Raw genomic sequence first — 72089 nt, 5'->3', positions numbered from 1 at the left:
ATAGGGTTTGCAGTGCAAAGAAGACGAAGAATAGGGGATTTCGAGCAGCGTAAAGCCAGTACAAAGCATGGGTTGGGTCGAAATCATCCAATTGGTATGTCAAATTTGATTTTCCCCAAAATCAATTTAGGGTTTTCAAAATTAGGGTTTGTAGAAATTTTAGGGATTTGTAAAACTATAAAAGGGGATGTGTATGAGATGTAAAAGGGTGTTCTTGGGTCATACGAGATACCCCCTAATTGGGTTAATTTCAAGTTCAATTTCAATTTCTGTTCATGTTCTAATTCACCACTAGGGTGAAGATGAAACCTTAATTCCACTGTGTAGGAGACTACAATTCTGGCCTCTCATCACTTTGCTCTCACATTGTATGTCAGGCATACATTGTAGTTAGGATACCCCTGTGATTGAAAGTGCAGCAGCCCATGTTAATTGATTATGGTCCAAACCTCAGACTAGTTATGCTCTAATCAGATAGCTAGTACTTTGGGAGGATAATTTAGTTGCAATTGGAATATCCGACTTAGTCTAGGTTAAGAGGTGGAATCTAAACCCTAGTTTGCCATCAACCTTCCCTGTCATCCACAATTCCATCTTCAACTGTTTAGCTTTGTTTTCTTGTTTTCTTTCACTTGTTTTACCTTCACTGCTCACTTGTTTTACCTTCACTGCTCACTGTGGTGTCTTAACATCACAATCTTTACTTGTTTCACACACTCACTGTCCATTATTCATCTTGCCTCACTGTCAGTTGCTGTTGCTTCAACTGTCAGTGTTGATCTTGCTTCAACTGTCACTTTTGTTGTTCTTGTTTAAAGTCTCATGATTAGTAATTTGCCCTGGTTAGTGTAATCAGTTAGAAATTGGTTACAATAAGAAAAATAGCACTTGCACCCCCTTGTCCCTGTGGAACTGACCTGTGCTTGCCCTGTGTTGCTTGCCGACACTGTGCACTTGCAGTTAGAATTTTTAGGATCATTTCTAGTCCTACCACCTGGATCCGGCTTTAGCCTATCAAAAAAACAAAGTTAGATAAGACTATGCTCAACACCCCCCGTACACAGAGTCGGTAACAAACTAGAGTACCCTACTCGGTCAAGCAATATCTTAACGAGCTATGAAATGTCTATCAAACAACCCAAAAACTTGGCTCCGAACGTATTAAATTTATGGGCCTAACTAACCTTGAAAACCAACTTATTTAATAAATGTTTCAGTTGTTCGGCCCCAAAGGCTATGTGAAAAGCTCGGGAAGTTGATTCTAAGATTTCACATAAAAAGGATTGGTAAAACCAGATAAAAGTTTTCCGTAAATAAAATAATAGTCATTCCGAGAAGAAGGATACAAGATCGGAGCTACTTAAACAGATAATCCAACCATTACAACTTAGTAAATGAACTCTAAGAAGAACTGCAAAATGTTATGAGTTATTTATGATAAGGGGAGTTAATCTTCAACATGAGGAATACAATATGTATAATGCTAATCTTCAGACATAAAATTGCTAGTTGCATAAAAATTATCCTTTAATGTGGTCAGGTTTCATTAAGCTTTTCAAAAATCATGCACGGCTTCTTCGATTGTTCCTCAATATATTTTGAATCTGGGGGTATAATTGACGATATGAAAAGGTTTAGAGAAAGGTTCGGTATATTCTGGTATGGCAACTTTAGAGGAAACGGAATCAAAAAGGTGATCATGAATTTATTTTTCGTCTTAAATAAGATGTAGTTTTACGGTCTTGTTTAAAAAAAGACACTGTCAAGCATATTAGTACTTGTCAAATTGTGCATAATCAAGAAAAAATAATTTCACATGTAATTTTAAAGGAATATTTTATGAATTTGTAATGCTCGAATAAAATGTTTGAAAAATTAATTCTGATGCATTTTAATGAGGATCCGAAAGTTTTCTCAGCCATTGTGATCCCAGCTTAGGTCAGTTTTATTAACTGAGATGTAAAAATTAAATTAACTAATTAGAAATTTAAAGTTATTTTAAACCACTATTTAGTACAATTTTTGTCGGATGGACCGGTATACTGCTTTGTGATTACATGAAACATTATATAGTTAATCATATAATTAAATACTAATTTATTTATTTAGTTTCTCATTGGGGTAACTTTTGTAACTATTATGCAACAGTGTTTATATCTTGATTTTTCCACAAATCTTTTTCCAAGATTGCTAATTTATTTATTTGGTTTCTCAATGGGGTAACTTTTGTAACTATTATGCACCAATGTTTATATCTTGATTTTGCCACAAATCTTTTTCCAAGATTGCAAATAGGAGGTACCAGATTAAGTGGGAGTGTACCATAATTAAGATAAGACAAAATAAATTTTTCCTTGGCTTGGTACACTCCCGTATAACCTGGTACCCTCATTAGTAGCCTTGTCTTTTTCATTTACTTTTCAATAAATAACTCTTCTTAGTCGCTCTTTACACTACGAAGTACTAGAACTTCACCCGTTCCATAATGGCACGGCCTCCATAATAAATAAAGAAAATTATGTTAATTTTAATCCCTGTCAAAAAAATTTTGCTCAATGTAAAATGACAATTGTTCTCTATGTTTTTTATTTGTTATATTTTCTTTCAGAGAATTGTTAGGTTGACCGAAATATTTGTCTCGAAGAAATACCGAGTAAGACATGTAGTAGAACCAACTGAAAATCTTTAGTATCTCAATGGTAGATCCATTACCCTACAATCGTTGGTTTCTCTGGTTGTTTTTCGGGACAAATTTCGGTCAACCTATACAATTGTTTTTTTCTTATTATAACCAAGTTATTTTCACAATAAAAAAATCAAGCACAACATCCATGATAATGTTATTTGTGTCATAACGATATAGACATTGGCCACCTACACTACCACCACCCGAATCACCCATTAGCACTACATTTTCCACCACCATCACTATCATCACTGGATCCATGCACCACAACTCACAAACACCACCCCAACTATCCCTAATGTTTATTAATATGATTATTAACAAATTTAATGAAAGTATATTTATTAAGATAATTTAAGGCATTATAATTAGAGATTAATAAAATATTTATTAAGATAATTATAAGGCATTTATAATTAGAGAATAATAAAATATTTATTATGAGAAATTAATAATACAATAATGATGTAAATAACCATAGTCATTGATTTATCTTCTCCCTAGACAAATCTTGGCCGCAACTGCATGAGAAAGGATATTTATTTAAATGTATCCTTCTATTCTTATATATTGTATTTGTTTGCGGAAAATCAATCCTATGTGTGCTAACAATACGAAGATATATTGAAGAGTTAGTTAGCAAACATGTCTTTATCCTCAAATATTTTAGTATTTTATCCGGTAGTCTTACAACCTTGGAGACAAACATTGTTAATTCTTAGAGCGAATTTATGGGCAGTAGAAAACGACTTCAAAAAGCTAAGTAGTATCCCTACTTCAAAATAAAATAAATAAATATCATCCAAAGTCATTCACCAAATTTATAAAAAAACGAAAAGCATCCAAATTAATTCAAGATCATTCAATTTTACTAAATCTGTCAATTTTAAGATTTACTTTTTTCTCTTTGGTGATATAAATCGTCCCAAATTTACATAGGTTTTGGGTTTATTCATTTTCCTAAAGTTGAATAATCTGTAATTCTTGATCCATTTCGTTTCTTGTCTCTTCATATTCGCATATTCCCATGAAGTCTTTCTCAATCATAATCATATGCTTGAGAAAGGGAAAATAAATAGAAAGAGATATGAGAAAGCCAATCCACTATAATTAATTGCATATAACCTTGTATTTAGTCTGTTAATCACAACAATTGGTTTTTCTAAAAACATAATTAAAAGAAGAAGAAAAAGAACTAACAATCAAGAGTAACTAAATAATTTATCTACCTTAAGATACTATTTTTGCTCCGTCACTACTACTTCTTCCACCACCACCATTAACGTCACCCCTTCACCATTCGCTGACTCACTAACACCCACCACCACTATCGCCACCGCACCTACCACCTACTCCGACCACCACAATCACCATTAATATCTACCATATAACTAATATCAAATAATTTATTAATTTATTAATGGAAATGTATTTATTAGATTAATCAACGAAACATTTATTTTGGAATACTTATCAATATAATATTTATTATCAAAATTTAATGAAATACTAATAATATAAATGTTGGGTTCAGCAAATCATAACCATTGATTTATGTTCTCTCTAGACAAATCTCAACCGTTCTTTATCTAGCCTAACTTAGCCAAGCTTTATTTTGTATTGTAGAAATTAAGTCGACAATTATTATTTACATTAATTTAGTTAGTCCCACCAAGATAAATCTAGGATCAAAGTCTTTGAGTACCTAAGTAGGCAAGTTCCATGAAGAATATGCGAGTGTTACTCAAAAACAGATGTGTAAGTTTATTTTGTGGCTTAGAGGGACAAAATTATAAACCCCTTTAAGTTAATATTGGGATTTGGTATTTCCCGATTCGATATTTTAATTACAAATAATTATTGTTAGGGGCTAATGATTACTCCCTCGTGGAAAAGAGTGACTTCGGTTTAATATATTTTTAGTCTAAAATGAAGAAAAAAAATGATTACCTATTTTCTGAGAAACGTTATATTTCATTTGATATTTTGACCTCATCTATAAAGTTTAGCTAATAATAGAAGAAACATAAAGTGAAACTAAATTTTTTCGCATACCACTATTACAGGCCACACTGCTATATAATGTCGTCACAAGAGGTTTGACATTCGGGTTTTTCGATGCTACTATTTTACTGATGTATTAAAATTTACTTTTGTTAACAAAATCATAGAGATTTTCTTCTACTATCATTTTCATCTTAAAGGGTATAAAATAATTACCACCTGGCTAATTGGGTTGTTTGCCTTTTTCTTTCTTTTTTTAATATTTGATTCAAGTCTGACTTAGTTTATATAACTGACTCGGAGTGTTTAAGAGCGTCTACAGTGGTACGATCATAACCAAAGATCAAAGACCAAAACAGACGATCAAATTTGAGTTTAGTCTGGTGTGTGACGTTACGGATGAAAGACTAAATTTGATCGAGCGTATACTGTATATTCGCCTGGTGTGGGGCGTGGGATATACGTCCGCCTGATTGGGGAGATTCTTAAAAAGAAAAAGAAAAAAAAAAGAAAGAAGTGGGGCGGAGGTATAAAACCCGCCCCACAAAAAAAAATTTGGAAAACAAAGAATGGGGCGGGAGTATAATGCCCGCCCCATACAAAATTAAAAATAAAATAAAAAAAATGGGGCGTAGACTTTACGTACGCCCCATGTGGAGCGTAGACTTTACGTACGCCTGGTGTGGTGCGGGGACTTTACGTACGCCTGGTGTGGGACGTAGATTATATAACCGCCTGGTGGTGGGGCGTGAACTATACGACCGCTCGACTATATCTGGGTTTGGTCTTGATCGCCGACCAAATTTGGTCTGGGTTTTACTCTTTGATCAAATTTTGATCGATGGTCCGTCCCACTATGCCAGCCCACTCGACTAGAAATTTGCTCTTAGTCGTCCACTGCAGTTGCTCTAAGGCAACTATAATTTTCGGCATAACTTGTGGAGCACCCATATTTGATTGGGTTTAAAAGTTTCTTTAATCCTTCTATTTAACAAGTTTGGAGTTACATGCAATAAGTTAAGTCCGAAAAACAAAACTGAACTCAATATTCTGGGGTCTCAAAAAGTATATTAAATGAAGTATCAAAAAAAGTAATTGAAAACAAAACCCAAAATATGGTGGCTTTAGTTTTCATACCAGTAATATCCTTGTCAAAAGGTTTTACTGGTACAAAAAATTGTGCTAATTCTCTAAAGAGCTATATCTAAACATCCATTTGTGGTTATTGTATGATATGAATGCGATACACCCTATCTAGTTCAATTGGTAGGTACTTGGATAGTGTTTGTTATTAAAGGTGTATCATTGTAGCAATCAGTCATCTTTGAACAACAATGAAGAAATAAATATAAGTAATAATCCCAAAAAAAAGAATCAAATGTGGTAGAAAATGAAGATTCAGGAAGATGGAAAAAAATTTGTAGTCTTTATTAGGACTTTGTATCCCTGGAGTAGCATAAAACCAAGTATCAATAGATGAATCATTGATGAAGCTGCAATCGTCTTGCAATGATTCTTGTGACTCGTCAAAGTAAGAACTAAGAGGAGGTAGTTCAACAATTTTAGTTAGTTCATCTTCAAGTGGTGTAGTTATATTTTTCCAAGTATCAAAAGAAGAGGATGTAGTTGGAGTAGTGGAATATAAAGATGAAAATAACGACGTTGCTGCTACTGATAATAATGAGGGTGAGGGTGAAAGTGATGCATTGATGACGGACACGGTTGTAGATGGGGTAAAACAAGTTGCTGGTTTTTACGGAATTGAGGAGACGACCGTACGGAGGAAACTCCTTGAACCGAGCGAACTGTCAAACCTCACACAGATGCACTGCAAGAAGGGAGTGCTATGAATTCGAGAGATCAATCTGTAGTACTTCGGCCTAAACCAAGACAATGGACATTCGAGAGTAAATTCGGTCACAAGAGAGGATGGGTCGATCAGGAGGAGGGAAGCTGAGATTGTGTGAGATCAATGGTGATCGAAGATTATAGGTGTGTTATGTATTCTGAAAATAAGATAAGTTCTGAATGATTGAATTTGCTCAGACGTTGAGGTTTTAATCTCGTGTTGTCTACTTGACGTAAGATTGTATTTTTTTCAATCATGATTCAGAGACTTATTTATATCGCTAGAATTGTAAACACCGTGATCCCATGAAGTGTGACACTTGATGGGATCAAAGACTGGAGAAATGGAAATCGTGTGTTAACACCAGTTTCTCAACGTGCGGATACTTGGTCGATTTTCCATCCACTACTTTGTTAACTCTTTCAAATGATTGCACGACTTGATCACATTCTCATCGTGTGTATGAACACACGTGCCATAGACCGCCAGCCCAAAACCCTAGTTAATATCCCCCAATGTGACAAGATTGATGTCTCATGATTGTGGAGTCTGCAAGGCAGACGTGTATTTAGTTAGTCAGTTGCCGACTTCATGACTTCATGGGACGATGAGTCCATGTATTGCTGAACTGAACATGATTTGCAAATGTTCTGAAATTCATGAATTGAACATGTCTGTTGAGACAGAGGTATAATTCTCAAGTAAACGTTGATAGTTAAGGTGAGCAAATATTTCTCATTCGATGAATTGTTGAATATTGAGAATCAAACCAATATTCCTTGGTTTGAGCAAATATTGCTCATCTGAGCAAATGTTGCTCGTTTGATGAATAATTGGTAGCGTGACCAGATAAAATATTAAATTAAGATACTGGCAACTAGACCGAGTACCATAAGAAAAATTATTAGCGTTTGAATCTGGGATTATGAACCTTGGACTCGAAACCCTAATTTGATTAATTGATGGTCTATTGAGAATTAACCATGGAATGAAGGAGGGATCGGCTATATGGATGATCGATCGACCATGTGGTGCCCAGATGCTCCAGTGAGCAAAATACCAAAGTCTCTTGAAGACGTTGATGAAAGGATGAGTAAATGCCAATTTAATCATTTATTAAAATAATGCTCATCTAAGCCTTAGGTGATAAAACCTAATCAATTATGGCGGGATGAGGGACCGACCAAGGGGTCATAAAACCATCCCTGGGTGGTCATGGGATCTAATGACGATCGTTTATGAAATTCCAAAATTATTTGGAAGAGTTTGAACCTAATATGAACAAATTAGGTCAAATGATGAAAATATGTGGGACCGGCCTTTTGCAAGCCAAGGAGTCAACCTTGGTCGGTCAAGGTAATATGGTCGCGTTACCAAAGTGTTCGTGTCTCAGTCCTAAGAATTTTGATATTTTCTGATGTGCATTTGAGCAATCATTTGGGAAATATGAAGAAATCAAGGGTTTTTGCTGAAACTGGGGAAACTTCATGAGATGAAGGAAAATAATAATAAAATGAAATAATCATGAAGTGTGGGACTGGCCATGGTCAAGGAATGACCGACTGGCCAATGATCCCGGACCCATAGTATTTTTCCTAATTTTATTAAATTCTTCATAATTTTATGAAAATATCATGAAATCAAAGAGTTTATTAAAATAAAGGAATTTTCCTTGAAGTGAAGGAGTTTCCATTAGATGAAGGAAACAAATAATATAATAATAATAAAATAAGGACGTGTGGGACCGTCTTGGACATGGTCGGCCGGCTAAGGCCCGGTCCCCATCAGTTTTCCTTAATTTTATGTATTATTTCCATGATTTGAAAGAATTTTCATAATTTGAAGGAAATACCATGAAATCAAGGAATTCCATGGGATCAAGGAATCATAAAAATAATAATAATAAAATAAAGGGTGTGTGGGACCGGCTAGGGCCCGGTCCCACGAGTTTCCCTAATTTTATCTTATTTTTCATGGTTTGAAGGAAATACCATGAGATTAAGGAGTTTTCATGAGATTAGGGAAATAATAATAAAATAATGAGGAATCATGAGGTGTGGGACCGTCCATGACTAGGGCATAGCCGTCCGGCTAGTAGACACGATCCCACAACACCTTTCTTAATTTATATTATTTCTTTGATACGAAGGAAACACCATGGAACTGGGGAGTTTCCTTAAAACGAAAAATATTTGTTCAAATGAAGGGATTTTCATGAGATCAAGGAAAATAATAAAAAATATGATAAAATATAAAATTGGGCGTGGGACTGGTCACGGCACGACCGGCCGGCCGGTGGGCCCAGTCCCCCAGCGCCTTGGTTAATATTTATGATTGATATACTTAAGTGGAGCATTGTGTGTACGTTACAACTACCTTTCAAGGATTTATGATTCCCAAGACAATGATGCTTTCAGAGATGATACACGTGTGGATAATGATGCCTCCAGGGAGGATTCATTCATAGAAAATGATGCTTTTAAGGATGATTCATGGATGGACGATACGTCCATTGGTGAAGATGAGACCCCTGGAATTAAGAACGTTCCGATCATAGAGGATGCATTCTTCGTGGATCAAGGGCCAGAAAAGCGTCTCAAAACTCCAGCATTTCGTCTTCTGATAAATCCTAGAGAGGCTACTCAGAAAAAATTGGCGACTCCTCAGAAAACTATTCGGTTATGTCTTGAACGAGGATATTTTTCTGCATCAATTATTGAATTCAAGCTTTCTCGACGGCCCTTAGAAAAGTTTTCTGGATGGGCGAGGTACATGCTAGGTTTTCCTCGTGTTCGAGCCAAGTTACATGACGCACAAGTAATACGAGCTATTCAAGCTTCTGGATATCTGTTCATTTTTCATGATGTGCGAGGTATAGTAGCTCTACTTGCTCGTTGGTATATTCCAACTCACTCTTTCATATGCAGATGGGGAGAGTTTACCATTACTTTAGAGGGCGTAGTTTCCTTGTTGCATCTTCCCATCACGGGTAACCTTCCTGAAGGTCTTTCTTCAAGATAGGAAATTGCAATCTCCAACATCTTGATAGCCGCACTGGAGAAGATTAATAAGGAATCTGGCAGCAAAGGTTGTTATGCTCATTGGTTAATACATTGGTGGCCGAGAGATACTCCTTTGGAGTGGCCTGTTGAAGGTACGTTATCTATTGCTGCTTTCTTGTATTTATGGTTGTCCAGAGATGTATTTGAAGATGCTAGAAACTTTTTGAAGCCGTTCGTGATTCGCTTTGCGATTAAGATGGCTCAGGGTGAGAAACTCCCAATAGGTAGTTTTTTCTTGGGTTCTTTGTACTCTAATTTGGACTCCTTGGTTATATACTCCAGTATCTCGAATGGTTTTATGAAGATTGAATGCTATGCCAACACAATGTTTTTTCAAGCTTTGATGTGGGAGCGTTTCAAAAATTATGCACCCATTCCACGTACCATCTTGCAAGGATTGAATGCTGATGCTCGTCATGTTTTCTCTGAGAAGGACAATGCTAAGATTATGCGCTGGTCCATAAAGCAACCTCGACTCAAAACCCGCTTCGTTGATGTCTTAGACCGTGAATCTGAATTCAACTTCCGCCCATGGGCGTTAGTTCCTCCTTATATTTCTCATTGAAAACTTTTAATACTGAAGAGAGCATGATTTTGAAATCTGGTGCTGATTTGGACGATGGAGAGAGGTCTTTTATGTTGAGTTGCACTCCTGGTCATCTGATATCGATAATACATGGCGAATTCTTAGTGGAAGAATACAATATTGATAGTACGGCTCGGAAAATAGGTATGGATCAGTGTGTCCCGACTTTTCGAAGAAGTAAACCCTCAGTTGAACATCTTATGACTCGTATGGACCGCACACATGTGGCAGGAAGTGAATTCTGGTTCCCCAGCTGTGAGAGAATCACATATGTAACTCCAGGTTACATAGACTTTTGGGATCAACAACTCAGGCGTTTACTTGATTTTGTGGGAGTTGATCAACCTTTAGTGAATCAGCCTCCTTCTACTGAGATGATTGCTACTCGACCAAGATTGAACCATTTCCCTGGTGGTGATAAGCGGAAAACATCTCCAGGGTGTTCGCAAGTAAGTATTCTTTACGAAGTCATCATAAAATTATGATAATTGCATTATGATAATTTCATTTTGATTATTGCATCAAAATTTCCCACAGGACGGTCGTAATGTAATACCTCGAATCGATGTAGACCTCTCAGAAACTGAAGCAACTGTTCATGGTGCAGAAGGCATGAATAAGAATTATAAGATGTTACCCAACACCATAAAGTCCCCAGTGATCTCTTTGGTGAGTTATCGATATATCTTTTTCTATGACTTTTTCTCGTCCACGTAATTAGGATCGTAAAACTAATATTTGCTATTCCGTTGCAAAAATATTCTCCATCAAATATCGACGGTCTTCAGTTCTCTGCTGTTGGACATACAGTTTCTGATTTGATTGATGAAGAAGAAGCCGTAAGTATTCCTTCGTATATTCAATTATGATGCTTTGTAGACAAAAACACTAATTACTTAAGGACATATCTAGGAGGATGTCGCCATGGAGGTAGAGAGTACCAATGATGTTAGTTCCGGATATGGTGATAAAGGAAACTCCCAAAGCTCGAAACCGAATGAAAATAATGGTGTTGTTAATGTTGACGCGAGTTATTCTGGTTCTTTGAACGCTTTGGAAGTCATCCAAGTAAGTGTTTCTCTTGCATTTTTTCCATAGAAGCATAAACTCGTTGATTTATTAGTGAATGAATGAGAATGTATGCGAATATATAAAAAGCTTTGCCGAAAATACGTCACCAGAAAATTCAGAATTCAGTTTTTTAGCAAAAACGCCAAAAAATCTTCGTCCGGTGTCAGATTTTCGCAATCCACATATGTATCCTTATGCCCAGGAAATTTCCAAGATTAAAACAGAGTATATTTTTAAGTTTTAAGCATGTTTAGGGGCTGAAATAGACGAAACAGTAAACATCCAGGAGACTTTCAGGAAATTTTCAGCTATCATGTCGCCTTATGTTTCGAGTACATCTTTTTGCTCGCTCATCCAAATGATATGCAATTTTTATATGTTGTAGGTAACATCCATATAAAGATAATGGTATATAAAGAAATCCTTGATTCTTCAGCAATTTCTCCTAGTTCGTCGTTTTGTACAAAGCAGTGTAAAATCTTCTTAGGCGAGCTTGTTGTAAAACGCGTTTTTGTAACTTTCATGTTATTTGTTGATGTCCAGCATGAAAAATGAAGAACCTTGATGATGTTAAATCACTTGCATGCTGTATTTTATGATTTCCTTTGATTCCATGCTCAAATGATCCTGATCTCATGTAATCTTCGTATTAGGTGTCAAATACCGATGTTGAGAATGAAGGAGCTAGTAATGATGGCTTGAGAAACACAAAGGTTATTGATGAAGGAAAAACCATCTTTGCACCTCAAATTCATGAGGGAGTTGTTGTTGATGTTGTTGAAAAGACCGAGACTTCAATTGTTGTTGCTTCAGTGGCGAAATAAGCTGAACCATGCATAGAAGAAACTGAAGAAACCGTTGTTATAATTGTAGAAGTTGCTCCAGTGACTGAGAATCGTATAGTGGTGCATGAATACCCGAGTGCATGGATTGATTTTGATCCTCCATTTGACGCATCACTCCCATATCATGAACTAGTTGGTGGATTTAGTGTTCCCGTTGGGTATGCCAAATTGTACGAGAAGATATGGAAGAAATTTGGTCACATCATCGTTGCTAGAGACCCAAAACATGCTTATTCTTTAACAATGCAAGTAAGTGCCATCTTGCGTGTTGTAAGTGATATAGGCGTTAGGGCCAGAATTACTGTGACTCCAGATATACTCTTTGATTGGGAGTTCAACTTGGAAAACTTTGAGAGACTTGGCTTCAACGTGAAGTGGCTTCGTAATAAGATAAATGCTATCAAGGACTTATGTGAGAGTAACATACCCTTTCCCAATGACGCTGTGATGGAGAAGGAAGACAAGATTGCTAAGCTTACCGAAGAGCTGAACATGGAGAAGGCGGCCTTACAAGTCTTGAAGGATGCAGTGGAGCAAAAATCTTTCTTTGCTGATTTTCTTTGATTTTCTTTCATAATCTCTTGAAATTCTGAACTTCTGAGAGATGTGAGGTTTTATTTTTGGTTTTGATTGGTTTTGGATAAGTAGATAATTGAGGATTTTCTTTGGGTTTGATAGAGATTTTCTTTAAGTAAACTGAATTTTGATAAATTGCTGAATTTAAATTACTGAATGCAAGTATTGCAAACATTTTGGAGGAATTGAAATACAATGAAAGAAAGTTGTTAAACGCCAAATATTTGAGATGTTCGTGTCACGTCTTGAACATCCAGTACCTAGGATATCCAAAACCTTAAACGTCAAATTCCTTGAGCCGATTCTCATGTATCACGACCACGATCTCCTTGTTGTCCATGTTGATTAGTTCATAGTATCCACCAGCGACAGAGTTAGGGACCATAAAAGGTCCTTCCTAGTTGGAGTCCTTTGCAGAATGAAAGTTACGCTTGATTGCTTTGAGAACTAAATATCCTTCTTGAAACTTGTTAGACTTGATCATCCGTGCTCTAAATATCTTATGCTGATTTGGAATCCTCTATGTAGTAGAGTTCTATGGTTGTGGTATATATGGACACTCATGCTGAGGGGAGTATTTGAGATACTGTTTGTCATGCTTGGCTATGTCTTCAGCAATAAACCTTTTGATAGTATGCTCAATTTGAAAAAGCTCTGAACTTAACCATTTGGTGAAATATTGTTGAGGCGAGGTTATCCACTTATAGCACTTTGCAATTTCTAAGTTGTTGGTGGAGTAGATCCCTCGAACCAAAGAAGCATGTTTGAGAACTGATAATATCGACACATGAGGAGGAATAAAACTTGCCTGAGTACAAAATCTTTTGATGAAAGCGTTTGCATTTTCCTCAAGTTTTTGTGTTAGCTCCGTCAGGGCTTTGACTTCTTTCAGATACTCGAATGATGAGATATATTATTCTTCTTCCGAATCAGAGGCTTCTTCAGCGGAGAAATGTGCAATTGAAGGTGTTGGTGTTACCTTCCCAACATGAATCCACGTGAGTCCAAGAATCATATCATATCCTGGATCCTCTCGTATTATGTAAAATTTTGTTTCTGTCCAGACTGAGTTAATGTTCACCTTGAGAGTAATGTGGCCATAGGAATCTCTGGGCGTTCCTTCATGATCTGTGATTGTTACTGGAGCATGAATGGCTTCTTGTCGTGTGATACCAGCAGCTCTGAGAGTTTTCAGAGGGATAACATTGACAGCAGTGCCGACATCGACTAATGCTCGTTTGAACTTATTTCCCTTAAGATAGACTGTGGTGAGAAGTCCCCGGTCGTACATTTCTTCATCCGTTGTTGAAGGCGGTTCAGTAAATGTCTCTTGAATCAACAATCGTTTTCCGGGTACGATGTAATTCAGTGCAGCAAACATGTCTCCCCTTTGAGCCTTTGACAGGTATAGCAATTCGTAGACATGATCGATTAAGGATTGAACTGCTTCCTTGGCAGGAGGTTCAGACAGGGTGAAAGTTCTGACTGGGAGAGGATCTCTGTGTACTCCTTCTGTCCCTAAGTTGAGTTCTCCTGATTCGATTTTTTCCTTAAATATGCACTTCAAAGATCTGAAATCACTTGTGGGATGGTTGACGAACCTATGAAAGCGACAGTAACGAGGATTTTTCATGGCCTTTTCAGTTGGTTATTTTTTGAAATATGGCAGTTTGATTGCGTCGTATTGAACCCAGGCATCTAAAAATTCAATAACCTCTTTAATGGAGAAGGAAAAATCGGGTGCCTCTGGATCGGCTTCTATGTGTTGAGCAGGAACTTGCGTATTTCCCTTCTGTGCCTTCGAAGGAGTTGAGGGAGTATGTTTGCGATGCGGCTCAGCCTTTCGTTTGCTCCCTTCCGCAACAAAATTTGTAGAAGGTTGGAGGTTGTACTGTTTGTTGATTAAATGTATGCTACCTAGAGTCTCTCGTGGCTCTCCAATTTTTGTAGTCTTAGCCCTCTCCAACAAATTAGGTGCAGTAATTGCTGATCTCTTGGCCGCATCATGAAGTTCTGAGAAAGTCTGGAACCTGAGATTTTCCAATAAGGCTCTGTAGACTGGAATTATTCCATTGATGCACAAGTCCACGAGTTGTTGTTCTGTGACATTTGTATTATTGGGAACTTCCTCATCATCTACTACATGAATCGGAGTGACCTCATGATCACCGTCTGAAGATGTTTCTTTAGATTTTCCTTTCTCCTGAGTTTCCTCTGACATCTTGTCTGTAAGAGTCTTGAGATACTTGAATAGTTCCTTTTGAGTAGCATCCATGTCAATCTGATTTTTTGCAAAAGTTTCTGGCACCTTCATGAGATCACCTACGGTAGGTGGGTTTTCCCTGAATTCTTCAGGAGACCGGCCGAAGAGTGGATTTTTGATGGCTCCGGTGCCGTCACTTGCAGGGGTGATCACTGGATCACCACTGATCGGAGGGGAAGTAGTGGTAGGTTGCGCCGGAGGAGTGGTAGTAGCAGGTTGCACCGGAGGAGTGGTGGTAGGAGGTTGCGCCGAAGAATGTTGGTAGCAGGTTGCGCTGGGGGAGTGGTGTTGGAAGTACCACTAGAGCTTGCAATATTATAGCCGGGTGTTGAATCCGGGTTGGTAACTGAACCAGACCTAAGACCGACCATCTTTGTGAGAAGTGAGATTGCAACTGAGAGAATGATCTCCCACTGTGGTCGCCAATCTGTAGATGGGGAAAAACGAGTTGCTGGTTTTTACGGAACTGAGGAGACGACCGTACGGAGGAAACTCCTTGAACCGAGCGAACTGTCAAACCTCACACAGATGCACTGCAAGAAGGGAGTGCTTTGAATTCAAGAGATCAATCTGTAGTACTCCGACCTAAACCAAGACAATGGTCGTTCCAGAGTAAATTCGGTCACAAGTGAGGGTGAGTCGATCTGTAGGAGGGAAGCTGAGAAATGTGTGAGATCAATGGTTATCGAAGATTGTAGGTGTGTTATGTATTTTGAAATAAGATAAGTTCTGAATGATTGAATTTTCTCATACGTTGAGTTTTTAATCTCGTGTTGTCTGCTTGACGTAAGATTGTCTTTTTTTCAATCATGATTCAGAGACTTATTTATATCGCTAGAATTGTAAACACCATGATCCCATGAAGTATGAAAGTTGATGGGATCAAAGAGTGGAGAAATGGAAATCGTGTATTAAAACCAGTTGCTGATCAACGTGCGGAGACTTGGTCGATTTTTCATCCACTACTTTGTTAACTCCTTCAACTGATTGCACGACTTGCTCACATTCTCATCGTGTGTATTAACACACATGCCGTAGACCGCGAGACCAAAACCCTAGTTAATATCCCTCAATGTGACACGATTGAGGACTCGTGATTGTGGAGTCTGCAAGGCAGACGTGTATTTAGTTAGTCAGTTCCTGACTTCATGACTTCATGGGACGATGATTCCATGTATTGCTGAACTGAACATGATTTGCAAATGTTCTGAAATTCATGAATTGAACATGTCTGTTGAGACAGAGGTATAATTCTCAAGTAAACGTTGATAGTTAAGGTGAGCAAATATTTCTCATTCGATGAATTGTTGAATATTGAGAATCAAACCAATATTCCTTGGTTTGAGCAAATATTGCTCATCTGAGAAAATGTTGCTCATTTGATGAATAATTGGTAGTGTGACCAGATAAAATATTAAATTAAGATACTGGCAACTGGACCGAGTATCATAAGAAAAATTATTAGCGTTTGAATATGGGATTATGAACCTTGGACTCGAAAACCTAATTTGATCAATTGATGGTCCATTGAGAATTAACCATGGAATGAAGGAGGGAACGGCTATATGGATGATGGATCGAACATGTAGCGCCCATATGCTCTAGTGAGAAAAATACCAAAGTCTCAAGAAGACGTTGATGAAAGGATGATTAAATGCTGGTTTAATCATTTATTAAAATAATGCTCGTCTGAGCCTTAGGTGATAAAACCTAATCAATTATGACGGGATGAGGGATTGACCAAGGGTTCATGAAACCAGCCCTCGGTGGTCACAAGATCGAATGACGATCGTTTTATGAAATTCCAAAATTATTTGGAAGTGTTTGAACCTAATATGAACAAATTAGGTCAAATGATGAAAATATGTGGGACCGGCCTTTTGCAATCCAATGAGCCAACCTTGGTCGGTCAAGGTAATATGCTCGCGTCACCAAAGTGTTCATGTCTCAGTCCTGAGAATTTTGATATTTTCTGATGTGCATTTGAGCAATCATTTGGGAAAATATGAAGAAATCAGGGGGTTTTGCTGAAACTGAGGAAACTTCATGACATGAAGGAAAAATAATAATAGAATGAAGGAATCATGAAATGTGGGACCGACCATGGTCAAGGCATGACCGACGGCCCGTGAGCCCGGTCCCATAGCATTTTTCCTAATTTTATTATATTTTTCATGATTTTATGAAAATATCATGAAATCAAGGAGTTTATTGAAATAAAGGAATTTTCCTTGAAGTGAAGGAGTTTCATCAGATGAAGGAAACAAATAATATAATAATAAAATAAGGGCATATGGGACTGGATGGACATGGTCGGCCGGCTAAGGCCCGCTCCCCGTGAGTTTTCCCTAATTTTATGTATTATTTCCATGATTTGAAAGAATTTTCATAATTTGAAGGAAATACCATGAAATCAAGGAATTCCATGGGATCAAGGAAACATAAAAATAATAATAATAAAATTAAAGGGTGTGTGGACCGGCTAGGGCCCAGTCCCACGAGTTTCCCTAATTTTATCTTATTTTTTCATGGTTTGAGGAAATACCATGAGATTAAGGAGTTTTCATGAGATTAGGGAAATAATAATAAAATAATAAGAAATCATGAGGTGTGGGACCGGCCATGACTAGGGAATAGCGGGTCGGCTAGTAGACACGGTCCCACAACACATTTCTCAATTTTATATTATTTCTTTGATGCGAAGGAAACACCATGGAACTGAGGAGTTTACTTAAAACGAAGGATATTTGTTCAAATGAAGGGATTTTCATGAGATAAAGGAAAATAAAAAAAAAATATGATAAAATATAAAATTGGGCGTGGGACTGGTCACGGCACGACCGGACGACCGGTGGGCCCAGTCCCCCAGCACCTTGGTTAATATTTTATTATTTATTATTTTCTTTCCTATTTTGCATAGGTTCATTGTTCCGTCGTGTTTTGAGAGGCTCGTTCGTGCATTCAGGTGCTCGTTAGTGCATTATTGTTGACTACACTTGCATCATTTGGGTCGGGGCTTACTCGAAGGTAGCTCAGTTTCCCGGACGCTGAATATTTATTACTAACCCATGGAGCTCTGTTGAGAAAACCATGAATTGAAGTAACGAAGTATTATGAAAAACATTGAATATTTTTTCAAGGATTCAGTGAATGAATCTAATGATTTAGGAATAATTAATTGATGGCTCTATACTAGTACGATCGTCTTGGAGTATTAATTATTCAGGAGTTGAGTGATAAGAGCTTGTTGAAGCGTCGTGTTTCTTCTATACAGTCAGGGAAAACATTGTTACATCCTGAAGACGTTATTGCTCTATACTAGAAGGCAACCTGTCTAGGAGCCATCTAACCTTGCGATTCTATATGGAAGTGATCACTGAAGTGGCTCAGTATTCATGAGATATGTCGTTGCCTCATCTGAGAGACTACACATCTACATATACTCTGAGACAATATTCTCAGTCAGAGATTCTCGTGGCATGAGTTTTCACACTTTCGATAAGAGACATGAGCCTCAATACTCGTCTGATTGCTAGATCAGGAGCATATATAATTACGGGTTTACGATTATAGCCCTTGCCGAAAATCCACCATCTATAACGTTCATACAATATCGTCTTATTTTTTTTTGGAAAAAACGGTTTAATCCAAATTCAGTGAGTCTCGACCTCCTTCATACGTGCTCTGAAGATCGGGAGATTAATGAGTTAACTCATTAAAAAAAATCCTTTTTCAAAAATTTCAAAATTCCGCCATTTTTTTTCTTCATGTTTTGAACTTCTTTAATATCTTTTCTTCTTAAATATATATCTCATATTTCATGATTTATCGTATGATTAAGGACCTAACTCATCAATGGTTGTGGAACCAATCTATGGGATTTTTTTTTTTTTGAAGTTCTTGGTTTTTACATTTGGTTCACTTCTTTTTTTATATATTTTGTTTATATATCATAGATTTATTTTTACTCCTCCACTGGAAGAATAATTTTTCTGTAGGTCTCCTGACTTCATTTTGTGGGTATCCAGTGGTGGAGTTCTTCAGCATGTGGATTGTTCTTAACTTAAGAACAGTGGTGTTTAAATAAAATAGTGCTAACCATTATCTTTGTGATGGTCCATATCAATAGTACAAATTTAGATATTCCCTCAGCTCAAACCTATACCGATTCATTAGGAAACCATCCTCCTCATTAGATCAAAACCAGAAACCTCCATTTTCATAGTTTTCAAAATCAAAAATTTCCTCATAAACCCTTACTTATGAATAGATGGAAAAAGGTCATAACCACATTTGCAAGTATATATCCACATTGGTCATAACCACATTTGCAAGTATATATCCTTTTTGGCTTGTTATTTTTCAAAGTATAATATCTTTTGGCAACCGTTTACCAAAGATTGTATCCTATGTATCCGGTATTCTCCATATCAGTCTAAGGAAGTTTGTTTGAATATATAATATGACATTTATCTTCTTAGTCATACTCAATATTCCATGAAAAATGAATTTTTCGCTTTAAGGAACACTACAAACCCTAGAGTGGCTTTATTTTCTGAGAACCGTATTAATCAGTTGTCAAAATGTTTTCAGGAAAGCAGCCATAGAACCACCGAGAGAGAAGGAGAACAATTGTTTCTTCACAAACTGTTAGTGATGCAGCAGAGGAGTAGACTTATGGCATTCTTGGGAAAATAATGTTTAAGGGTAAAATACATATGAAGGTTATTTGAGAGGGTATTAACTCTTTATGGAGGAGATATCGAAACAAAGAGATTCGTAATGGGTCACAATCTCATGCTGATGATGTTAAACACTGATCAAGAAATAAATGAAGTTATCCAAAATGGACCTAGGATAATCTGAGAAGCTCTATCTGTTAACAAAAGGTTGAATTATGTTTGGAAGGCTCATCCGGAGGTATATTTATGCTCAATACCACGGTTTGAAAATAGTGTAATAAACTACCACTAGCTTTCAAATATACTCGATCCGGATACTATCAAATTAGCAAATTACTAATGTATCCCAAAATTGACGCACGGATGTCGCAGTTGGATGGGCCATATAAATAAGAAAAGTATACTCCGGATACCGTATTATTTCTCTCTCTTGAGATATGCAGCGAGTATCTCCTTTCGTCACCTTCAAACCCTAGTTCTTTTGGTGCAAAATATACCCGCACTAGCGCTTTCGCCATCAAATTCACTAAACGTGATATAAATTTGATCCCTACCTTCACCGTAACTTGAATGATTTCAATGAATTTGGGTGTTTTCCTAAATTTTTCTTTTATTCTGTCTAGGGTTTTGGGCTTTCACCACTGGTAAAAGCTTCATAACTGGTAAATTTTTCTTCATTAAACTTATTTATACTCAGTAAAGTGGTTCCAGGGTTTTTCATAGTTATTTCAATTCTAAAAATAATAAATTACCACATCATCATGTTGTTGATATGTAAAATCATATGCATTGTTCTTATACTAAACTGTTTGTTTATTTTACAATTGGAGACACAATTATGACAGGTGATTAAGGTTTTATCCCTAAATTTAATTTGTGAAGACCATGGTTTAGTCCAACATCTTGAAAAAGAAAACTGTTTCTCCTTTCAGATACTGACCCTATAAAACCATATATCTTAAATACTGCTTTTTAGTCCTTTGACACCTTTGAGATTAAGAATCTACGGATGTAGAAGTCTTTGCAAACTTAAGTATGTGTAGTTCTTCTTTCTCGAAACCCACTGAAATTATGGACCTGATTTGTTATATATCGTGTAGGGAGTGAATTATTGTGACCTAAATTGATTGCTTGTCCATGGTGTTAGGAAAAGATGTCTGCTACTACAGCGGGAGGTTCAGCGGATACCGACCTCCAAGATGATGTCATTAAGGATTCTACTATTTGAAAAATAAGTAAACCTAATTGAAACAAAATCCTATTGAAGTCTCAAGAATAGATATTTGAAATAAGTTACACAAGATACTGTTTTTTAGATTGACATGAAGCATCATTACTAATCAATTTCAAACTTTCTTATACCATACATTTAATCGGCTGAAACACAAACTTATTTCTATTGAACCACCATGAATGGAAATCCTATGTAGTCCTTCAACAGACGAACCCCGTAGAAACGATGTAAATTCTGATCAGAACCTTAAAGGACCATCCAAGATTTTTCATCACGAGTCTAATTAAAACTCTTTGACTGAAAACCCTAAATCACAAATTTACCAACCATATAAATACTCTTTCATTACAGCAACCATTTATATTATCGATCAAAAAAACAATCAACAATCCCTGTGCCAGCTCTTGATTGTGTTGAATGAAGTGATGCCTGAAAATTGGAAAACTCTGATCTCCAATAACCCAAATAAATCATACCAAACATAAAAAAACATACCCCATACCAAAACATTGGATCTAAAAATCAATTATGTATATGCGATCCCAAGTCTGAGGATATGATTAGGTATTCTATATTTTGTTGGGGGCGAGTTAGTTTAACAGAAAAATGGAATGCTAGTATGTTAAGTTGTGGTATTTTCTGTTTCCGTAACTTCTATTGTGGTACCAAACGTCATTATCCAAAAAGGTTAACATATTATTGGCTTCCCCTTGAAGGATTACAAGTTCACCCATCAGGTCTTTATTGTGCAATTCAATACCTAAAGATGAAACATCTGAAAATGCGGGTGTCTAACAACCACACCCAACAATTCGTTTGGAAATCTGAGAGGACATACTCCAATATACTTTAAAGAGAATTAACTAGACAGTCATATTCAATCTTTAGAAAAGTATATCAAAGAGTTTATATCTCTATATCTCTATTTAATCTGCAATCAGCAAATAGAAATTTGTGATCCCGATTGAATATACGATAAGTAACTTGAACGGTACCAAAGACCAATGTTCAAGAATAAATCAATTTCAATTAACAACCAAAAGTTGGATTTCTTAATTGATCGATACAACGCACAACATGTGATTTTCAATTATATAGCAAAATATAATGCGGAAAAGAAATAACACAGACACCAGAATTTTGTTAACGAGAACAACCGCAAATGCAGAAAAACCCCGGGACCTAGTCCATCTTTGAACACCACACTGTATTAAGCCGCTACAGACACTAGCCTACTACCAATGAACTTCAGACTGGACTATAGTTAAACCCTAATCAATCTCACACTGATTCAAGATACAGTTGCGTTCATTACATCTTTGATCCTAGCAGGATACTACGCACTTGATTCTCTTAGCTGATCTCACCCTCAACCAAGAGTTGCTACGACCCAAAGTCGAAGACTTGATAAACAAATCTGTCTCCCACGGAAAAATCTATTGGAATAGATAAATTTGTCTCCCACAGAGAGATTTTTTCCGTCTTTTGTAAAATCAAGGTGAACAGGAACCAATTGAAAAACCGGTCTTATGTTCCCAAAAAACAGCCTAGTAATATCAATCACCTCACAATAATCCAAATCGTATGGAAGCGAAACTAGATATTGTGGAATCACAAACGATGAGATGAAGGTGTTTGTGATTACTTTTTATCTTTCCTATCGGAGATTAAATCTCGAGCAAATCTTAAAGAAGATAGTACTCAAACGATAGAATCTGGCAAGATCAGAACACGCAACTACAGAAAAAATAGTTAGGTCTGGCTTCACAATCCCAATGAAGTCTTTAAGTCGTTAACCTACAGGGTTTCATGAAAAACCTATGGTTAAAAGATAACCGACTTTAGATGTGCAACTAGTAGAACACAGAAGTGTGGGGATTAGGTTTCCCAGTTGCTAGAGTTCTCCTTTACATAGTTTTCAAATCAGGGTTTGCAATCTAAGTTACCTTGGTAACTAAGCATTCAATAATCATTGTTATATGAGAACCTAATTAAACCCAAGATTATATCTTTCAACTGTTAGATCGAACTTAACTTGTTACAAAAATGAAATGTACCCTCATTTAGGTTTATGTAACCGTACCTAAACGTGTACACCATGTTGGCTCATAATAGTTAACCGAAGTTAGCCATATGAATACTCTCATATCAACCTTGTTCATATTAACCATAACTAGTTCAAATGAAACTAGTTAAAGAGTTGTTCAATTGCTATATTCTCATAAATGTATACAAGAACACAAATGAAGAAAAATTGGTTTGATTCATTCGAATCAATTCATGAACATCATAGACACGGTTTGCAAAGATTGCATTCCTTTTATATAAATGCTTAAGTTCATGTACACAACCGATTTTAGAACTTTAACCTTCAAGTATGCGAACGGGTACGCATACTTGAAATACCTGGACCAAGATTGGGTTTCGCCAGTACGCAAATGGGTACGCGTACTTCCAATCCCAGCAGAAATTCTCGGACGTGAGCCTCACGCCAGTAAGCGAACTGGTACGCATACTTAGGTTCCCGGATTTCTCAAGCCAACAGGTGCGCGTACGAGTACGCATACTATGGTTCCCAGACATGGATTACATATGTGCAAGAGTACACAACATGTCACGATCCAATAATGTTTAAGTGTTTTAAAATATTATTTCAATCATTGAAACTTTCTTAGAGGATGACAATAGCCGTTTTCACACACTATTAGCATCAAAGCAATTTTCAAGTTATTGAAATAATCATAACGAAACATTCCAAGTCTACACCAAATGATTGTATCACACAAACCATATAAGATGTTACTCGGCAATTTTCACATGATCATATTTTGACTTGCGTCAAGAATATAAGATGAACTTGGTCGAAACGAAATCTTACCAACCACATATTTCGAGAAATATGTAAGCGAGTTAAACTCAGCTCGAAGTCTCAATTGTGTATAATAGAAAACTATATCGTAACACGACTTATGTCTCAATATAGGAGATAAAGTAGAAATAGACTTTCCAAGTGATAAATGAGTTTCAGTCTCCACATACCTTTTGTTGATAAATTTCCACAAGCTCTTCGTCTTCAAATGATGAACGTCGTGAAGTCTATGGCTCAACTACACAATCTATGTTCTAGTCTGAGACATCTATAAGTAGATTAAAAAGCAAAACTTATAGTTTTGATCACTAATATTGACAAACATGCTTGAGATAGCAACGCAAGTGAGTTCGACCAAGCAGTGCTCTAACAACATCTGACTAGTCCTATAGTACATGAAATAATTGGATTTATAGGAAGGAAAACATCTATAAATCCACCAAACTGTATACCTAGGTATATATGGTAACACTGTGAAAGCAAGAGTGGAGATGGATCTCAAGAAACCATTGCATCGTAGTGGTTGGTGGAATACAATCTCTGGTGAATATTTTTGGACCAAATATCATGGGGAGTTGCATCCGAAGAAGATATGTGATAAGTGTTTCATTATTGATTATATTTACAGTAAATACATAGAGACAACTTACTTGCAGTATTTGGACAGTTTTCTAGTAGCATGATATGAAACACATCAAAGACAAGAAGCTAATATTTATGAGCGGAACGATTAACACATCATGAAGAGGAAATGATTTATGAGGAAGCAAATTATGAAACAAGTGATGATCCTATACATCCAAAAAGGATGAGAAACTATGTTCTCAACCGTGAACCATTTATGAACCCACATAACATTCATATCCATCCACCTACAATACCAGTGATACCACCACAACTATCAATATGGGCACCCATGGTAGCTTGATGATGGAAGATAATTGTTATAGCATTTATCGGTCGAACTCACAAGTGTTGTTATATCAAGCTTGTTGTTAAATTTAGTTGATCAAAATTATATCTTGATTTTTAGTCTACAATTAGTCAAGTTACAAATTAGGATATATGTGTAGTTGAGAATCGGACATCACTGCGTTCTACCGTTTGAAGACGAAGATCAACCAAAGATTTTTGGAGAAATTATTCAACAAAAGGTAAGCGAAGACTGAACCACCTATTTCTCAAGTTATATTCATCCTTCTATCTATGAGACATTATCACATGACTAATTATACTATTTCAAGTATAACAAGAATTTCAAGTCAAATTTATCTTGGTAATTAGTTCTCGAAATATATATGACTAAGCTTAATGAATATTTGTTCATACTTAATAAATTTCGGTTAAGAATAGTTTATTATTCATAATCTAAATCGTGATTCAAGAATATCATTCGAAAATAGCTTGGAATAGTGATATCATGTGTCATTGATGTTATTTGAGAATTTTTCGATTTGATTTAGAGAGAAATGTAGAACTACTGTAAATTTGGATACATGACAATATGCATACCAGTTCACATACTGGAGAAAACTATTATAGGTGTGGAACCATAGTACAGGTACTAATTATACGTACTTGAGTAGCTATATGTCGACAACAAATGTTTGGTACGCATACCCGGTATCCGTACCATAAAAAATATGTTGCTCAAGAACCAAGAATGGTACGCATACCCAGTATGCATACCGTAAATTAAAAGAACCGTGGGTTTTTAAACCAGAGTGGTAGGCATACCTGGTATGCAAACTGGAAAAGTTCTGTAAGTTCCTGAAATTGTTTTTGTCTTAAGGGTACACATACCATGAAATAAATAGTCATGGGCAAGGTAGAGTACACGTACTTGCCCTATCAAATATTTTCAGATGCACAAAAATTATTTCTGTGAGATAATTGCCATTTGAATAAATCTCTAAAAATACTATATAGACATGATTTATCACATTATAACCTATGGTTGTGACTTAAGTAAAAAGTCTCAAGTGTTATATAAAAATGATTAAGCTTATGGTTCAATCGTCTAGTCTCGGCTAACCGTCTATGAACAATGTATTTATACAAGGTTCGGTTACGGTTCATCCTAAACAGAATGTATATCTTGTTATGTTATTGACATTTCAAAGATTCATATAAAGGTGGATATTGTTTGCTTGGTTCCAAAGATATCTTAGATTAAACCTAAAGCAACCTATACTTTGAAAATCTGTATAAGGGAGAACCTCAAGCAACTGGGATTTTTGAATCCCTGAAACTATTCTTTGTGTGTCCTAGTAGTAAAATCGAGTTGTCCTATCCCTAAAACTCTTCTAGGGTTTAGCGACTAAATTTTTTTTCACTTGGGGATTCATGAAGCCAGGTACAACTATATTTTATCTTGATAGTTCGTGTATCCTGATCTTGTTTGATTGTTGAGCTGCTCACTCGAACAAGATAGAAATCACAAAGTTCTCTTCGTCTCAGACTTTGTGATTCCAAGGGTTTATAATTTGTGAGGTGAATAATAATCTAGAATACTCTTAGGGGAGCATAAGTCTGGATTTTGAGGTTAGCTAGACTTTGTCTGTTACTATCGGTTTTTTGTCTCACCTTGATCTACGATCAAAAAGGAAATCACAGTTATAGGCTTATCTGTGGGAGGAAGATTGGTTTAAAGTATTCAATTGAGTTGAAGTAACTCTTAGGCTGTAAAGTACGTCAACAAAGGGAATCATTTACGCGGAGTCCTGCTGGGATTCAAGAGGCGTAAGGAGCGGGACTGTAACTGAATTGTTGTGGGGTTTAATTCGGTCTCAATTAAATTTTAGTCTGAAGTTTATTGGTAATAGGCTAGTGAATGTAGCGGTCTAATACAGTTTGGTGTTCAAATTTGGACTAGGTCTCGGGGTTTTTTTGCACTTGCGATTTCCTCGTTAACAAAAATTTTGGTGTCTGTGTTATTTCTTTTCCACATCAATTGTTTATCTTTATAATTAAAATATCACAGGTTGTACGTAAATCTATCAAAGTAGATACATCCATCCTTGTTGGATACGACAAGATATCGATTTTTGAGATGGTCCAATAACTCTCACACGTAAATCAGGTCCACGGATTTGGTGCTATCAACTTTCTGATTTGAGAGAAAGAGATATAACTCTGAATGTTATTCCTCGATTGAGATTCACTAAGTTAAACTCTCGGAATTGTATTTAGGTTTAGTCCATACAGGTTGCCTATGAAAAATTTGGTGGCGTATATATTTTGGTACCCCCACGTTTTCACTAATGATTCAGGAACCAACACTGCTTAACCCACAAATGCTAGTCATGGACTCATTGATCAAATATATACAAACCATTTTTTACAAAAAATAAATTATGTTTAACTTCTGCTGCAAGCTTTCATTTTTATATTCATATTTTCTTTCCTAAAAGTCTCGTTATTTGTTTTAATACAATGCGTATAATCTCGTGGAATCGTAAGGTTACACTGCAAAGGGTACCAAAATTTACTTGTCGGATCTTGATAAAATGCTGCACCCAGACATCAATTTCTTACAAGAAACAAAAATTAATTCTGAGAAAATACTTCAACAAGTTAGACTACTATGTTACCCTAATACTTTTTATGTTGCTTATGTTGGTAGAACTAGAGGTATTTTCCTGTTATGGAATGATAGATGGTTTTGAACTAGATATTCATAACGGTAAAATCATGATTCATTGTCTTGTTGGAAGTGACCCATCTAAGCCACAATGGATTCTTTAATGTGCTAATTTATGGGTCTCTTTATCCACAAGAAGTAAAGCTCAATGGAACTTTAACAAGACCGTTTGTGAAACTTTAAATATTAATGTACCTTGGATTTTCTCTTAGGAGACCTCAACATCACTATGGATGATGATAAAAGAGCTAACAACTCTGGTATCTCTTATAAAACATCTAAAATTGTTCAGCTCATTCATGACAATGGCTTAACTGACCTAGGTTTTCATGGTAGTCAATTCAACTGGACTGGCAACAAGAATGGCACTGCCAGAATAAATTCTAGGTTAGATAGAGCACTTATTAATCCTGATTGGTTACTTTACTATCTTGGTCCTAGTTTAAAACACATTCCTATTTTTAGGGTCTAATCACCGTCTTATCTTCTTGGATTTCTACATATTAGGTTAAGGAAATTGGAAAGTTTTAAAATGTTAGTTAAGAGAAGATTCATGTAAAGATCATAGTAGTGATTATTGGTCAAAAAATGTCCATTGGTCTGATTCCTTTAGAATGAAAAATAAATTAGATACTACTAGTAGAGATTTTTCCAAGTGGAATGGGGAAACTTTTGGAAACATACGTGGAAATATTAACTGTCTTCAAAAGAAACTAACTTTGCTGCAGCAGTCAAATTCGAAAGAAGACATTATTTCTCAGGTATAACATATTACACAGGAAATTAATGAATTACATGCACGTGAAGAACAGTTTTACAGACAACATCCATGAGGTATAATGCTTCATGAAGTTGATCAAAAAACTAAATATTCTCATCAGTAAACCAACAGAAGGAAAACGAGAAACCGAATTGAATCTATTCTCGACCCCAATGGTAGTTGGTGCACTGACAGGAAAATCTTAAAGTTTTGCTCACATCACACTTCACAAACATAATGAGTACATCTGACCTAGTAACTATTGAAGATCTCTTCATTCTAATACCAAATTGCATTACTGAAGCTGAGAATGCTGCTTTAACACGTATACCAAATGAAGCTGAAATTTTTACTACTATTCAAAGCATGCAACCGTGGAAAGCACCAGACTTGACGGATTTTCATCAGTATTTTTCAAACACATTGGAATACTACAAAATATGATGTTATCCAAATGGTTCAAAGCTTCTTTACAAGTGTAAGAATCATTAATTCGGAAAATAAATAATATCAATTTATGCTTCATTCCAAAATCCAACTGCCACAAGCACCTGGTGATTATAGACTGATAGATTTATGTAACACTACATATAAGTTAATCACAAATATCATGACATAACTGTTAGAGCACTGCTCCGTTGAACCCACCAAGCATTGGTATGCCACGGTTCGTTGCCATATTTTAGTATCAAAAATCATAAGTCGCTTGATTAGGTTACTAGAATAAAGGAAGTATAGAAATATTGAGACACACAAGTATTACGCTGAAGACCTGAAGATTCCGAAGACGTATCGACAACAACAATGACATCCTCCTTCCGCTTGAAGTTAGTAATACGTGACTTGACTTGTTTCCATTTCTATATCGTAAGCTTTCAAGTCGTTTCTAATTGAAAACATAACGGGCGAAGTTATATCCATGAAACTCTATTACAAGAGACTTGATCATCATATTGTGATCAAAATATCAAGGAACAATATATCAATAGTGATAAATGCTTTATATTGGTATATTGAATTATGAAGTATAATGCTTATCTTTTGAACTTCGTAATTGTAACATAATCTTTTTAACTCGTTACTAGAATGTATAGTGAACATAAGTTTGATTTCATGCCTAGAAAACTATGTTTAATTACATGAGTTTAAGGAAGTAGACTTACGAAATTTTTTCATAATGGAAAGCAATCAATGGCATTAAATGTCTGGTTTTCATTGAAAATCTTAAGGTTGGACCAATCCGAACTTATTATGGAATCAAGGTACAACCGATCCTAACTATGTTGGGATTCAAGGTCGAACCGATCCCTTCTTATATTGGGAGTCAAGGTGAAACGCATCCTAACCTATGTTTGGGAGTGAAGGTAGAACCGATCCCAATAGGTAAAAACGATTTCCTTAAGTCACGTACACTTAAGGAAATGGACATATGCATATCCAGTTTGTGCAAGAATTTTTCACCCCTAACTGAGGTGGATTCAAGTTGTTGCTCGAACTAGAATCACCATATTAGTTAGTTTCGTAAGGGCTAAAAGGCAGCACTAGTCTGCCTACATTGATTTCTTTTTACCTCATTGATGGATGGTAGGAACTATTTTAGGAAGTCTTATCTTTTCAATGAACACATGATGTGTAATGCAATTTGGTGTTATTATGCATTGTTATTGGAATTATTTGTTTGAGTGAAACTTACATTATGTTTCTTTTTCTACATCTTTTCTTTTACTTATATTTCTTGTAGTATAGGAATTATTTGTTTGAGTGAAACCTACGTTGTGTTTATGTTTCTACTTCTTTCATTCACTTCTACTTCTTATAGATTTGTTCATATTGTAGTATCATTCTCTCTAACAAAATCTTTCTTCTTTTTTTATTTTATTTTATTTTTTTAATAATTTTCCCTCTGGATACCAAACCCCCTCTCCTCCTCCTCGATCTCTCTTTCCCCTCTTTCTCTTTCAACCATACCCTAGCGCCGTAACCATAGCTTAGTGTGGATCTAAGCCTTAGTTCATTCCTTTTTTCATTTTTTCCATGTTTTAGGTTAGATTTGGGTGTTTCCCTTTCCTGTGGTTAGTGGAGGCTAATGGTGGAGTTGTTCTGTTATGATGACATGTGCTCGGGGATGGTGTTATGTTCAATCTCCATTCAAGCGTTGGGAGGAGATCTCCTGCTGGGGAATCATGTTTTCTTGATGTTGGAGGCCATCACAACATGTTGTTTTAAGGGTTATCTCCGTTTGGTTTTGGAACCTTGAGTAAGATGGCGACAATGCTATTTTCTGGTTTGTTCATCACTGGTGGTGCAGTTGATGGTTGAAGACAGTCACGATGATCCAGAGAAGATTCTATGTTCCGGGCACAAGAGGTGGTGGGGAGTGACGATAGTCTTCGCATTTAGGGTTTTTCCATAAACGCTTCTATGTTTTTCCATGCTTATGTGGTAGTATGGTTTTGTTGTGGTGTTGAAGTACAGGAAACAGCGGAACCGCCAGCAACATTTTCGTTGGAGAGAGACCTTAGGGTTTTTTCTTCTTTAAGATTAGGGTTAGATGGGATTTTAGGCTTTCTTGTAAGGGCTACCCTATTGGAATTGTGGATATCAATCCTGGGTGGGAAAATTAGGCTCAGGCCCAACCCATGGATAACCCATAATATGAGGCCCTTAATTAAAAAAAGTTTAAATCTAGGCCCCGAGTTTTTAAAAGACCTTGATACCCTTATGCATATTGTCAAGCCCATAATTAAATAAAATTTAAATCTAGGCCCAAAATTATTAAATCTAGGCCCGAAATTATTAAAATACAGTGCGAAGGTGTAAACAGAAGTTACACATGCATATGGCATGTGTAACCAGAAGTTACACATCCTTATGATATGTGTAATGCAAAGTTACACTTGTATATATATGCAAATAAATAGACATCAAAAAAAAAACACAAAAAAAAAGTTATTACTTTAATATTCATTTACAATAATTTCTTAGCATGTGTAACTAGAAGTTACACACGCATCTGTTTAGTGTAATTGAGAGTTACATATGTGTCTATCTAGTGTAACTGAGAGTTACATATGCATCTGACTTGTGTATTCAACGTCAACTCCAGTTCCAGCGAGACCATTACCACGTTTAAGCAATTAGCTTTTATGAAGTTATCTAAAACCTGAAATATAACAACAAGCAATCAGTATTTATACGATTAAAATGAACAGTACATAAAACAATGTATATTTCAGTTTCACAAGCATCTGACTAGTGTAGCTAGCGGTTACACATGCATCTGAATTGTGTAACTAAGAGTTACACATGCATATAACATGTGTAACTAGGAGATACACATTCATCTGGCTAGTGTAGCTAGCAGTTACACATGCATATGACTAGTGTAACTAGGAGTTACACATACATATTGATATGTGTACCCAAAATCAGTATGTGTAAGTAAAAGTTACACATCTAATTAACATGTGTAACTTGCAGATACACATGCATCTGAATTATGTAACTAGGAGTTACACATGCATCTGACTTAGATATGTCAACATAAAATCAGCAAATCCATCTCTAAATGAATAACACTAGCAAAAACGAGAGGTGACTATCAAGCAATTACCAGTCATAAAATAATACAGTTAACCTTGCAAGTGAATGAGAAGCTCTTAATTAAGATATCACTGCTTCAACAGAAAGACGTTGTTAGCACTGTATTAACAGAAAGACGTTATACAGCGCTAGTCTAGATGTACCTAAGCCATTTTCATATTATCGATGACGAAGGACATTTTAAGCAACAGAAAGTAAAGCTTCAGACAGTAATTATACTGGCAGAATAATACAAACACCTGGGAACCTTGTGCTAGCACATTAATATCGCAAAAAATGATCACACAACTGATTCAGCAGGGTATAGATATGAACCCAGGAAAACAAAATGCATGTGTAATCAGTAGTTACACATGTAAACAATAGTTACACATGCATATTAGCATAAGTTACACATACAATCATCATGTGTAACTAGAAATTACACATCTAATTATTATGTGTAACTATAAGTATAACCTGCATCTAATTAGTCTAATCTGCATCCACTACTACTCCCTACTACTAGGACTTGATGTTCTTTTCTCAATTTCATAAATATAACCACTATAACATATCCCATCATTATTATACATTGTTTGAGGCATGTAATTGAGATCTAAAATGTGGTTTTCAAGAATTATCATCTCATATGAAGGACAAATGATTAAGTCAACAGGGTTGAGCTTTTACCTCTGAGGTGGCAATGACACACTATTCCCAGATATATGAATCCCATGCTTCTTATGAAACAATTCATCACCCTGAAAATTGCAGCACAGTAGTCAGTACCAGACAATACAAGATCCCTAAAATTTTCAAAGTGAAAACCAAAATCAATATCCGAATGTAAAAGCAATTCAGCACAAGAAACATATTCATCAAGCTCGCAAATGGAAATCAAAACATGTATGCAACATATAATGCGCATCAGAAACTCTTGGCGGCATATTATCCATCAAAATTTAACAGCAAAAAGTATATAACAAAGGCATATCCTCACCTTAGCTCCAACACCACCACCACCACCGGCTCCAAAACCTACACATATACCACCACCGCCACTTATTAGCCAGAGGAGATCCTTCATACAAAGAATTTCACTAACACAATAATGTTACTCAAGATGAACACGCTAACTGAAACAGTTGGGTTTCATGGTGCTTATCAGGTACACATGTAATGGCTTATGCAAAACGGCAGTTACACTTGCATATGGCTTGTGTAATCTCCAGTTACACATCCATATGCTTGTGTACTCAGAGCATATAAATTATCTTCATCAGCGCTAGAAACAAGGATATCACATAGAGTTGCTCAATAAATAAGATAAATGACACTTACAACATATGATGTATCTCAGCTTTAGCTTTCTCCTTCTCATTAAGCATTGGAGTCTAATGATCTGGACTTGACTATGCTTCAGAGTCGCTTTTCTGCATTAGAAACTGCTGAAACATTAAACATAATAAAATCATTAAACTGAAATATCCTATGCAACCACATGATATCATTTTTGCTCGTCTAATGCATAATATGTAATAGTTATATTTTCTCATTTCATGTCATACAAGTTTCGCAGAATACGACATAACAAACTTCCAAAAGAATTTACTTGCACGAAGCTATGGGACTGAACAAAGGATAAAACCATCTAGCAAGTGGAAGAATCATAAACTCCATCTTGCAAGTTTTCTTGAGTAATATATGTGGTTTTACAGCATGTGTAACTAGCAGTTACACATCCATATAGCTTGTGTAACTACTAGTTACACATCCATATAACTACTGAAATACAAGCTCAGCAAGACCAGTGACAAAGAAAAAAAAACTAAGCATTACAACACTATGAAAATAACCCATGTAATCTAGAGACTCTAAAAGCTACTACTTATCCAACCAACATAAGCTCAAACATGAAATTTTATGCTACTACATCTATTACAACACTATGAAAACACACCAACTAGAATACCACTTGTGTTTCAAGAACAACCATGGTACTGAACAAATTTACTTGTTATTACCGAGCTTCAGACACTATATACGCAGAGCAAAGAGCAGAAGCCTGACTTATATAGCTTGTGTAAACAGCAGTTACACATGCATATGGATTGTGTAACCTGCAGTTACACATCTATATGGCTTGTGTAACCTGTAGTTACACATCCATATGGCTTGTGTAATCAGCAGTTACACTTGTATATGCCTTGTGTACTCAAAGCATATATGTTATCTTCATCAGCGTTAGAAATAGGGATCAAATAGAGCTACTTGCGATTCTTAAACAGTGAAGACTACTCAATAAATAAGATCAAATAGCACTTGATCAACTGAAATCCGGCATACTATAACGTATATAACTAGCAGATGCTAGTGCAACTTCTTTTAAATTCTGCGCAACTTAATTTATTAGGTGAAACAAGACTTTAACCAACACGACGGGTAACTCATGAATCAATGATGTACATTAGACAATGAGTATTTACTACTAAGTCAAACTAAAAACTGCCATGTTTTTCCACGGAGACAAGAATTTATCATTCCACACAATGTGTTCACATGTTAGTATGAATAATTACCATCAAAGCCTAGAAGAGGGTAAGTCACCACATAAGCTCCTGATTTTGCTACAGCTCCAAGAAGAAAAGTTCACTGTATCACATAATAACAACATTAGGCACTTGAACTAGCCTAAACACAAAGATGATAATTATAATATTATCCAATTGACATAACACAAAGGAATTTAGGAAGTTGTACACATACATTTATCTCCGCAATAGAGTTAAAATCATTGAATTTTAATTGTTTCTCCAAATCAGAGTTGTTTTCACTTGCAACTACAAAACCTAGCTTCAGCAACATCTGCTCCTCCTTCACCCTATTAATCAAAGACTTGATAAGTTTCATTTTGAAATGAGCATTATGTATCAGTTTCAACTTAGAGATAACATATAATATCTGCGAGATTGTGAGATAGCATTATATAATATTCAACTTAGAGATATCATATAAAACAAATCTGGATCGAACTTAAAACAATCAATCAATAACAGTTAACGCTAGGCATGAGCTCAGTTTGAAAATCAAAGTAAATAAAATTCGTATCAAATAGATGGGTAACAGAGATAATAATTCACTGATTTTGAATCTGAAAACCAAATTTCGATCGAGATAAGAGATTAAGATATAGATCGAACTTTTTTCAAGAACCCTAAAAAAATTCTTATAATTTTTCTTGAAATTTGTTAGTGATTTTCTCTCAAAAGTATGATTAAGGTGAGATTATAACAGGATTACTCTGGAAATCAAACTTTCAAGAACATATACAGGTAGATATTTGCTTGAATCGCTTCGAAAATCGAAGTATAAAATTCGTAACAACAAATAAACTTATCTGCATGTCGATTTGATTCTGTAGATGAATCTTCAGGTGCAGTTGATCTTCTTCATCTTCCATATGATCTCTCTATATCAGATGTGGTTGACCTTCGTAACAACTGAGACTACAGAGGAATCGATGGAGAAGATGAAAAAACGGTGAAAAAAACCTAAAACTACTTCATCTTTGTTGCAGTAGAAGATCTAAAAGAAGAAGATGAAAATGAATCTCATAAGAACCCTAGAATATTTTTTTCTCTGCAAACGAGAGAGATAAAATGAGAGAGAAAGAAATTTGGAAAATGAAAATATCTACCGACATTCCTCTTGTATTTATTGCAAAGGGTAGTTTTGTCAATAAAAAAATACATTAAATAAAATTATGGGCCAGATCCGAAGAGAATTTGATATTTCGGGCCTAGCAATATCATTTTCCTAAAGTATGGAGTTGATAGTGGAGGATCCATTTTGTGGGGCTTCTAAATATTGAACCCATATAGTAGGGTGGTTATAGTATTTTTCACATCCTGGGTTGTAACGTCTTGGCATTGGGGTCGTGTGTTTTCCTTACAAGTTAAATTCGTGTGTTAGGGTCGAGTTAGTCTCGTAATTTGGTATTGTAATTTGATAGTTCATCTATCTTTGGGTTGTAATGTTTTTTTTTTTTTGCACACTTCTGGTGGGACTTTATAAAATTATCTTTGTCGAGGAAAAAAATAAAACAAAATCTCTTTTTTCCATACAAAACAAAAAGAAAGAAAAAATCAAAATTGATAAATGTATGGGGTATGGCTAATAATGTCTTTCGCAATTTAGTTCTTCTTTTTTTTCTTTTTTATTTGTTACTTAGAATGCATTCAAAAGACTAACTTGGGAAGTTAGTAACCCTTACATCAAGATGAGTAAAGCCATCTAATGTTGGGCTAGAAGAGACCACCCTAGCATTTGATTTATCTACTTCCAAAGCATGTTGGATACAAGAAGGAGCATCAACACTTGATGAGTGCCAAATATTGTATATATTTATCCCTTTTTGTTGGCATTTAACTCATCTTTTGTGCAGTAATTCTACATTTTATCCCATATTCTGTATTTTCATTGTTTTCAAGAATAAATATTTTTCTTACTTAATTTTGCATTTTTAGGTAATAAATAAAGTCTGGATGACTTGCGGAGCGGAAAAGAGCTGAAGAGTGGTGAAAAGCCGGAAGAAATTACGCAAGGAAGCCGCAAAGAATGGAGCGCACGTCCAAAAAGCTAGGAATGGGCTCAAGAAGGAAGAATTGTTCTTAAAGAAGATATGGGCTTGGCATACCCAAGGCCCAAAACCCTTACCCAAACCCATTTTATATATCCATACCCGCCTCCATTCTCAGCCGTTAGATTGGATCCATTTCATCATCCAATGGTCGCTTCTTCATCGTTCATCAAAATCTGAAGTACCTGCAAAACACCATAGTGCCTAAATTCCAAGCCTTCAGATTAGATCACATTTAGATCCTACGGTCGCTTCTTTGCCTGCGCATCAAATCTCGATACTTCCGCTTAACACTTCAACACCTAACCCCATCTAGAGCCGTTAACTTCGTTGTATCAAGACATCCGACGGTCGATACCAGCCTCTTCAGGCGGAGCCGTCCGATTCACCTACCAGCTTCGATTCCAGTGGCTCAGCTTCGCCAACATCTAACTTTGATGCGCCCGCTCAACACCCTAAAACGGATACCCTATACCCTAAACTGTCGACCCATTCTTCTCCTCTTTCTTTCTTCTTCTCCTCCACCCGACAGTTGCAGAGCTGCAACTGCAACACCCATTCCGCCACCATACCTCTGCCACAACCACACCACCTTCTTTATCATCACCACCACCTACCGCACATGGTAACTTTCAATCAACTTCATCAACATCACACGATTTCAGTGACGTGTGGAATTGATGAGAATGATTGCATGTTATCAATCGAAGCTAGAAAAGGCATGGGAAGGAGCAGTGAAGTCAGAGGAAGGATGGGTCAGCGATTGATTGAAGAAATTGCGCCATCAAAGTAAGATTTTACGAAACCCTAATTTCTCAATTTTTGGGATTTTTATAGAAAACCCTAATTTCTGTTAGGAGAAGCAATGAATTAGTTATGGGTTCAATTTGTACTGTCAAAAATTAGGTAAATCATATACCTAATTTCACTGTTTGAATTTGGGTATTTTTCTATAAACCCTAAATTGGGTATTGGGTATAAAAGGGAACTGTGGGTTTGTGTGTGAGGTTTTATGCCTGGAATAGCCGGCGTCCAGAACTGTGTTCTGTTAATTTTTGTTCTGAATTTATGTATGTTCACTGGTTCTCCATCCATTCTGTTAGCATTGTTATCATGTGTGTTCTGTTTTAGTTCTGTTATTGTTCAAAACATATTCTGTTCTGTTCTTACTGTTCCTGTCCTGTTTAATGTGTATGTTCTGTTCTGTCTTGTAATGTTCTCATGTTGTTCATGTCATTCTTAGATGTGTGAATGTTAGGCTAAAGCCTTTGAAGCATTGGATTGATTGAGCAGTGGGGAGAAACTAGTGCTCACTAGTGACTGTGAGCAAACTGGTTCTCTTCCCACTCTAGTTGTATGCCTAGGCTCTCTTGTTTTGTCAACTGTTAGCTTCCCAAATGTTAGGATTAGTCTACTGTTGTGTGTCAATGCTAGGTTAGAGCCTTAGAGCATTGAGTTGATTGAGCAGTGGGGAGAAACTAGTGCTCACTAGTGACTGTGAGCAAGCTGGTTCTCTTCCCACTCTAGATGAATGCCTAAAGCCATTGCCTTGGCTTTGCTTTTTTTTTCCTTTTTTTTACTTCACTGTCTTCTTCACACCCCTGCCCTTGGCTTAGGCCTTGGTTCCATTGTTCTTGTTTAGTTTCATTGCACTGTCACTTTTCCTCATTCCTTCACTGCCACTGTTTTACTTTCACTTGTCCTTCATTTTGTTTGCTATTTTCTCCTGCTACTTCAACTTCTCTTGCTGCTGCTGCTTTCCTTCCTCTTGCTACTGCAGCTTGCTTCTCTTGCCCTGTGCTACAGCCACTGCTGCTGCTGCAACTGAGTTCGGCTCACAGCACAAGCCCAGTTCAGTCCACAGTTAACTCCAAAGGCCTAGTTACTCTCAGGTCAAAAGCTAAGCCCAGGAACAAAGCCCAAAAGCCCAAATCCATCCACTGTTTGGTTTACAAGCCAACTGAGTTCAAGGCTCAGTTCAGTTCACTTGAACCCAAATTCATTACATTTCCAAAGGCCCAGATCCTTGACTGAATCCAAAGCCAAGTTCACAGTTCATTCCAACATCATTCAAAGGCCCAAGGCCTAAAGCACTTCACCATTACAAACAAACCCACTAAGCATTAAGCACAATTAGAAGCCCAATAGCAATTTAGAGCCCAAATAGCTAGAAACTCCAAACACACCCAGTCTCTGTGGATCGACCCGTACTTGCACGAGTTACAACTGACGACCGTGCACTTGCGGTATTACTGTAGGCCCGCGTTTCATTACGCTCATATTTTCACCCTCCTTGGGGTCCACCAAGTTTTTGGCGCCGCTGCCGGGGACCATTTTGCATTTAAATATAATATCTTTTGGCCTACCAAGTTTTTGGCGCCGCTGCCGGGGATTGGTGCTGTGTTTTTCTTGTTGTTTTATTAGCTATTTTTGCATTTCACTGCATAGCATTTGCATCTGCATCTGCTTCACTTCATTTGCTGTTGGACCTGCTGTTCTGAACCTGTTTTTCCTCTGCTGGGACGCCACCAAGGAAAAGAACCAAAGCCCAACTGGGTTTTTGCAACAATATCAGAGCAGCTGTGCTGTGCTTAAAAGGTAACCCATTTAAGAGAACCCGAATTGTGGGCTTCCAATTTTTAATTGTGGGCTTGTAATATTAAAGCCAATTTTTGGGCTTCTCTTATTTTCTGTTGGGTTTGTAATAATTTATTTGTGGGCTTGTTTGTTTAATTTGTGGGCTTGTGTATTTAATTTTTGTGAGCTTGTTTAATTTGGACTTGTATTTTGTATTCTGGGTTTTTAAACCCAGCTGAGCTTGTAACCGATCACGCTAGTTGAACTCGTTAGTGGGCCGAGTACCCAAATTCTAGGCCGAGATTTTGGACTCAGTTCCACCAAAAGTTTTCAACCAAGCTGGGCCAAAGCAAACACAAAACCAACAGTGGGCTTGCTCCCATTCAAAAACCAAATTTTATTTTCTTTTCAAAAAAAAAAAAAAAAAAAAAAAATTCTTTTGCTCCCAATTTCAAAAAAAACCAAAAATTTCTCCCATAAAAACCAAAGTTTTCCAAATGTTTCCCTAAAAAACCAAAATTTTTCTTTTTCCCGCCAAAACCAAATGTCTCCCGACAAAACCAAATTTTTTCCAAAAAGTCCAATCCCATTAAAAACCAAAATTTGCTTGTAGATAATGTGTTAGTTAAATTTCCTTTTGTATATATTTTGTGCTCATCCATTGTGACTCCGAATATGTTGGAGTTTTGCCTTGGATAACGGAGTTTTAATTCTGCTTTCGCCGAAATCGGGTATTCTCTCTCCTTTTACTCTACTCAGCATGTCCCTTTCCATATGTTGCATTTTAATTCGTTCCATATTTTGAAACATTGAGGACAATGTTTAGTTTAGGTTTGGGGGTATAGAGTGGATACCATGATAATATGCTATAATTGAAAACGAACTCCTTCCTCTTTTGAAAAAATCGAAAAAATTATAAAAAATTAAAAAATTGAAAAAAAAAAAACATAAAAATGGAACTCATTTACCTTGAAATGTTGACTCTTGTGCAAATATGTAATTATTAGGAGTCTTAATCTAGATATTTAGGCACCCTGATTCTAGCACAATTCACATAGTGATAAGAAATTTGCACGCGCACGATCTACCAATACATGTATGGCCTCGATCTTCAAGGTGTTTGATAGGAAGTTACGATTGCCAATCACTTTAGAATACTGAACGAAACTTGACTAGCTTGTTCTTTGGTTGGATGGGATAGAAGGTGGAGGTTACATTAAGAAAGACAACCATCGAATTTAACTGGGTGCATCAAAAAGGGCTACCTCTTGCAAAGTGTCATGTAATCTTTTGTTTCCTTTTGTATATGTATCAAAAGTGTTTCTTTATCAAAAAAAAAAAAAAAATGATGTATATATTCAGAAAAAAAAAATGAAAAAAATGAAAAAATCAATCAAGTATTTATCAATTCCATCCTCTCTTGTTCCAAAAATAAAAGAGAGTAGTCAATGTAAATAAGAGTCATGTAAATAGTCATTTTGTTGTTTCATTGTAATAAGCAAGGAAGGGTGTATGCCATTGATGTACAACGCGAGTAATTGTGAAATACCTCCAACTCATTCACAATTCTCGTAAAGTCCGGACAACTAGCTAGATTTCGACCTTGGTTCTTAGCCTGAGAAACTATCTCTTGGTGATTAGTAGTCATAACATCCGATCTTTCTTTACACATGTGTAGATACACTTTACACTCTTATCACATGTCTTTATTTGTTATCAGTGCTAGGATTGTGCCTTGATAGCTAGATTGACATCTCCATTTTGCTGTGAGCTTAACTGACTTGCACATGTCACATTTGATGGAATCTGAGCTTATATTTTAACCTAGAACTTTGTAGGTACGTTCTAAGCAAACCTTCACGAGACTTCAACTCGTCCACTAGGGACACTTAGTGGTTTAAAAGGCTTAGTGCATACGCTAAATGCATTCGAGAGACCAGCGACAGTGGTATAGTTAGGATTTCCTTAGTTTTGTTTTACTTGAGGACAAGTAAAATTCAGGTTTGGGGGTATTTGATGAGTGCCAAATAATGTATATATTTATCCCTTTTTGTTGGCATTTAACTCATCTTTTGTGCAGTAATTCTACATTTTATCCCATATTCTGTATTTTCATTGTTTTCAAGAATAAATATTTTTCTTACTTAATTTTGCATTTTTAGGTAATAAATAAAGTCTGGATGACTTGCGGAGCGGAAAAGAGCTGAAGAGTGGTGAAAAGCCGGAAGAAATTACGCAAGGAAGCCGCAAAGAATGGAGCGCACGTCCAAAAAGCTAGGAATGGGCTCAAGAAGGAAGAATTGTTCTTAAAGAAGATATGGGCTTGGCATACCCAAGGCCCAAAACCCTTACCCAAACCCATTTTCTATATCCATACCCGCCTCCATTCTCAGCCGTTAGATTGGATCCATCTCATCATCCAATGGTCGCTTCTTCATCGTTCATCAAAATCTGAAGCACCTGCAAAACACCATAGTGCCTAAATTCCAAGCCTTCAGATTAGATCACATTTAGATCCTACGGTCGCTTCTTTGCCTGCGCATCAAATCTCGATACTTCCGCTTAACACTTCAACACCTAACCCCATCTAGAGCCGTTAACTTCGTTGTATCAAGACATCCGACGGTCGATACCAGCCTCTTCAGGCGGAGCCGTCCGATTCACCTACCAGCTTCGATTCCAGTGGCTCAGCTTCGCCAACATCTAACTTTGATGCGCCCGCTCAACACCCTAAAAACGGATACCCTATACCCTAAACTGTCGACCCATTCTTCTCCTCTTTCTTTCTTCTTCTCCTCCACCCGACAGTTGCAGAGCTGCAACTGCAACACCCATTCCGCCACCATACCTCTGCCACAACCACACCACCTTCTTTATCATCACCACCACCTACCGCACATGGTAACTTTCAATCAACTTCATCAACATCACACGATTTCAGTGATGTGTGGAATTGATGAGAATGATTGCATGTTATCAATCGAAGCTAGAAAAGGCATGGGAAGGAGCAGTGAAGTCAGAGGAAGGATGGGTCAGCGATTGATTGAAGAAATTGCGCCATCAAAGTAAGATTTTACGAAACCCTAATTTCTCAATTTTTGGGATTTTTATAGAAAACCCTAATTTCTGTTAGGAGAAGCAATGAATTAATTATGGGTTCAATTTGTACTGTCAAATATTAGGTAAATCATATACCTAATTTCACTGTTTGAATTTGGGTATTTTTCTATAAACCCTAAATTGGGTATTGGGTATAAAAGGGAACTGTGGGTGTGATGTAAAGCTCATGCTGGACTAGCCAGTGTCCAGAACTTAGTTCTGTTAAATGTTCATTTTGCTGTTCACTGTTTATCCATTTTAATGTTTTGATTTTCTCCATTTTATGTCACTGTGATGTTGTTATGTGTTGTTCCTGTTATGAACTCCACTGTTGTGTTATGTTTGTTCTTTGCTGTCACTCCCATATTCCTGTTATGTTATGTTTCTGTAATGTTTGTATCATGTTCTGTAATGTTCTTGTTATGTATGTTCTAAACCTCAAATGCTAGGACTAGATGAAACCATGAATCAATAAGATAGTCTTCATCATGTGCAGCTCTTGTCCAATGTTGTTAAGCCCTTAGACTAGTTGTACTTTAATCAGACAATTAGTACTTTGGTAACTATTTTAGCTGTGAGTAGAATATCCCTTAGGTTAATGGTGGATTCAACATCCTAGTGTTCTTTCATCACTCATGTTTACTGTTTTGTGTGAATGTTAGGTTAGAGCCTTAGAGCATTGAGTTGATTGAGCAGTAGGGAGAAACTAGTGCTCACTAGTGACTGTGAGCAAGCTGGTTCTCTTCCCACTCTAGTAGTATGCCTAGGCTCACCTTCACCATTTCACCTTCACCATCTCCCCTGCCCTTGGCTTAGGCCTTGGTTCCATTGTTCTCTGCTTGTAGTTTCATTGTACTGTCACATTTACTTTGCTATTACCTTGTGTTTATTGTTTTATCATCCATTGCCTCATTATTTCACTACTATCTTCATCACTTTCACAATCTTTTGTCACTGCTTTGTTTAGTGCATTGTTGTTTAGTTCCTTGCTGTTTAGTCATTTGCTTTGCTTTGCTAACTGTTTTGTCTTGTTTAATTTTCTTCATTGTCTTTGCCTTAGGCTAACTGCCTTTGTATTATTGCCTCACTGCCTTTTTCCTCTATCTTTGCTGTTTTGGCCTAGAGCCATTGTTGCTCACTGTTACCTGTCTCTCCTGGTCACTTCTTTTCTTCTTGACCAAAAACTCTCTAAGCCCACTGTCCATTGTTTGTACAAACTGAAGCCCAGTTCACTAAGGCAAAGACCCAGTTCAATCCAAAGATCAAGCCCAGTTCAATTCACATCAGAAACCAACTGAACCCAAGTTCAGCCCATCAAAACCACTGAAAGCCCAACTCATTCCAAGGGTATTCATAACCCATTAGCACTCAAAAGCCCATTGATTATTCATAGCCCAATAACAAATTTGAGCCCAAAATAGCTAGATAACTCCAAACACACCCAGTCTCTGTGGATCGACCCGTACTTGCACGAGCTACAACTGACGACCGTGCACTTGCGGTATTACTGTAGGCCCGTTTCATTTCGCTTCAATTTTATACGCTTTTCCGGGCCCACCAAGTTTTTGGCGCCGTTGCCGGGGACCATTTTGCATTTAAATATAATATCTTTGAGGCCTACCAAGTTTTTGGCGCCGCTGCCGGGGATTGGTGCTGTGTTTTTCTTGTTGTTTTATTAGCTATTTTTGCATTTCACTGCATAGCATTTGCATCTGCATCTGCTTCACTTCATTTGCTGTTGGACCTGCTGTTCTGAACCTGTTTTTCCTCTGCTGGGACGCCACCAAGGAAAAGAACCAAAGCCCAACTGGGTTTTTGCAACAATATCAGAGCAGCTGGGCTGTGCTTAAAAGGTAACCCATTTAAGAGAACCCGAATTGTGGGCTTCCAATTTTTAATTGTGGGCTTGTAATATTAAAGCCAATTTTTGGGCTTTTTATTTTCTGTTGGGTTTGTAATTAATTTTTGTGGGCTTGTTTGTTTAATTTGTGGGTTTGTTTAAATTCTTTCATTGGACTTGTATTTTGGACTCTGGGTTTAAACCCAGCTGAGCTTGTAACCGATTGTGGGCTTGTTTCCACTCAAGAGTGGACCTCGAAACCAAAGTTTTAAAACAAACGTCGGGCCTTAACCACCTGGGCCAAATTAAACTTTCAAAATAAAACTTAGTGTTTCGTGGGCCGCAGCCTTCCTCCCATTCCATTAGAGGACCAACAGTGGGCTTGCTCCCAATTTCAAAAACCAAAAATTTCTCCCATAAAAACCAAAGTTTTCCAAATGTTTCCCTAAAAAACCAAAAATTTTCTTTTTCCCATCAAAGCCAAATGTCTCCCGACAAAACCAAATTTTTCCCAAAAAGTCCAATCCCATTAAAAACCAAATTTTCTTGTAGATAATGTGTTAGTTAAATTTCCTTTTGTATATATTTTGTGCTCATCCATTGTGACTCCTAATATGATGGATTTTTGCCTTGAATAACGGAGTTTTAATCGAGCTTTCGCCGTACAATCGGGTATTCTCTCTCCTTTTACTCTACTCAGCATGTTCCTCTTCATATATTGTTTTATAATTCTTTCCATATTTTGAAACATTGAGGACAATGTTTAGTTTAGGTTTGGGGGTATAGAGTAGATACCACGATAATATGCCATAATTGAAAACAAAACTCCATCTTTTTGAAAAAATTGAAAAATCAAAATAAAAAATTAAAAAAAAAAAAAAATCAAGTATTTATCAATTCCATCATCTCTTGTTCCAAAAATAAAAAGAGAGTAGTCAATGTAAATAAGAGTCATGTAAATAGTCATTTTGTTGTTTCATTGTAATAAGCAAGGAGGGTGTATGCCATTGATGTACAACGCGAGTAATTGTGAAATACCTCCAACTCATTCACAATTCTCGTAAAGTCCGGACAGCTAGCTAGATTTCGACCTTGGTTCTTAGCCTGAGAAACTATCTCTTGGTAATTAGTAGTCATAACTTCAGATCTTTCTTTACACATGTGTAGATACACTTTACACTCTTATCACATGTCTTTTTTTGTTATCAGTGCTAGGATTGTGCCTTTGATAGCTAGATTGACATCTCCATTTTGCTATGAGCTTAAACTGTTTTGCACATGTCACATTTGATGGAATCTGAGTTTATATTTTGACCTAGAACTTTGTAGGTACGTTCTAAGCAAACCTTCACGAGACTTCAACTCGTCCACTAGGGACACTTAGTGGTTTAAAAGGCTTAGTGCATACGCTAAATGCATTCGAGAGACCAGCGACAGTGGTATAGTTAGGATTTCCTTAGTTTTGTTTTACTTGAGGACAAGTAAAATTCAGGTTTGGGGGTATTTGATGAGTGCCAAATATTGTATATATTTATCCCTTTTTGTTGGCATTTAACTCATCTTTTGTGCAGTAATTCTACATTTTATCCCATATTCTGTATTTTCATTGTTTTCAAGAATAAATATTTTTCTTACTTAATTTTGCATTTTTAGGTAATAAATAAAGTCTGGATGACTTGCGGAGCGGAAAAGAGCTGAAGAGTGGTGAAAAGCCGGAAGAAATTACGCAAGGAAGCCGCAAAGAATGGAGCGCACGTCCAAAAATCTAGGAATGGGCTCAAGAAGGAAGAATTGTTCTTAAAGAAGATATGGGCTTGGCATACCCAAGGCCCAAAACCCTTACCCAAACCCATTTTCTATATCCATACCCGCCTCCATTCTCAGCCGTTAGATTGGATCCATCTCATCATCCAATGGTCGCTTCTTCATCGTGCATCAAAATCTGAAGTCCCTGCAAAACACCATAGTGCCTAAATTCCAAGCCTTCAGATTAGATCACATTTAGATCCTACGGTCGCTTCTTTGCCTGCGCATCAAATCTCGATACTTCCGCTTAACACTACAACACCTAACTCCATCTGGCGCCGTTAGTTTCGTTGTATATCTGAATCCAACGGTTGCATCGATTCATCTCTCATCTCACCGTTAGATCTACCAACCATCTTCGCATCCCGCAGCTCAGAGTCACAGAACATCAAAATTTGATGAAGCCGCTCAACACCCGAGTACCCAATACCTATACCCCATCGCCAAACAGCCCCTTCTTCCCATTCTATCGACCTCCTCCTTCTTCTCCATCCCTCTGCAGAACCACCACCACCTTCTCCACCTGCTCTGACTCCATCACCAACTCCTCTACCACCACCACACCTCCACCATCATCACCCCTACCTTCCTACAACTATTACCCATCTTTATAGCCCCCTAATTCGTCAATTTCTCCCCTGCCGAAACCCTAGGTGAATGGTTGACGAATTAGTGAAGCTAGAAAGAGAAATTGAAGGCATGGGAAGGAGCAGGAGACTAAGGAGAAGCATGGGTCGAAGTCAGTAGCAGTTTTCAGAGATTAGGTATGAATTGATTTCATTTTTTATCAAACCCTAATTTCATAAATTGGGGATTTTGGGGGGAAAGTGATTGAATGTATAATTAGAGGCATGGGTCGACGTATTAGGGCTGTTATCAGTAGGTTAGGTGAGTCAATTTCACTTTTTGGTGAAACCATAACTTCACTGATTTTTGGGGATTTTTCTTATATGTATAAAAAGGGGACTGTGGGTGTGAAATTGGCTTATGCCTGGAATAGCCGGCGTCCAGAACTTAGTTCTGTTAAATGTTCATTTTGTTGTTCACTGTTTATCCATTTTAATGTTTTGATTTTCTCCATTTTATGTCACTGTGATGTTGTTATGTGTTGTTCCTGTTATGAACTCCACTGTTGTGTTATGTTTGTTCTTTGTTGTCACTCCCATATTCCTGTTATGTTATGTTTCTGTAATGTTTGTATCATGTTCTGTAATGTTCTTGTTATGTATGTTCTAAACCTCAAATGCTAGGACTAGATGAAACCATGAATCAATAAGATAGTCTTCATCATGTGCAGCTCTTGTCCAATGTTGTTAAGCCCTTAGACTAGTTGTACTTTAATCAGACAATTAGTACTTTGGTAACTATTTTAGCTGTGAGTAGAATATCCCCTAGGTTAATGGTGGATTCAACATCCTAGTGTTCTTTCATCACTCATGTTTACTGTTTTGTGTGAATGTTAGGCTAAAGCCTTTAGAGCATTGTGTTGATTGAGCAGTGGGGAGAAACTAGTGCTCACTAGTGACTGTGAGCAAACTAGTTCTCTTCCCACTCTAGTAGTATGCCTAGGCTCACCTTCACCATCTCCCCTGCCCTTGGCTTAGGCCTTGGTTTACTTCCATTGTTCTTGTAGTTTCATTGTACTGTCACATTTACTTCACTATTACCTTGTGTTTATTGTTTTATCATCCATTGCCTCATTATTTCACTACTATCTTCATCACTTTCACAATCTTTTGTCACTGCTTTGTTTAGTGCATTGTTGTTTAGTTCTTTGCTGTTTAGTCATTGTCTTGTTTAATTTTCTTCATTGTCTTTACCTTAGGCTAACTGCCTTTGTATTATTACCTCACTGCCTTCTTCCTCTATCTTTGATGTTTTGGCCTAGAGCCATTGTTGCTCACTGTTACCTGTCTGTAGAGGTCACTTCTTTTCTTCTTGACCAAAAACTCTCTAAGCCCACTGTCCATTGTTTGTACAAACTGAAGCCCAGTTCACTAAGGCAAAGACCCAGTTCAATCCAAAGATCAAGCCCAGTTCAATTCACATCAGAAACCAACTGAACCCAAGTTCAGCCCATCAAAACCACTGAAATCCCAACTCATTCCAAGGGTATTCATAACCCATTAGCACTCAAAAGCCCATTGATTATTCATAGCCCAATAACAAATTAGAGCCCAAAATAGCTAGAGAACTCCAAACACACCCAGTCTCTGTGGATCGACCCGTACTTGCACGAGCTACAACTGACGACCGTGCACTTGCGGTATTACTGTAGGCCCGTTTTTATTACGCTTCAATTTATACGCTTTCCCGGGTCCACCAAGTTTTTGGCGCCGCTGCCGGGGATTGGTGATGTGTTTTTCTTGTAGTTTTATTAGCTATTTTTGCATTTCACTGCATAGCATTTGCATCTGCATCTGCTTCACTTCATTTGCTGTTGGACCTGCTGTTCTGAACCTGTTTTTCCTCTGCTGGGACGCCACCAAGGAAAAGAACCAAAGCCCAACTGGGTTTTTGCAACAATATCAGAGCAGCTGGGCTGTGCTTAAAAGGTAACCATTTAAGAGAACCCGAATTGTGGGCTTCCAATTTTTAATTGTGGGCTTGTAATATTAAAGCCAATTTTTGGGCTTTTTATTTTCTGTTGGGTTTGTAATTAATTTCTGTGGGCTTGTTTGTTTAATTTGTGGGCTTGTATTTAATTTTTGTGAGCTTGTTTAATTTGGACTGGTATTTTGTATTCTGGGTTTTTAAACCCAGCTGAGCTTGTAACCGATCACGCTAGTTGAACTCGTTAGTGGGCCGAGTACCCAAATTCTAGGCCGAGATTTTGGACTCAGTTCCACCAAAAGTTTTCAAACCAGCTGAGCCAAAGCAAACACAAAACCAACAGTGGGCTTGCTCCCATTCAAAAACCAAATTTTATTTTCTTTTAAAAAAAAAAAAAAAAAAAATTCTTTTGCTCCCAATTTCAAAAAAAAAACCAAAAATTTCTCCCATAAAAACCAAAGTTTTCCAAATGTTTCCCTAAAAAACCAAAAATTTTCTTTTTCCCGCCAAAACCAAATGTCTCCCGACAAAACCAAATTTTTTCCAAAAAGTCCAATCCCATTAAAAACCAAAATTTGCTTGTAGATAATGTGTTAGTTAAATTTCCTTTTGTATATATTTTGTGCTCATCCATTGTGACTCCGAATATGTTGGAGTTTTGCCTTGGATAACGGAGTTTTAATTCTGCTTTCGCCGAAATCGGGTATTCTCTCTCCTTTTACTCTACTCAGCATGTCCCTTTCCATATGTTGCATTTTAATTCGTTCCATATTTTGAAACATTGAGGACAATGTTTAGTTTAGGTTTGGGGGTATAGAGTGGATACCATGATAATATGCTATAATTGAAAACGAACTCCTTCCTCTTTTGAAAAAATCGAAAAAATTATAAAAAATTAAAAAATTGAAAAAAAAAAAACATAAAAATGGAACTCATTTACCTTGAAATGTTGACTCTTGTGCAAATATGTAATTATTAGGAGTCTTAATCTAGATATTTAGGCACCCTGATTCTAGCACAATTCACATAGTGATAAGAAATTTGCACGCGCACGATCTACCAATACATGTATGGCCTCGATCTTCAAGGTGTTTGATAGGAAGTTACGATTGCCAATCACTTTAGAATACTGAACGAAACTTGACTAGCTTGTTCTTTGGTTGGTTGGGATAGAAGGTGGAGGTTACATTAAGAAAGACAACCATCGAATTTAACTGGGTGCATCAAAAAGGGCTACCTCTTGCAAAGTGTCATGTAATCTTTTGTTTCCTTTTGTATATGTATCAAAAGTGTTTCCTTCTCAATGAAAAAAAAAAAAGAAAAAAAAATCAAGTATTTATCAATTCCATCATCTCTTGTTCCAAAAATAAAAAGAGAAAAGTCAATGTAAATAAGAGTCATGTAAAGAGTCATTTTGTTGTTTTATTGTAATAAGCAAGGAGGGTGTATGCCATTGATGTACAACGCGAGTAATTGTGAAATACCTCCAACTCATTCACAATTCTCGTAAAGTCCGGACAGCTAGCTAGATTTCGACCTCAGTTCTTAGCCTGAGAAACTATCTCTTGGTGATTAGTAGTCATAACTTCAGATCTTTCTTTACACATGTGTAGATACACTTTACACTCTTATCACATGTCTTTTTTTGTTATCAGTGCTAGGATTGTGCCTTCGATAGCTAGATTGACATCTCCATTTTGTTGTGAGCTTAAACTGTTTTGCACATGTCACATTTGATGGAATATGAGCTTATATTTTGACCTAGAACTTTGTAGGTACGTTCTAAGCAAACCTTCACGAGACTTCAACTCGTCCACTAGGGACACTTAGTGGTTTAAAAGGCTTAGTGCATACGCTAAATGCATTCGAGAGACCAGCGACAGTGGTATAGTTAGGATTTCCTTAGTTTTGTTTTACTTGAGGACAAGTAAAATTCAGGTTTGGGGGTATTTGATGAGTGCCAAATAATGTATATATTTATCCCTTTTTCTTGGCATTTAACTCATCTTTTGTGCAGTAATTCTACATTTTATCCCATATTCTGTATTTTCATTGTTTTCAAGAATAAATATTTTTCTTACTTAATTTTGCATTTTTAGGTAATAAATAAAGTCTGGATGACTTGCGGAGCGGAAAAGAGCTGAAGAGTGGTGAAAAGCCGGAAGAAATTACGCAAGGAAGCCGCAAAGAATGGAGCGCACGTCCAAAAAGCTAGGAATGGGCTCAAGAAGGAAGAATTGTTCTTAAAGAAGATATGGGCTTGGCATACCCAAGGCCCAAAACCCTTACCCAAACCCATTTTCTATATCCATACCCGCCTCCATTCTCATCCGTTAGATTGGATCCATCTCATCATCCAATGGTCGCTTCTTCATCGTTCATCAAAATCTGAAGTACCTGCAAAACACCATAGTGCCTAAATTCCAAGCCTTCAGATTAGATCACATTTAGATCCTACGGTCGCTTCTTTGCCTGCGCATCAAATCTCGATACTTCCGCTTAACACTTCAACACCTAACCCCATCTAGAGCCGTTAACTTCGTTGTATCAAGACATCCGACGGTCGATACCAGCCTCTTCAGGCGGAGCCGTCCGATTCACCTACCAGCTTCGATTCCAGTGGCTCAGCTTCGCCAACATCTAACTTTGATGCGCCCGCTCAACACCCTAAAAACGGATACCCTATACCCTAAACTGTCGACCCATTCTTCTCCTCTTTCTTTCTTCTTCTCCTCCACCCGACAGTTGCAGAGCTGCAACTGCAACACCCATTCCGCCACCATACCTCTGCCACAACCACACCACCTTCTTTATCATCACCACCACCTACCGCACATGGTAACTTTCAATCAACTTCATCAACATCACACGATTTCAGTGACATGTGGAATTGATGAGAATGATTGCATGTTATCAATCGAAGCTAGAAAAGGCATGGGAAGGAGCAGTGAAGTCAGAGGAAGGATGGGTCAGCGATTGATTGAAGAAATTGCGCCATCAAAGTAAGATTTTACGAAACCCTAATTTCTCAATTTTTGGGATTTTTATAGAAAACCCTAATTTCTGTTAGGAGAAGCAATGAATTAGTTATGGGTTCAATTTGTACTGTCAAAAATTAGGTAAATCATATACCTAATTTCACTGTTTGAATTTGGGTATTTTTCTATAAACCCTAAATTGGGTATTGGGTATAAAAGGGAACTGTGGGTTTGTGTGTGAGGTTTTATGCCTGGAATAGCCGGCGTCCAGAACTTAGTTCTGTTAAATGTTCATTTTGTTGTTCACTGTTTATCCATTTTAATGTTTTGATTTTCTCCATTTTATGTCACTGTGATGTTGTTATGTGTTGTTCCTGTTATGAACTCCACTGTTGTGTTATGTTTGTTCTTTGCTGTCACTCCCATATTCCTGTTATGTTATGTTTCTGTAATGTTTGTATCATGTTCTGTAATGTTCTTGTTATGTATGTTCTAAACCTCAAATGCTAGGACTAGATGAAACCATGAATCAATAAGATAGTCTTCATCATGTGCAGCTCATGTCCAATGTTGTTAAGCCCTTAGACTAGTTGTACTTTAATCAGACAATTAGTACTTTGGTAACTATTTTAGCTGTGAGTAGAATATCCCTTAGGTTAATGGTGGATTCAACATCCTAGTGTTCTTTCATCACTCTTGTTTACTGTTTTGTGTGAATGTTAGGCTAAAGCCTGTGAAACATTGGATTGATTGAGCAGTGGGGAGAAACTAGTGCTCACTAGTGACTGTGAGCAAGCTGGTTCTCTTCCCACTCTAGTAGTATGCCTAGGCTCACCTTCACCATTTCACCTTCACCATCTCCCCTGCCCTTGGCTTAGGCCTTGGTTTACTTCCATTGTTCTTGTTTAGTTTCATTGCACTGTCACTTTTCCTCATTCCTTCACTGCCACTGTTTTACTTTCACTTGTCCTTCATTTTGTTTGCTATTTGCTCCTACTACTTGCTGTTGTTGTGCTGCTGCTGTGCACTGCTTCTGCTGCTGCTGAAGCCACCACTGCTGCTGCTGCTTCTTCTCCAGCCCAGCCTTGTCTGCTGCTGCTCCAAAGCTCACTTCAACACTGAGCCCAAGTTCAGTTCATTGAAACCAAAGGCTAAAAGCCCAGGTTCAAAGCCCACTCACTGGTAATTCCAAAAGCTGAGCCCAATTCACAGTTGAACTGTTGAGCCCAAAGCTCAAATCAGTTCACTGAAACCAAGCCCATTTCATTTTGCTTCAAAGGCCCAAGGCCTAAAGCACTTCATTATCAAACAAGCCTATAATCCAAAGGTACCCTAAGCCCAAAGCCCAAAAGGCTTCATAGTTAACCAACAACAAATTAGAGCCCAAAATAGCTAGAGAACTCCAAACACACCCAGTCTCTGTGGATCGACCCGTACTTGCACGAGCTACAACTGACGACCGTGCACTTGCGGTATTACTGTAGGCCCGTTTCATTTCGCTTCAATTTTATACGCTTTCCCGGGTCCACCAAGTTTTTGGCGCCGCTGCCGGGGATTGGTGCTGTGTTTTTCTTGTAGTTTTATTAGCTATTTTTGCATTTCACTGCATAGCATTTGCATCTGCATCTGCTTCACTTCATTTGCTGTTGGACCTGCTGTTCTGAACCTGTTTTTCCTCTGCTGGGACGCCACCAAGGAAAAGAACCAAAGCCCAACTGGGTTTTTGCAACAATATCAGAGCAGCTGGGCTGTGCTTAAAAGGTAACCCATTTAAGAGAACCCGAATTGTGGGCTTCCAATTTTTAATTGTGGGCTTGTAATATTAAAGCCAATTTTTGGGCTTTTTATTTTCTGTTGGGTTTGTAATTAATTTCTGTGGGCTTGTTTGTTTAATTTGTGGGCTTGTATTTAATTTTTGTGAGCTTGTTTAATTTGGACTGGTATTTTGTATTCTGGGTTTTTAAACCCAGCTGAGCTTGTAACCGATCACGCTAGTTGAACTCGTTAGTGGGCCGAGTACCCAAATTCTAGGCTGAGATTTTGGACTCAGTTCCACCAAAAGTTTTCAAACCAGCTGAGCCAAAGCAAACACAAAACCAACAGTGGGCTTGCTCCCATTCAAAAACCAAATTTTTTTTAAAAAAAAAATTCTTTTGCTCCCATTTTCAAAAAAAAAACCAAAAATTTCTCCCATAAAAACCAAAGTTTTCCAAATGTTTCCCTAAAAAACCAAAATTTTTCTTTTTCCCGCCAAAACCAAATGTCTCCCGACAAAACCAAATTTTTTCCAAAAAGTCCAATCCCATTAAAAACCAAAATTTGCTTGTAGATAATGTGTTAGTTAAATTTCCTTTTGTATATATTTTGTGCTCATCCATTGTGACTCCGAATATGTTGGAGTTTTGCCTTGGATAACGGAGTTTTAATTCTGCTTTCGCCGAAATCGGGTATTCTCTCTCCTTTTACTCTACTCAGCATGTCCCTTTCCATATGTTGCATTTTAATTCGTTCCATATTTTGAAACATTGAGGACAATGTTTAGTTTAGGTTTGGGGGTATAGAGTGGATACCATGATAATATGCTATAATTGAAAACGAACTCCTTCCTCTTTTGAAAAAATCGAAAAAATTATAAAAAATTAAAAAATTGAAAAAAAAAAAACATAAAAATGGAACTCATTTACCTTGAAATGTTGACTCTTGTGCAAATATGTAATTATTAGGAGTCTTAATCTAGATATTTAGGCACCCTGATTCTAGCACAATTCACATAGTGATAAGAAATTTGCACGCGCACGATCTACCAATACATGTATGGCCTCGATCTTCAAGGTGTTTGATAGGAAGTTACGATTGCCAATCACTTTAGAATACTGAACGAAACTTGACTAGCTTGTTCTTTGGTTGGTTGGGATAGAAGGTGGAGGTTACATTAAGAAAGACAACCATCGAATTTAACTGGGTGCATCAAAAAGGGCTACCTCTTGCAAAGTGTCATGTAATCTTTTGTTTCCTTTTGTATATGTATCAAAAGTGTCTCCTTAAAAAAAAAAAAAATATATATATATATATATATCAGAAAAATACAAAAAAATCAAGTATTTATCAATTCCATCATCTCTTGTTCCAAAAATAAAAAGAGAATAGTCAATGTAAATAAGAGTCATGTAAATAGTCATTTTGTTGTTTCATTGTAATAAGCAAGGAGGGTGTATGCCATTGATGTACAACGCGAGTAATTGTGAAATACCTCCAACTCATTCACAATTCTCGTAAAGTCCGGACAGCTAGCTAGATTTCGACCTTGGTTCTTAGCCTGAGAAACTATCTCTTGGTGATTAGTAGTCATAACTTCAGATCTTTCTTTACACATGTGTAGATACACTTTACACTCTTATCACATGTCTTTTTTTGTTATCAGTGCTAGGATTGTGCCTTCGATAGCTAGATTGACATCTCCATTTTGCTGTGAGCTTAAACTATTTTGCACATGTCACATTTGATGGAATCTGAGCTTATATTTTGACCTAGAACTTTGTAGGTACGTTCTAAGCAAACCTTCACGCGACTTCAACTCGTCCACTAGGGACACTTAGTGGTTTAAAAGGCTTAGTGCATACGCTAAATGCATTCGAGAGACCAGCGACAGTGGTATAGTTAGGATTTCCTTAGTTTTGTTTTACTTGAGGACAAGTAAAATTCAGGTTTGGGGGTATTTGATGAGTGCCAAATATTGTATATATTTATCCCTTTTTGTTGGCATTTAACTCATCTTTTGTGCAGTAATTCTACATTTTATCCCATATTCTGTATTTTCATTGTTTTCAAGAATAAATATTTTTCTTACTTAATTTTGTATTTTTAGGTAATAAATAAAGTCTGGATAACTTGCGGAGCGGAAAAGAGTTGAAGAGTAGTGAAAAGCCGGAAGAAATTACGCAAGGAAGCCGCAAAGAATGGTGCGCACAAGACCAAAAAGCTAGGAATGGGCTCAAGAAGGAAGAATTGTTCTTAAAGAAGATATGGGCTTGGCATACCCAAGGCCCAAAACCCTTACCCAAACCCATTTTCTATATCCATACCCGCCTCCATTCTCAGCCGTTAGATTGGATCCATCTCATCATCCAATGGTCGCTTCTTCATCGTGCATCAAAATCTGAAGTCCCTGCAAAACACCATAGTGCTTAAATTCCAAGCCTTCAGATTAGATCACATTTAGATCCTACGGTCGCTTCTTTTCCTGCGCATCAAATCTCGATACTTCCGCTTAACACTTCAACACCTAACCCCATCTAGAGCCGTTAACTTCGTTGTATCAAGACATCCGACGGTCGCTACCAGCCTCTTCAGGCGGAGCCGTCCGATTCACCTACCAGCTTCGATTCCAGTGGCTCAGCTTCGCCAACATCTAACTTTGATGCGCCCGCTCAACACCCTAAAAACGGACACCCTATACCCTAAACTGTCGACCCATTCTTCTCCTCTTTCTTTCTTCTTCTCCTCCACCCGACAGTTGCAGAGCTGCAACTGCAACACCATGTACGCCACCACCAACTCTGCCACAACCACACCACCTTCTTTATCATCACCACCACCTACCGCACATGGTAACTTTCAATCAACTTCATCAACATCACACGATTTCAGTGACGTGTGGAATTGATGAGAATGATTGCATGTTATCAATCGAAGCTAGAAAAGGCATGGGAAGGAGCAGTGAAGTCAGAGGAAGGATGGGTCAGCGATTGATTGAAGAAATTGCGCCATCAAAGTAAGATTTTACGAAACCCTAATTTCTCAATTTTTGGGATTTTTATAGAAAACCCTAATTTCTGTTAGGAGAAGCAATGAATTAGTTATGGGTTCAATTTGTACTGTCAAAAATTAGGTAAATCATATACCTAATTTCACTGTTTGAATTTGGGTATTTTTCTATAAACCCTAAATTGGGTATTGGGTATAAAAGGGAACTGTGGGTTTGTGTGTGAGGTTTTATGCCTGGAATAGCCGGCGTCCAGAACTTAGTTCTGTTAAATGTTCACTTTTTTTTGCTGTTCATATTAAGTTCTGTTCTGAGTTTCTCCATTTTGTTCTCTGCTCCTGTTAATGTGTGCTGTTAATGTTTAAATGTTCATGTATTGTTCTGTTGCCGTCTATCTTGTTGTTCACTGTGATGTTTAGTTTCTTCAATTTTCCTAGTGCATGTTCCTGTTGATGTTTGTGTTCCATGTAATGTTAATGTACCTGTCATGTGATACATGTTTTGTGAAGTGATGGAATGTTAGGCTAGAAGCCTTAGAGCATTGAGTTGATTGAGCATTGGGGAGAAACTAGTGCTCACTAGTGACTGTGAGCAAACTAGTTCTCTTCCCACTCTAGTAGTATGCCTAGGCTCACCTTCACCATTTCACCTTCACCATCTCCCCTGCCCTTGGCTTAGGCCTTGGTTTACTTCCATTGTTCTTGTTTAGTTTCATTGCACTGTCACTTTTCCTCATTCCTTCACTGCCACTGTTTTACTTTCACTTGTCCTTCATTTTGTTTGCCATTTGCTCCTGCTACTTCAACTACTCCTTGTTCTGCTGCTGCTACTACTTGCATTGCTTGTGCTGCTGCTGTGCACTGCTTTCTTTCCCCTGCTGTGCAGTACTGCTGCTGCTGCTGCTTTCTTTTCCTTGCTGCTGCTGCTGCAACTGGGCTGCTTTTTCTTTTCTGTTTTCATTTCACTGTAAATAGCATTGCATTGTAAATAGCATTGTCTTCTCTAGCTTCCTTTGCCTCATTAGAGCCATTGTCTTGGCTTGTTAGCTTACTGCCCTGCCTTGGCCATTGTCTCTTAATTGCATTCTGTTTTGCAAAGGACCAGCTCATTGTAAGGCCAAAGGCCCAGTCCACTGTTGAGTCAACCAAAGCCCACTTCATTACCAAGCTCAGTTCATCTCATTTGCAAGGAAAGGCCAAGTTCAGGTGTAAACCAAAAGCCTAGCTTAACCTGAGGCCCATCCAACTGAGCCCAAGGCTCAGTTCACTTCAAGAATATTGAGCCCAGACCACTTGAGTACAAAGGATCAGTTCACTTCATTGGTACTCAAAACTCATTGGTACCAAAGCCCATAGCCCATTGTTATCACCTTAACTCAAAAGCCCAATAGCAATTTAGAACCCAAAATAGCTAGAAACTACAAAACACACCCAGTCTCTGTGGATCGACCCTGCTTGCCCTGTTCTATACACTAGACCCTGTGCACTTGCAGGTATAATGTTTGTGACTCTTTTAGAGAGCCACCAAGTTTTTGGCGCCGCTGCCGGGGATTGGTGCTGTGTTTTTCTTAGCTATTTTTGCATTTCACTGCATAGCATTTGCATCTGCATCTGCTTCACTTCATTTGCTGTTGGACCTGCTGTTCTGAACCTGTTTTTCCTCTGCTGGGACGCCACCAAGGAAAAGAACCAAAGCCCAACTGGGTTTTTGCAACAATATCAGAGCAGTTGGGCTGTGCTTAAAAGGTAACCCATTTAAGAGAACCCGAATTGTGGGCTTCCAATTTTTAATTGTGGGCTTGTAATATTAAAGCCAATTTTTGGGCTTCTCTTATTTTCTGTTGGGTTTGTAATAATTTATTTGTGGGCTTGTTTGTTTACATTGATTATGGGCTTGTGTATTTAATTTTTGTGGGCTTGTTTAAATTGGACTTGTATCTTGTATTCTGGGTTTAAACCCAGCTGAGCTTGTAACCGATTGTGGGCTTGTTTCCACTCAAGAGTGGACCTCGAAATCAAAGTTTTAAAACAAACGTCGGGCCTTAACCAACTGGGCCAAATTAAACTTTCAAAATTAAAACTTAGTGTTTCGTGGGCCGCAGCCTTCCTCCCATTCCATTAGAGGACCAACAGTGGGCTTGCTCCCAATTTCAAAAACCAAAAATTTCTCCCATAAAAACCAAAGTTTTCCAAATGTTTCCCTAAAAAACCAAAATTTTTCTTTTTCCCATCAAAGCCAAATGTCTCCCGACAAAACCAAATTTTTCCCAAAAAGTCCAATCCCATTAAAAACCAAATTTTCTTGTAGATAATGTGTTAGTTAAAATTCCTTTTGTATATATTTTGTGCTCATCCATTGTGACTCTGAATATGTTGGAGTTTTGCCTTGGATAACGGAGTTTTAATTCTGCTTTCGCCGAAATCGGGTATTCTCTCTCCTTTTACTCTACTCAGCATGTCCCTTTCCATATGTTGCATTTTAATTCTTTCCATATTTTTAAACATTGAGGACAATGTTTAGTTTAGGTTTGGGGGTATAGAGTAGACACCATGATAATATGCCATAATTGAAAACAAGAACTCCCTCTTTTTGAAAAAATTTGAAAAATTCCAAAAAAATTAGAAAAATGATAAAAACATAAAAATGGAGCTCATTTACCTTGAAATGTTGACTCTTGTGCAAATATGTAATTATTAGGAGTCTTAGTCTATATATTTAGGCACCCTGATTCTAGCACAATTCACATAGTGATAAGAAATTTGCACGCGCACGATCTACCAATACATGTATAGCCTCGATCTTCAAGGTGTTTGATAGGAAGTCACGATTGCCAATCACTTTAGAATACTGAACGAAACTTGACTAGCTTGTTCTTTGGTTGGTTGGGATAGAAGGTGGAGGTTACATTAAGAAAGACAACCATCGAATTTAACTGGGTGCATCAAAAAGGGCTACCTCTTGCAAAGTGTCATGTAATTTTTTGTTTCTTTTTCCTTATGTATCAAAAGTGTTTCCTTGTTTCAAAAAAAAAAAAAAAAATCAAGTATTTTTCAATTCCATCCTCTCTTGTTCCAAAAATAAAAGAGAGTAGTCAATGTAAATAAGAGTCATGTAAAGAGTCATCTTTTGTGTTTTATTGTAATAAGCAAGGAAGGGTGTATGCCATTGATGTACAACGCGAGTAATTGTGAAATACCTCCAACTCATTCACAATTCTCGTAAAGTCCGGACAGCTAGCTAGATTTCGACCTTGGTTCTTAGCCTGAGAAACTATCTCTTGGTGATTAGTAGTCATAACTTCAGATCTTTCTTTACACATGTGTAGATACACTTTACACTCTTATCACATGTCTTTTTTTGTTATCAGTGCTAGGATTGTGCCTTTGATAGCTAGATTGACATCTCCATTTTGCTGTGAGCTTAAACTATCTTGCACATGTCACATTTGATGGAATCTGAGCTTATATTTTGACCTAGAACTTTGTAGGTACGTTCTAAGCAAACCTTCACGAGACTTAACTCGTCCACTAGTGACACTTAGTGGTTTAAAAGGCTTAGTGCATACGCTAAATGCATTCGAGAGACCAGCGACAGTGGTATAGGTAGGATTTCCTTAGTTTTGTTTTACTTGAGGACAAGTAAAATTCAGGTTTGGGGGTATTTGATGAGTGCCAAATAATGTATATATCTATCCCTTTTTGTTGGCATTTAACTCATCTTTTGTGCAGTAATTCTACATTTTATCCCATATTCTGTATTTTCATTGTTTTCAAGAATAAATATTTTTCTTACTTAATTTTGCATTTTTAGGTAATAAATAAAGTCTGGATGACTTGCGGAGCGGAAAAGAGCAGAAAAGTAGTGAAAAGCCGGAAGAAATTACGCAAGGAAGCCGCAAAGAATGGAGCGCACGTCCAAAAAGCTAGGAATGGGCTCAAGAAGGAAGAATTGTTCTTGAAGAAGATATGGGCTTGGCATACCCAAGGCCCAAAACCCTTACCCAAACCCATTTTCTATATCCATACCCGCCTCCATTCTCAGCCGTTAGATCGGATCCATCTCATCATCCAATGGTCGCTTCTTCATCGTTCATCAAAATCTGAAGTCCCTGCAAAACACCATAGTGCCTAAATTCCAAGCCTTCAGATTAGATCACATTTAGATCCTACGGTCGCTTCTTTGCCTGTGCATCAAATATCGATACTTCCGCTTAACACTACAACACCTAACCCCATCTAGAGCCGTTAACTTCGTTGTATCAAGACATCCGACGGTCGATACCAGCCTCTTCAGGCGGAGCCGTCCGATTCACCTACCAGCTTCGATTCCAGTGGCTCAGCTTCGCCAACATCTAACTTTGATGCGCCCGCTCAACACCCTAAAAACGGATACCCTATACCCTAAACTGTCGACCCATTCTTCTCCTCTTTCTTTCTTCTTCTCCTCCACCCGACAGTTGCAGAGCTGCAACTGCAACACCCATTCCGCCACCATACCTCTGCCACAACCACACCACCTTCTTTATCATCACCACCACCTACCGCACATGGTAACTTTCAATCAACTTCATCAACATCACACGATTTCAGTGACGTGTGGAATTGATGAGAATGATTGCATGTTATCAATCGAAGCTAGAAAAGGCATGGGAAGGAGCAGTGAAGTCAGAGGAAGGATGGGTCAGCGATTGATTGAAGAAATTGCGCCATCAAAGTAAGATTTTACGAAACCCTAATTTCTCAATTTTTGGGATTTTTATAGAAAACCCTAATTTCTGTTAGGAGAAGCAATGAATTAGTTATGGGTTCAATTTGTACTGTCAAAAATTAGGTAAATCATATACCTAATTTCACTGTTTGAATTTGGGTATTTTTCTATAAACCCTAAATTGGGTATTGGGTATAAAAGGGAACTGTGGGTTTGTGTGTGAGGTTTTATGCCTGGAATAGCCGTCGTCCAGAACTTAGTTCTGTTAAATGTTCATTTTGCTGTTCACTGTTTATCCATTTTAATGTTTTGATTTTCTCCATTTTATGTCACTGTGATGTTGTTATGTGTTGTTCCTGTTATGAACTCCACTGTTGTGGTATGTTTGTTCTTTGCTGTCACTCCCATATTCCTGTTATGTTATGTTTCTGTAATGTTTGTATCATGTTCTGTAATGTTCTTGTTATGTATGTTCTAAACCTCAAATGCTAGGACTAGATGAAACCATGAATCAATAAGATAGTCTTCATCATGTGCATCTCTTGTCCAATGTTGTTAAGCCCTTAGACTAGTTGTACTTTAATCAGACAATTAGTACTTTGGTAACTATTTTAGATGTGAGTAGAATATCCCCTAGGTTAATGGTGGATTCAACATCCTAGTGTTCTTTCATCACTCATGTTTACTGTTTTGTGTGAATGTTAGGCTAAAGCCTTTAGAGCATTGTGTTGATTGAGCAGTGGGGAGAAACTAGTGCTCACTAGTGACTGTGAGCAAACTAGTTCTCTTCCCACTCTAGTAGTATGCCTAGGCTCACCTTCACCATCTCCCCTGCCCTTGGCTTAGGCCTTGGTTTACTTCCATTGTTCTTGTAGTTTCATTGTACTGTCACATTTACTTCACTATTACCTTGTGTTTATTGTTTTATCATCCATTGCCTCATTATTTCACTACTATCTTCATCACTTTCACAATCTTTTGTCACTGCTTTGTTTAGTGCATTGTTGTTTAGTTCTTTGCTGTTTAGTCATTGTCTTGTTTAATTTTCTTCATTGTCTTTACCTTAGGCTAACTGCCTTTGTATTATTACCTCACTGCCTTCTTCCTCTATCTTTGCTGTTTTGGCCTAGAGCCATTGTTGCTCACTGTTACCTGTCTGTAGAGGTCACTTCTTTTCTTCTTGAACAAAAACTCTCTAAGCCCACTGTCCATTGTTTGTACAAACTGAAGCCCAGTTCACTAAGGCAAAGACCCAGTTCAATCCAAAGATCAAGCCCAGTTCAATTCACATCAGAAACCAACTGAACCCAAATTCAGCCCATCAAAACCACTGAAAGCCCAACTCATTCCAAGGGTATTCATAACCCATTAGCACTCAAAAGCCCATTGATTATTCATAGCCCAATAACAAATTAGAGCCCAAAATAGCTAGAGAACTCCAAACACACCCAGTCTCTGTGGATCGACCCGTACTTGCACGAGCTACAACTGACGACCGTGCACTTGCGGTATTACTGTAGGCCCGTTTTTATTACGCTTCAATTTATACGCTTTCCCGGGTCCACCAACACTCCAGTTAATTATAGTTCCGAAGAATTTAGCTTCCTTAGCTAAAACATCAGCTGCATTGTTTGCTGTTCTAGGAACAAAATAAAAACCCTTAAAGTTTTGACAAGAAGAAAATTCTTGTTGTACTTCGTCCATGATGGATTGATTCTGCCAAGTTAATTGCGATGGCTCTCCATTCAGATAATCAAAAAGATTTTTACAATCTCCTTCAAAACTAAAATTTGTTAAGTTTGCTTTTTTAGCCCATTTAGCCGCTTGGAGAAATCCTAGTGCTTCTGCTTCTTCTGGGGATGAGGTTGAAATGGGTCCTGCTCTTCCTTGCGTGAAGTCACCTGCATCATTTCTGAAAATTAAAGCAAAACCTTCCGGGGTATTGCTTGAAATCCAAGCAACATCCACATTTAATTTGTTTTGGCATACTCCTGGAAAATGCCAAATACCCGTACTGCTGTTTTCTGTTACTAAGTCTTTTTTGTTAACTGAATACTTATCCTTGTGCCAAAAAGATAAGTGTCTTTGTATTTCTAAGGCCAATTGTTGGTGTGTTTGTTGTTGTTTATCAAAATCTCTATTGCACCTTTCTTTCCATATGAATCCTATTTTGGTCATTATAATTTCTATAGGTATAATGGGATTGTCTTTCCCTAGCCAATATTTAAAAATATCTAAAAAGGATGTAGAACATGCAAAATATGTATTTACAGGGAATGGATCTGTATCCCAGACTGCTTTAGCAAAGTGGCAGTGTAAGAAAAGGTGTTATATAGTTTCAGATTCATTACAACCAAAATTAAAGTTAGAGGAGATGTCTTTCTTAAATCTAGACAATTTAAAGTTAGTAGACACAACATTCTGCAAACATTTCCATGCAAATATCTTAATTATTTGTGAAGTTTTTGTGGCCCATAGTTGTTTCCAAAAAGAGTCAGGTTGACCTAAGTTGTAGTTATTGAGGATTTTCTCATTTAACTTATTGTACATTGACTTAACTGTATATTTTACCAGATTTATTGAGAAGCCATCTGAGGGTATCTACTTTTGCTAATCTAATTTTACATATTTTCTGAGCAACATGTATTGGGAAAATGTTATAGATCAAGTATTCATTCACCTTTTGGTATTAGAATCTATCATATCTTTAACTAAGATTAGTGAAGAATTGTTTACTGTTTTGAGTTTCCTAATATTTTCTGTCAAGTGTGGTATCCAATTGTCCTCCCAAATGTTGACCTTGTTTCCATCTCCAATTTCCCAAATACTATTATGCTCTACTAACTTAATTCCTTTGTAAATGCATTTCCATATCCAAGAGCTAGAGGTTAGGATGTTTTCTCTAAAAGCAGAGGTTTTTCTGAAATATCTAGGTTTCAATTGGGACACCTAGAGAGCTTTGAATTCGGACAGAATTCTCCAAGCAAGTTTAGTTATAAGTGCTAAGTTAAATTTATGAGCATTCCTAAAACGGAGACCTCCCTTACTAATAGGTTTACACAAACAAGAGTAAGATTTTGGATAATATCCTTTATAATTTGTTTCTTTTCCCCACCAAAAAATCTCGTTGTATATCATCAATTTTATTGGTAATCTTTTTTGGGAGAATGGAACAACTCATCTGATAATTAGCCATACTTTCTAGGGTTGCTTTATTGAGTACCATCTTACTAGATTGAGCTAAGTTTTTTCCTATCCATCCCTGAATTCTAAGTTCCGTTTTTTCTATTATCCCTTCAAGGAGTTTTATTTTAGCTTTATCTACAAAGAGAGGTGTGCCTAAATAAGAGTCTTTCAGATCTATTTGTTTGATCTTTAAAATCTTACTAATCATTCTTTGGTGCTTAGGTTGCACCTTTTTACTGAAGAAAATCCTTGATTTGTCAAAATTGATAAGTTGGCCTGAATACCTATTAAAAGTTTCTATTATTCTTAATTGTTACATTCTTTCATATCAGCTCTACTAAATAGTAAACATTCATCAGAGAAAAAGAGATGTGAAATGGGACTATTCTTAGGAGTTATTTTGATTACACGAATTTCTTTATTCTCTTCACAAGAAATAAGAATTCTAGAGAAGATTTCCATGTAAATTATAAATAGATAGAGGGAAACTGGGTCTCCCTGTCTAAGTCCTCTTGAAGGTTTAAAATAGCTTCCAGGGCATCCATTTGGCAACACTCCTATTGAAGTTGTATAAATATAGGTATGTATTAAGTTGCAAAAAGATTGATCAAATCCGAAGGCTTTCATTGCAATAATTAGGAAATCCCAATTTACTCTGTCGAAAGCCGGCTTTGACATATCTATTTTGATTCCCAAACCAGCGTGTTTGATTTATTTATTTTTTCAAGGAATGGATGATTTCCTGAGATATAATTATATTATCAGATTTTTGTCTATTTGACAGAAAAGCAGCTTGGAAGGGAGATATTATAGAGTCTAAATGAGGTTTGATTCCATTAGCTAGGATTTTTGCTATAATTTTATAAATAGTATTACATAACCCTATAGGTCTAAATTGGCTTGGGTCTTTAGGGTGTCTCTTTTTTGGAATGAGAAAGAGAAAGGTCTTATTAAATTCTGGATGTAGCTCTCCAGTTAGAAAGAAATGTTGTATAGAAGAAGTTACTTGTTCTCCTACTGTGTCCCAATTCATTTTGAAGAAACTCGCAGGAAAGCCATCCGGTCCTGGTGACTTATTAGGTTTGAGCTTTTTTAAGACTGTCAGGATTTTCTCATGAGATGGGACAGCATTAAGACTAATATTTTCCTCCATAGAGATGTTAGGCTTAATATTCTTGAACAGATCATGAGAAGGGGTAGAATAATTAGGGTTTTCTGAGAAGATATCTAGATAAAAATCCTTCAGAGTACTATGTATTTCTCCTTTGTTAAAGGTAATCTCATCATTTGTCTTTCTAATGCACTAAATTTTGTTCCATTTTCTTCTTTTTAAAGTTTTAGTATGAAAAAACTTAGTTTTTTTTCTCCTAGTTGAACCCGATTGTCTCTGGATTGTTGTTTTGCAATAGCCTTCTGTGTATCATAAAGTTTTTCTAAGATATAGAGTTTGTCTTTTATCTTTTCTTCTTTCCTATAGACATGGCTAGAGCTATCAAGGATTGTTGTCCTTGATGGTATGGCTCCAAGTGTCTCTAATTGTTTGAATACATGAATGTTTCTTTTGCCAAGTATCATAGTACTTGAAAGTATGTTTATGTTTAATGAAATTATTGTCTAATTTTAAGGAAATAGGGATATGATCTGATCCTACAACAACTAAGTGAGTTAGTTCAGCATTTTGAAATTGAGAGTTCCACTCAGCATTAGCTACAGCTCTATCTAATCTTTCCTGAATATTAGTTGCCCCTTCTCTATGGTTAATCCAAGTAAACTCATAACCTGTAAATCCTCTGTCAAATAGTCCATCATTATTTAGAATGTTCTGATAGTAATCACTATCAGATCTTTTAAAAGGGAGTCCTCCTATTTTGTCTTCCTGATTAAAGATCATATTCATATCACCTAGTAGGATCCAAGGGGTAGAATTTTTTTCAACTTGTTCAGAAATTTCTGAAATGACATCCCAAGCTATGTTTCTATTAGTTGGATAAGGGCTTCCGTAGAAACAAGTTAAAAGCCATTTGTTGGATTCAGAGTTTGTTTGGACTAGGATATTTATCATGTTGGTATTCCACTGCACAATTTCAAAGGAAAACCCATCTACCCAAGCTAAAGCTAATCCTCCTGCCTTTCATGTAGGATCAACTATATGGATATTAAGGTAATCTTTAGGAAGTGACTTAACTAGTTGTTTTGTGACTTTGTTTCAGACAAAAATAAAATGGCAGGCCTATCTACATCTATAATTTGTTTTAGATGGTTTTTGGTGAATGGATTTCCACATCCTTGAACATTCCAGGCTATTATTTTCATGGTGGTGTGCGCTGTTCTACTAGAAAATGACTTCCTATATATGAATCAACTATCAGAGCAATTATACAATCTATTTATCAGATTCAGATAAAGATTAAGATGTAGTCAAAGCACTCAAAGCTGGAAAATTTTATCAAACACAAATTTACTAGGGGACAATTTAAGTGCAGCACGAGTATTTAAATTGTATAGATTTTATGGCATCAGAATATTGAGATCTTAAATGAAAATTTAAAGAGAGAAGTACATGTATCTCCTCATGTTGCTTCGGGGGAACTAACTCAGGGAAGGGAATTGGTTGATAAGTGCTCGATCTTGCCAAGTGATCAGCAATGTTGGACCCATATTGATTAATTTCAAAAAAAATTCCATCTTGTGAGGTAATTGAACAACGATGCATGGAGATGAAGAGAAGAAATCGGAGAGAAAAATTTTAAATGCAGATTTCGGCTGAGTTAAAGGAGTATGAAATGAGGATGCTATGCAGAATGAATGATGAATGCAATCAAGAGAGCTAAACGAAGAGCTCACTGGCACAGAGGGGGAAATTAGGGATTCAAGAGAATCCCTCCCCAGAATAGGAGAAGAAAAGGATAGTCTTCTAGAAATCCCAATTGAACTTTCGCTTTTAGACCTAATAGGAGAACCAGGATCCAGAACCGGGATAGCACTATTTTGTTCCGAAGCGGCTTCAAGAATAGCAATAACAGCTGGTTCCGATTCAGCCAGAACTCGGAATGTTTCCGAGTTAGCAAATCGAAACGATTCGTCATCCGACGAATGAATGGGGATGAAATTTTCAGCAAATTATACGGGAAAGTTCTCTTGCCTAGAACCAAAGAAGATGCCAGCGGCATGTCCTCATCAGAAGACACTGATTCCGAAATGACAAAGGGACCTAAAACATCATAGGAATTAGAATAATGTGGTTGGGTTCTATGAAGGTTCTCATGACTATCATTAAGCAATGCCGGTTCCTCTGCAACATATGTTCTGAATATGTCATGAAATGTTTCACGTACTCCAGACTGGTTTAAATACTCTTGCACTGGAACATGTACACCCGTGTGATCAGAGTTATCTTTTGGGTTCCATACTTGTACTAAGACATTGTTTAACCAGTTCATATCATCACCTGGATGAGGTGAGTTCACTGTGATATCATAGATATCTTCTGGAGGTTTTCCAAGAAGTACAGCACATTCACCTACTTTCGCAAACTAGTTAAAGGGGCCTTTTAGCATCCATTAGATTTGGGCAAACAATCACATAGGCCTCTTTTTATAAACTGCTTATCACAACATATCAACCCATCCAAGTAGGCCCTTATTATTTATTACACTCTAGTCTAAAGTCCAGCAACAGTACCAGTGAGACCCAACGCTGTAGCAATATTGATGAGACTGATTTGACAAATTGACAAGAACTTTAGTAGTAGTTCCCACGCTACGAAGAATTGAAGGTGATCATTAACTAACTCCAGCCGGGTGTTTTCCTCCAGTGCGCAATCCAATGCGGCATGCCCTACCAGATGGGTTCTAGAAGGTAAACTTTCAGATAACGTACACCCTAGTTAGTAAGTTCGCGAATGATTCGCGAATTTTTCTGTATCACGAATTTTACCGTCTTATTCGCGTACGTTTGCAACTCCGAACCCAAGTCGCGTATTATCTGGCATTCCCGGATTATTCGCGAATCGTTCACGAATTTTACGTATCCCGAATGATACGTCCGCTTAATTCGCCATAAATTCTTTAGCTTTTACTTTTTAAAGACTCCACTTTTTGGGCTTTACTGCCTCCCGAGCATACACGACCGAATATTAAAAGTGTTGTAATTTTTATGAAACAAAAACGACTGAAGAGATTTGAAGGTGAAGGTGAGAGAGATCTCAAACTCACTAACCAAGCATCTAAACCACCATACGACGTCTTCTTGGATAACTAATGTTGTATATATTATTAATATCATCATATTAAGTTTATTTTTTCTTTAAATAACTCACACATATGCATAAAAATTGGTCTATGACCTTATAAATACAAATTATTTGTTATATATAGATACCGAATTTTCAGAGCCGAACTCACATTTATAAATCGAATTATACACGTACGTATGCCGTTCCGAATTACTGACGAATCACGTTCCGTTGACCGAATTTTGGACCGAATATGGATTTTACAAAACCGTATAATACTCGTACGTTTGCCGTTCCGTACGTTTACCGAATCCCGAACTGCTAACTAGGACGTACACTAATATTTCTGAAGAGTCTATTCTCAGATGCCAAAATCTGACATGTTATGTCCATAAAACACTGTCTGATGTCTGAAATCTTTCACCGGCCAAGATGCTTATGTGGTTTTAGCGGATACGAGTATTAAATATCAAGTGCATCCCACATTGCCATTGAAAGCTCGGATGGTGACTTGAATTTTCAGCTTTAAACACTCATGTATGCATCCATTTGGACCATGTTAATGTACCTTACATACTGGTGCTTAATGCATAACTTAAATTTTTGTCACCCCTAGGCTAGCTACTTCTTAATGCGTAACTTATATTTTGTCACCTCTTAATGCATGGTGATCAATTGCACCCCCAACTATAAAAAAAGGTAGCAATTAAATTTGAAAATGACTAACAACAAACCTAATCAACTTTTTGAGGATTTCGTTTTCGAAGAGAAAATGTGAAGTGCAACTGAAAGCAGAGAGATTCATGAGGTGACTAACCTTGTGATTTTAACACTAAAATCTCATGATACTTGCAACCCACAGAAACAACTTATGTAAAACGCAAAGGACCACTTCTGCATTCATCTGATTTCTCATTCGTATATTGATACTTATTTCTTTTTCTTTAATTACGTGTGGAAACTCAAATATTGATGTCACTCAGAACACGAGGTTCGTAAATCCCAATTACAATAGTTGATGTGTTTATTATTGTTGACAGTTCAAATCTGAATTTGACAGCTTGAATCTACAATAGTTAATGTGTTTACTGTTGTTGACGGCTTGAATTCGAAATCCGCATTTTATCGTATCTTTTTTTTTTGAGGTAGAACTTCAATAGACAATGCAGATAATGGCCCTTGATTTAGTTTATACTACAATATCTCCCACAATTTTGCGGTTCTTACTCTCCATGTGTTTCTTTCTCTCTATAGTGAGAGAAACATAAATGAGGCCAACTACTAACCCAGTTTTAAGGGGATGAACAATGTAGTATTGGTTGTACTATAGTACTTGTTTAAGCTGTGGTATAGTAACATTAGGTTAGGACAAATGTCCTTGTTTTCACAAGCTCCAGAGTTAGAAGATCAACTACTGAAATGAAAGCTTTTACTAATACCGCAAATTCTCTTCAAACGGACACAATTTATATATGATGTACAATTTGTACCTTGTCCTACACTTAAATTTGTAGAGGTTTCCTAATCCAATTCAATTGAAGATCCATTTCCATATACATGTTCATTAATCATGAAAAAAAATATGGTTGTGCATTGTGATTTCAGTTAGGTTTTTGAGTTTGACATTCTTATGACCCATATAAGAAGAAGAAGAAAGAATGGAAAATATATCTGTGATATTTTCAGTCATATTAATACCATAGTAACTACATACTACTAAACTAAGTACCAGTACTTGTATCTTCCTAGGTTCAGACTTGAATGGTTTGCCATTCTAAAATGTGGGTCCAACACCTACATGATCATCACGTGTGCTTGATCATCTGGGTCTTGATTACTTAATTAAAATCACAAAAAAAAAAATCAAAAAAAAAAAAAATAATAATAATGAAAAAAATTAAATAAAATTGTAGGTACATTTTATGATGGCCATTGAATGAAGTTGGTTGTATGGAGAAGAAAAAGTTTCTTTTGGTAAACGTGATCCCCTTCTAAATGCAATAACATTGGGCAGATCAGATCAGATGAGAGGTGTACCAGCAGCACATGAATTCCATGTGAATTACATACCACTCTATATATATTACTAAAAGATCAGCAGATTTATAGGTTGTTGTTTCATCACCAACAAAAAAGTTTCCCAACGGAAGTAGTGTATATATCAAAAATATCTAGAACCAGCAATAAATAACTACTTGCTTGACAATGTTAGCTGGTGCTTGGTATCATTTGTCCCTCGAATCCTCGGAAGGTTGTTCGGTTGAGCATGGCGTCGAATAGACGTACATTTTTCCACAATGTAAGAGATATCTCTCTGGTGTAGTAGAGTACTCAAAATTGGAACGTTAAAAGCAGGGGGCAAAGCCAGAAATCTTACTACGAGGGAGGCAAATGCTTTTAGGATGGGCAGTTAGGCACGAATAGATATAGGGTATAAGTTTTTAAATCTATTAGGACTGAAAATTAGCCCAATTATGTGGGTAAATGCCAACCCCTGCCATGAACTGGCTCCGCCACTAAATAAGCGTATCTCTATGTGAGGTATATGTCTCTCAGTCTCTCTTTTGTCTTACGCTTGTGTTGTATTTGTAATATGGTAGTAGTACATTGTCGAGTATACGGGAAAACAATACAAAACCAAACCAAACCAAACAAAAGATTAGCATATGATATGCCAAGAACATACAATTCGGAAGTATGCTAAAAGAGTTAGAAGGAGAAGAAAACAAAACCCATTTGTGTCTTAAACGATGTATTTTACCAAGGTTGGGTAAACAACAAAACAAGTGAAGAAGATTTGAAAGATTTTGGGCATGGATATATCATATATGTTTAGAAAGCAGATGAGAATTTGAGTTGTCCTTTCTTTACCCATGTATAAGGACAATACTCTTTTCCTTTTCCTTCACACATTATGCATTACAAACATATATTTGGGTAACTTGGGGTCTTAGCTACATGCGTGATGATTTTTATCTCATGTTCAAGTCTTAAGCTACAAACTATCTCCTATAAATGATGTCAATTTTTTTTACTCCAAATGAAGATGATCTAGATAGTGAAAACACTTTCATAGATTCAATGTATATAAGCAAAAATGAAGCATCTATGACTGTCTCTGTCTTTATCTATTATTTGACACGATTTTTTCGAGGGAAGAACAAAAGTTATTGAAGTATTTGTTATATGGGGGTACAGGGTACTACTGGCCATGTTTAGATGAGGTTAGTTTGTACACTTGAGAGAACAAGTAAGAAGAACAATTTTACAAATATACAAATACTTGCGGATGTCATTTTGGTACAGTGGTATAAAGTCATTGGATGATGATACCAACAGTCTGAATTCGAGTACGAAACTCGTCGGCATTTGATTGGGAGGATTTTTCTCTTTTTTTCCTATTTAACTGGACTTGTAGGTAGTAGACCTTTTTGAGGTTTAAACTTTAATTAGCCTTTGGGCTATAAGCCCAATATTTTTTTTAATATCTTTTTTATTACAATTACCAAGAGTGATTTTCATTCCCTCATCCTCTTTTACTCGATTGTTAGCGGGATTTTTATTGTCTCATTTTCTTGATATATTATGATCCCAGCTCAAGATTTTCAACAATATTTTTGATTTTTTTCTTATTGTCTCATTTTCTTGATATGTTGTGTTTCCGGCTCCGAACTTTTAATAATATTCTCGTATTTTATCTTGAAATCAAAATATTTACCCGGACTTATAGGTAGTAGACCTCTTTGAGGTTTAAAGTTTAATTAACCTTTGGGCTATAAGTCCAAAAAAAATTTAATATTTTTTTTACAGTTACCAAGAGTGATTTTCATTCCCTCAGCCTCCTTTTACTCTATTGTTAGCGGGATTTTTATTGTCTCATTTTCTTGATATGTTGTGATCCCAACTTAGGATTTTCGACAATATTCTTGATTTTTGTCTTATTGTCTCATTTTCTTAATATGTTGTGTTTCCGGCTCCGAACTTTTAATAACA

This window comes from Papaver somniferum, chromosome 8, assembly GCF_003573695.1.
Source record: "Papaver somniferum cultivar HN1 chromosome 8, ASM357369v1, whole genome shotgun sequence".
Lineage (NCBI taxonomy): Eukaryota > Viridiplantae > Streptophyta > Magnoliopsida > Ranunculales > Papaveraceae > Papaver > Papaver somniferum.
This window is presented reverse-complemented; position numbering follows the sequence as displayed.